The 68,710-nt window shown below is 53.0% G+C and overlaps 3 protein-coding genes across 8 annotated transcripts; all 3 read right to left on the bottom strand.

Annotated features, from left to right (window-relative positions):
• Positions 1-11,367: 11,367 nt before the first annotated feature.
• LOC129065796 (putative serpin A13) lies at positions 11,368-33,568 on the bottom strand. 5 transcript variants are annotated; one of them, XM_054567073.1, is made up of 7 exons: positions 33,051-33,568; positions 30,353-30,952; positions 28,715-28,991; positions 28,174-28,294; positions 23,150-23,312; positions 18,299-18,431; positions 17,500-17,773 (listed from the first exon to the last, which is right to left on the bottom strand). In XM_054567073.1, exons 2-7 carry the CDS (start codon positions 30,933-30,935, stop codon positions 17,761-17,763), a joined length of 1,290 nt encoding a protein of 429 aa, XP_054423048.1. In that variant the 5' UTR covers positions 30,936-30,952; positions 33,051-33,568; the 3' UTR covers positions 17,500-17,760. The 5 variants fall into 5 exon arrangements, 4 of the variants coding, with proteins under 4 accessions (XP_054423050.1, XP_054423048.1, XP_054423052.1 ...); XM_054567075.1 differs by lacking the exons at positions 17,500-17,773; positions 18,299-18,431 and adding an exon at positions 11,368-11,469 and having other exon boundaries at positions 33,051-33,567; XM_054567077.1 differs by lacking the exon at positions 18,299-18,431 and having other exon boundaries at positions 17,503-17,773; positions 33,051-33,566.
• Positions 33,569-36,488: 2,920 nt separating this feature from the next.
• Positions 36,489-44,623, bottom strand: SERPINA3 (serpin family A member 3). 2 transcript variants are annotated; one of them, XM_054567079.1, is made up of 5 exons: positions 44,545-44,623; positions 42,014-42,667; positions 40,165-40,438; positions 38,338-38,485; positions 36,489-37,274 (listed from the first exon to the last, which is right to left on the bottom strand). In XM_054567079.1, the coding sequence occupies exons 2-5, from the start codon at positions 42,648-42,650 to the stop codon at positions 37,074-37,076; spliced, it is 1,260 nt and encodes a 419-aa protein (XP_054423054.1). In that variant the 5' UTR covers positions 42,651-42,667; positions 44,545-44,623; the 3' UTR covers positions 36,489-37,073. The 2 variants fall into 2 exon arrangements, with proteins under 2 accessions (XP_054423054.1, XP_054423053.1); XM_054567078.1 differs by having other exon boundaries at positions 44,541-44,621.
• Positions 44,624-55,478: 10,855 nt separating this feature from the next.
• Positions 55,479-65,454, bottom strand: SERPINA5 (serpin family A member 5). The gene is made up of 5 exons (XM_054567080.1): positions 65,369-65,454; positions 59,773-60,409; positions 57,829-58,099; positions 57,294-57,441; positions 55,479-56,556 (listed from the first exon to the last, which is right to left on the bottom strand). The coding sequence occupies exons 2-5, from the start codon at positions 60,392-60,394 to the stop codon at positions 56,368-56,370; spliced, it is 1,230 nt and encodes a 409-aa protein (XP_054423055.1). The 5' UTR covers positions 60,395-60,409; positions 65,369-65,454; the 3' UTR covers positions 55,479-56,367.
• Positions 65,455-68,710: the final 3,256 nt, after the last annotated feature.

Here is a 68,710-nt window from a genome sequence, read left to right on the forward strand (position 1 = left end):
TGGGATGTCTTACCCCAAGGGCTGAAGCACAAGGTAGGTGTGCCCTGCACATACTGGTCACAGAGAGCAGGCAGCCAACTCCTTGGGGACCGTCTCGGCAGAGTGAGCTAATTTCCCTGTCACAGACATCGAGGGCCATTAACCTGAGCTGGGCACCAGGCAGGCTGTGCAGCGTCTACAGCAGCATCAGGACAGCAGCTACAAGAGCGCCAGGGGGCAGCACTCCCTGGCCATGACCTGTCTTGGGCAGGGGACGCCTGGGAACCTCTGCTCTCGGACAAGAATCTGCGTGGGACAACAATGGGCCCCATGGAGAGCTCCGCCGCCTCAGGAAGCTCTAGCACCGGGCCTCCCTCTGTCTTGGATGAAGCTGAGGCCTAGGGACAGAAGGCAGTCACTGGGTTGCACATTTGGGATTCAATCGCCCCAGAAATATTAGGTTCATGCCAAATGCATCTATTTCCCTGAATCAAGGCCACCATCACCTCTGCATCTTACTATGGCAGCTGCCAAAGGATCCTGGCTCATCCAGAAAGCGGGTGTGGCTTTCCAAGCGGGTGGGGAAAGCATTCTGTGGCCTGCGAAGGGGGCACACGCACACGCCTGTCCGCTGTACCCTGTCCCAGCCCTCGAGGGCCAGTGGCTTTGTTTCCACGGGAGGGCCCAGCTGAAACTGGCACGTGGGCTGCTGTGACGTAAGAAGAGGCAGGATGTCTCGGTGGCTTAGTCTTCTCCTTTTCCCTCTCCCCCTCTTAAACCAGGCTTTTAAGTGCTGGCCCACAGCCTGCTGATTGCCTCTCTGCAAAGCTATTTAGAAGCTTCCTGTTCCACGTGCTGATTAACAGTTTATGAATTTTAACTGCCACCCAGGCCCGTGCAGCTACAACACTCCTTCGCGGAGGCCGGCATGTGCCACTCCAAGTCTGTGGTGTGTTTTTCCACTTCCGTCTAACTGGGACGCACATGGCGACCTAGCGGGGTTACCAGTGTCCCAGAGATGCTGAGTCTTAGGCCCAGAAAACTGGGATTGGGTCCTTTCTCATGACCCACCTTGTCATTCCTGGCAAGTTCAAGGCAACCGGGTGATTCACCAAAACAGCTGCATGACGGGGTCTGTGTGGGGCCCCCGCCCCCGCCCCCAAGGTGCTCCTGGTCTTGGAGGAAAGAAGCAAGCAGCGCTCATCCTGGGGAATATTTGTGTATCTATTCTTCACAGCAACCCCTGTACGTCCAGGACCCTTTTACAGACAAGAAAACCAAGGTCCAGTGGGGCCGAGTCGCTTGCCTGAGGACGCCCAGCTAGGGACCGGCAGAGCTGGGATTTGAACCCAGGCAGTCTACATCCTGGGCCCATTTTTTCTATTGAGTTTGGTCTTGTTGGTTTGAGGAAATCTTTAAATATCAAGGAAATTGTCTCTTTATCTGTGATATGAGTTGCAAATATTTCTATCTGTTTGTTGCTTGCCTTTTGACTTTAATTTTTTTCCTTGCAGTTTTTAAATTTTATGTAAGAATTGAACGACCTTTTCTTTATGGCATTTATGGCGCAGATGCTGGGGATCCAGTGATGAAGAAGTCAGTCCCGCCCTCAAGGATCATGCAGACCAGTGGAAGGGCAGACAGACAGACAGACAGACAGATCCATTGAGGTGAGCCGCTGAGAGAAGTCCAGCCCCGGGCCCCAGTGGTGTGCCTGGAGCAATGTCCCAGGAGAGTCCGAGATGTGCCCACTCAACCGGGCAGCGGAGAGGGGCATGGCCAGCACGGGCCACAGAAAAGTGGGTGTGCAGAACCAAACAAGGGGACGGAGAAGAGGTTTGGCCCAAGCTCAAACGGAGGCGTGTCTCTCCATCTCGCTGGTGCTTGAGCTAGAAGAGACGGAGGCTAGAACCAGAATTACGGCAGGTAGGGTTTCCGTGGTCTTTTGTGCACCCGTGAGTACAGCTGCCCTTGCTAACCTCACACAGAAGCTTCCTTGACAGGCAGTCCCGACATTTCCTTCCAGTTTGAACATCCAGGGTGTCCCTTGCTCAGGGACCCCCTCCCTGCCCCCAGCAGTTGGGAGAGACATCTGCCTCCTGGGTTCTTAGCTTGGAGGGCCTGGGAAAGCCTCTTTGCCTCCCCAACTATTTTCTCCTTTGTGGCAAGGAGAGGACAACTTACACTTTTGCAGAGTTATTGAGGGACCAGATGAGTGTCAAATACCTGGCAGGGGGCTAGGTGTTTGAGAATTAATAATAGCCATAGCAATGATTATTATCTAATGATTATTCAGATAATATTATCTAATTATTATTATCCAATCACTATTATCCAATGATCATTATCGTGTAATCAGTGTTCCACGCACGAGGTGTCCGCGTCAGCCCTTGGCTCTCCGTTCCCACGCGACCCAGGTGGAGGGAGTGTCCCGTGGGGCCCCATCTGCACCGTGGCCCCCTCTGGCGGTAGAGCGGGCCTAGCCACTCTGGCTCATGGGCTCCCCTCCTCCGTTTCCCACCAGTTGTCTCTCAGGCTTCCTGAGGGTGACGCAGGTTAGAGCTGTTGCTGCAGGCCCAGAGCAGGCAGGCTGGGCTGGGCTGGGGAGACCCCACCCCACCCATAGGCGGGAATTTCCGTGTGTTGGAGTAAGTGACCACCCATTTGCTGTGTGGCCTGGGGGCAGTTTCATCTCCCAGTCCCTCTGAGGAGGGAACTGCAGGACCAGATGCCTGCGTCCTCGCTGGTGGACGCTTCCACAGCTTGCTTTGCGAAGGTGCCCCACACACACTTCTGACATCCACGTGGCTTTGTCTTAAAGCCTTTTTTAGTGTCTTTTTTTCTCCCAGCCCAAAGCATACATGTGTCTAGAAGAGTAACTTGAAAAGTTCCTTCTTATTCTATATTGCGGGGGACTCCGGTTACCTCGAAACACCGTTCACAGCAGGAGAGGTGGGGAGGTGGGGAGGGTGCAGATGGGGGACTGGGGGCGATGTTTGCCTCGTTCTGGGCCCCTGGAGAGGCAGCGAGACGCAGAGGATCAGAGACCACAGCCCTGCGGTGGCTGCGTGTTCACGGGCTCACAGCCAGCCTCCTCTCCACTGGACTGCAAGGGCGGGGGTGGGGGGGTGCTGGGCTCCAGGTCCCGCCTGGCTGGACAGCTGTGACAGGGTGGGGTGGGGGGAGAGCCAGGAATCACCCCTTTTCCTTCTTTGTGTCTGATGGATCCTCCGCTGTCCTCTCTCTTCCATCTCCTTCCTGCTGACAAATGAGGCCGGGGCAGCTGGGGGAACTTATGTAACTTAGGATACTTTAGGATGCGACGCCCTGGTGGACGGTGTCTTTGAAAAGCTTCTAATCTGCTGCCAGAGCTTCCTCCTACCTGGTCTTTTCCAGAACTCTTGGTCAGAGGCCCCAGGCTTGGTTCCATCCGCATCTCCAGTGGCTCCCAGCCCTGCCTGGACGACCCGGCCATAGGCGCGGCTCTGGCGCCGCCTAGTGGTGGCGCGGCGAGCGCACAGGCGCCTTGTTTGTCTTACCCTAGACGCACTGGCCGGGTCCTGTGCCCTCACAGCTCCTTCGACTTCACGTGTGTCTAACCCAGCCAACAAAACGCCTTTCATCTTCCCCAAACGTTTTCTTTCTCTGCGGCGCGTGAACTGCCGTTTTCCCCGATGGGTTGGTGGTTTATATTTTATGCTGTTGTTTTCCTCATTGAAACTTTATAATAAGGGAACAGCCCAGGGCCTGTGTGTGCGCGGCCCCACCCCCACACTCTCTGTGCCTCAGTTTTTTCATCTATAAAATGGGACATTGAATTCAGGGATTTTGTACAGCCTTGAAGTTCAGTGACAGCTGTGGATCTTAGTGATAGTGGGAAATGCTCGTGTTGAAACGAAACCTTCCTTGAGAAAGCCAAGATTTCGTCCAATGCAATGGAAATTATGTTACTTTTGATTAACATTATTTAATACATTTATTATTGATATGACATGTTATGTAAGTACAAGATGCAGTACACAGTACATAATATAATATTTATGTCCAGAGAGGCGGGCAGCAAGAACCACAGCGATGGTGGCAGGGCACACCCTGAGCTTGCGGTCCCCATTCTGGAAATTTGGAACCACAGGCCCTCAGCTCTGAACTCGTCCTCAAAGCAAGGAGGCTGCCAGGACAGGTGGTGAGCTCCCTGTCATGGGACAGTGGCTCACTGGGGTCCAAGGGCTTCACGGTTCCTTGCTGCACATGAGAGTCACCTGACAAGGTTTTTGTAAATCCAGATGCCCAGGCCCCACCCCAGAGGAATTAAATCGGGATGTCAGGGCGGGGCCTTGCTGGGTGTCCTGCTGAGCTTGGACCTGCGGTGGCCAGGACACCAGGCAGGAGGGCAGTCTCGTACAGGACGGCTGGCTGCCGGTGACCGGAAGGGCGCCAGCGCAGGGTGTATCCTCAGGGCTTCTGGTTCACAGCTCTGTTGGGCTGTGTGTGCGAGCTTGTGCGTGCGCCCCCGTGCACATGTGGGAAGCACTGGTCTGACCGTGCGTGAGTTCTCGCTCGTCATCAGGGTGTGCAGTGTGTGAATCCCTGCTGGGTCATCCGGAAGGTAGGCTTATGCACATCGTGTCCAGGGTGCCAGCAAAGCAGGGGCAACAAAATGAATGAACAAACAGGCAAACGCATAAAGGGAAAAGCAAATCAATGCATGTGTGGAAAGTCAATAATTTAAAGTTGCAATCAGAAAAATTCAGAAAGAAATTACTCTTTTTAGCACACACATACATTTTCTGACACTTAGCATTTCAAAAAAAAAAACAACCCACCGTTGTTTTTAAACTCCATACAGAAAGCAGGGAGGCTCCATGAGTTTTTCCATGCTCAGAGCCTGTTAAAGGTGGCACGCGAGCCCAGCACACACAGGTGCTAGTACAAGCATGTCTGCACACGCAATGTGCATGTGATGCCTAGTCATGGGCTGCCTGTGGGCTCCTGTGGGGCATGCATGGTGTGCGCACAGGTGAGTGCTGGTGGATGCAGGGCTCTGTGTACCCGGATGTGAGCAAGGGCTCTGTTGGGGTTTCTGGGGGCGTACTACTGTGGGCGCATGCTTCTCTGCCCACAGAGAAGAGATCTTTCATAACTCAGCCACCATCTCTTAGCTGCAAGTGTAAAAGGCAAAAACTAAATTCCTTAGGATGCCGAAACGGACTCCAGAGCACGTGTGTTCCTTAACGCCTCACGGCTCAGGCTCGTGTGCGTCTCCCTCTGTCTGCAGCCTCACTCACGCATAGGTCCAAACTTGGAGACCAACGAACACTCACATGCGTGCTTGTGAACATGAAGACAACCTGGTAAGTGGGAATCCGCCATCCCGTTCTGCCTGGGGCCAGCATTCCAGGCTGTTAGGATTGGGAAGATTTGAGACTTTTGATCTGCCAGTAGAGAATGACCACAATTCAGTGAAAGCAAGGGGAGAGAGTATTCCTGGAGGTGATTACCATTGCAGCTGGTGGGTCAGGCCTGCAGGAGGGTGAGGGCCGGATAAACAGTGTTACCGCAGCACTTCTTCCTCTGGCTGGGCTGTGATGGTGCCTCTTAGCGCCCCCTGGTGATGGGTTCTGCCTCTTGCAGACAGATCTGGGAAAGAGGAGGGGAGAGCGGCACCCTCTAGGGCGCCACCCAGAAAAGTACAGACTGTTAGATGTTAGATCCTGGAAGCTATTTCATCTTCCACCTGGCTGAGAAAGCCATGTGACCTGCCCAAAGTCACCTGGCCAGTGCATCTAGGACAGGGTGCTCTTCTCCTAACCTGGCCATGATTGGCCGCTCCCCAGTCCACCCCTCCTTGCATCCCCCCATCCTGGCCCCACCTAGGTCCCCAGCCAGAGTCTGAGCAGAAGGCAGGAGCAGGTGCTATGATTTCAAGGTGCCTGGACCCTGGAAATGTCTACTGTTTGTGTTCAGCCATAGCCTCAGAAGGTCCTCGTTAAAATGAAACTTCCTCCATGTCAAGAGTCAGCAACATTTTCTGTAAAGGACCAGGTAGTAACTATTTTAGGCTTTTCAGGCCCAAGGGACTCCACTACGATCACGTAACAGCCACCGGAGTGTGAAGGCAGCCTCGGATAATACATGAGCGAAAGAGCGTGGCCACACCTGTCTTTATTTACAAAAACGAGGCTTGGGTTTGGCCCCTGGACTTCGCTGGTCCACACCAGCTCTGTGGAGCAGACTCTGCCCTCCGCCTGCCCAGCAAACCCATTTCTGCTGCTTTTGGGAGAACAAATCTCCCCTTTAAGAACTACTCTTCCCCATTGTCAAATGTCTGATATATGTGAAGTTGACTTTCAGTTGCCTATGTGGCCCAAGTTAATCCATGTGTCCTTCCCTCTGACCAACCCCTCAAATGCCAGTTGGTTCAAGAATGAACACCTGACACAATGGGTGCCAGTGACAGTGGAGGTCTTTGTTCAACACCTGGAGGAAGAGACACAGCCCCTGAGGCTGCGAGGCCTGGCGCTGGCACGGAGAGTCTGCTCTTGAGGGAGGAACCCTGGCGGTGGGCACCGTGGGGCCCAGGGTGGGAGGCAGGGAAAAACCATGGAAGGTGGCTTCTCCCTGGTGACTCATTTGAGCCCCTAGATCAAGCCTTACCTGAAGCTCGAGTAATTGTTGGACTTTTCAGTTAGGAGAGCCAATACATTCTATTTTTGGTTCAAGCTATTTTTTAAAACCTCGGTTTTCCGTCACTCACAGCCTAACTTGCTAACTGATGTATCACCTGTATGCTCCCCTGGGGCCAGTGCAGGCCAGGCTCCTGCATGACAAGGGCCTTGGGACGCTCCGAGGTTGCCTCTGAGGTACTGGCTGCAGCCTCTGAGCCTCAGACACAGTCTGCTTTGAGGACAGACTGAGCACGGCCTCTCCGGGGCCCCCGGACCCGGAGCCAAGGTTCTGGCTTTGGCCTCCAACCAGGGCTGAACTTTGCCGTAATAGTTGGGAAGCCTGGATTCTTTCTCCAGCCCGTGAACTTGAAAATGTTCTCTAACAGAAACATCTGGGCCCTCCTCTGGCCCCAGGGTGCACACCTCTCAGACTGCCATAAGTCACAACAGCGCGTCAAGGGTTTTATTGGGGTTATGAATTATGGATATGGCCCAGGCTGTGCACTTTTCATTATTTTTTTCCTGCCGCAATTAAGCCACAAATCATACTTGAGAAATGGGAGGGTGACCGAATTAGTCAGGATTCGTTCATAATAGGCTGACCCTGGAAAAGTCATCCCGGAGGGATCAGATGGTTGCCAGGTCCCAAGAGCAGGGGCCAGGAGACAACGGTGTCGCCTTGCCCAGGTCTCCAGCTAATGGACTTTGTACCCCTGAGAGGCTCAAGCTGTCCAGCTACATACTCAGCGCAGGCAGTGCCTTCGTTTGGCTTCAGCTGGAAGGGAGAGGCGCCCACGGAGAACGGAGGAGGCCGGAGTCTGGATTGGTCCTGTTCCTTGACTGACTGTCAGACCGAGGACCAGGCACATCCCCTACGTGACTGAGATGAAGAATGAATGGGACCATCCCCAAGTCCTGAGACTCTGGGATAACAAGAGGGATTTCATCCTGCCGAGGCACGTGACTCCTCACCTTCTTGAAATTGGCTTTTTTACTGAAATACAATGTACACAGAGAAAAAAATGCACAGCTTGATGAATTTTTAGCCTGTGGAACCGGCACCCAGGTCGTTGGAGGATTTGCTACTCCAGACAAGAGCAGAGTGGGCCAGGCGTTTGGCCCTTGAGGAGCTCCCAGGCGGCCAAAGAAAAGGCTGCACAAATAACTCACAACCATGTTAACCAACACGAAGTCAAGGTGCCGGGCACCAGCACACCGCGCTTCCGGCAGGGCGCGCCATGACGTCTGCTGCTGCTCAGAGGAGCCTGCCTCTCTCCCCAACCCAGGGACACGGTGGAACTCCCTGCCCCCCTGCAGCTGGGTGGGTCAGGTGACTGGTTCTGGCCAATCAGTGTGAGTGGACATAACCCTTGTCACTTGTGGGCAAAAGATAAAATTGCTGGCCTGAGATTCCCCAGAGCTGCCTTTTCCTCTGCAATGTGACCAGCGATGATTGAGATGGAGCCACCCAAGGCGGCTAAATGGAGCCCAAGTCCTCGGCTGACCTCGAGGACATGCCCGAGGAGCGCGCTTTCCTCATAAGCCGCTGAGACGTCCGGGCTGATGGTTAGCACAGCGGAACTGAGCACATCCGCGCTGAAACGAGGCCTGGTTCTGCTCATCCTTGCCAGGCGTTTGATATCAGCTGATAACTGAGGCTGACAATTAGAATGAGTAATCTGTGTCATTTAGCTATTGCTGAAATCAATAAGATAATTGGTGATGGGCCACCCAGACAACCCACGGGGACATTGTCTGACGCTCCATCTCTGTGACCCTGCTCTCCTCATTTCCATGCCCAGGCAGTGATCTGTCATCTCTGCTTCCTTTCCTCCATCCCCATGGCCACTGCCTGGGTTGAGGGCTGATCATCGTTAACCTGGATGCCGCGGTGGCTGAGGTGGCCTCTCGGCCCCCAGCCTCACCCCGACACCTGTCCCCAAGCTTCGGTGCCATGCAAGTCTCGTCATGCCTGTCCCTCTTCGTTCCCCACTCAAAACCCTTCAGTGACTGTCGTTTAGGATGGGGCTTTTTAAGAAAGGCGGCGTGCCATTGTGGTCACGCGGACTGACTCTAGAGGCAGGCAGCCTGTGTTTGGATCTTAGCTCTACCACTAGCCACCTGTGTGTCACTGAGCCACTTACTCAGCCTCCCTGTGCCTCGGCTGCTTCACTGATGAAAGCAGGGAGAAGAATAACAATCATGGGTAGTAATAAAATGTACTGCATAGGATTGTAGCAAAGAAGGGACGAGTCAGTAAGTTGCCCAAGAACAGTGTATTCTAGTTATTTATTGCAGCAGTAATAAAACGGCCTAAAACTTGGCATCTTAAGATGACAGTTATTTTATTAGCATCTCTCACATTCGGAGGGATTGACTGGGCTCAGCTGAGTGATTCTCATCTGAGCCTCTCCCGAGGTTTTAGTCAGATGGTGGCGGGGGCTCGAATCCTCTCTTGGGGCCCTCTCTCACCTGTCCAGCCGGTGATGCTGGCCGCCGGCTGGGGTCCTGCTGGGGCTGCACGCAGCCACGCCCGCGCTAGGCCTGGGCTTCCTCACAGAGAGTGGCTGGGTTCTCAGACAGAGAAGCCCAAGAGAACCAGGTAGACGTCGCTTAAGTTTTTAAGACCTAGCTCTGGAAGTCACCATGACAGCATCTCTGCAGTAGTCAGAAGCCTTTCCAGATTCAAGGAGAAGGAGAATAGACCTCAAGGGGCGGAGAGAGGACTGCCAAGGTCACATTACAAGTAGTGAATGTGAGATAGAAAATTCTATCTCACCTTGGGAAAAACCAATCTGCCACACATTGCCCAAAAGTAGTGAGTGTGCAGTAAAAGTTAGGTGCTATTATTGTTATTGTCTTATGACTACAATTTTTGTTTGGAAGCTCAGTGTGTGAAAGAGATAAAAGCAGAGCAGCCGGGGGTAGAAACGTGTCAGAAGCCCTTACATCAGCCCTGAGGAAGCTCCTCAAAATCACGAGGTCTCTGCAGTGCCCAATGGCAATCCGCTGGGTTGTATCAACCAGAATTCTAGGCTGTAAGCAACAGAACTCATTCTAGTTTAAAGAGAAAAAGGGGATTGTAAAAAGAAACTGGCAGCTATCAGGATCTCTAGGGGAGCCAAGGGTACAGTCTTGGAGGCTCACAGGAAAGAGCAATGTGGCCACATTTCACCCCAGTGGAGCTTCCAGTACCACTGCTGCAGAACAGACTAAAAACAGGCAAGGACAATGCTGGACGCTGTGTATTACCACCCTGGAAGGATGGAGTCACCAAGGCAAGTCTACAAGTTCTCTCTCATCATTATCACTGGCTTCCAAATTAAGTCTCCCACAGCTGTGTCTGATTGGTAGATTCAAGGTCACATAGTTGTGCCCTAGCTGCAAGGGAAGCGGGGAAAGAGACTTGCTGGCTTTTATTTTGGGAAGGCTAGGATTCCTAAGAAGGACATTCTTTTTTTTTTTTTTTTTTTTTTTTTAAGATTTTATTTATTTAACTTTTAGAGGGAAGGAAAGGAAGGGAGAAAGAGAGGGAGAGAAACAACAATGTGCAAGAGATACATTAGTCTGTTGCTTCTCACACTCCCACAACTGGGGACCTGGCCCCTGACCCAGCCATGTGCCCTGACCAGGAATCGAATCAACAATCTTTTGACTTGCAGGGCAGCACTCAATCCATTGAGCCACACCAGCCAGGGCAGAAGGACATTCTCAAGCACAGCAAGAGGGTTCAAGATTCTAGGACATTAAGGAGGGCCACACACATCCTCCATATCCACATCAGTCCTTTCCCAGGCCCATGAACTCCCTTACAGCTCTTCGCTGCCCTGCGCCCTCTCAAGGCTCCTTCTTGTCCTTGTTCCCTGGTAATCTCTGAGCTGGGCTCCCCTGCACAGGGCTTTTCCCGCTTTCTCCCCTGCCTTCTCCCTTGCTGTGCCCTGCGGGGCCAGTGCAGACCTCTGTCCCAGCATCCACTGAAGCCAATTGCTCTGATCGATTTTCCTGTCTCTCCCCTGGATGGAGTTTCTGGGACAGGGGCCGTATTTTTTCCAGCTCTGACCAACACATGCAGCGGCGCGCTGCGAGCGTGTATGAAGGAACCAAATGAACCGCCAAGTCCTTGTCACAGCGCGCCATGCTGCCCGCGGCAGAGGCATCGGGGAGCCCTCACCCGCTCACAGACCGGCGGCTTCCAAGCGAGTTCGCATTCGCCATGCAGATTTTCTTTGGGTTCCCCAAAGAAAACAGTCTTCTAGGGGGCCTTTCCAGCTAGAATCACGTCTGGGGCCCAAACCAAAGGAAAAGGACCCAAAAGGAAGTGGGGCTGTGTCCCGGGTCCATGTTGCCTCCCCATTGAGTGGGGACCCTGCTCTTCCGGCTGAGTCAGGGAGTGGGCGGCAGGCCCCCAGCTCTTCTGGTTTCCTTCTGACCTCTCCAGGAGAAAGGCCGTGCTGTTGGCAGGGATGAGGAGTTAATCTGGCACTAAATGGGTAATTAAAAGTGAGGCCGTGGATGTTTGTGTAATGAGGCGAGAGTATTTTCCACGAAGCTGTCATGCAAGCTCTTTAATCAGCGTTGTCTTCACAGTTAATGGCAAACGACAATGTTTATAGAACAGCAGGGAGAACACGGAGGCGTGTGGGTGCCCCAGCCCAGTCTGTCTCGCCTTCCCGCCCGTCTGAGTTTCCGTCTCCCTCGGCCCTCACTGCCGGGTTGGGTCACGGCTCACCAGAATCTGGCTCGATGGCCGCAGAGGTTTATGCGATGGTTCCAGAAGCCAGCCGTGCCTGGATGTGGGGGTCAGGGCCAAAGGTCAAACGTCGGCCTTTAAGAAGGGAAAAACATAGGGTGCGTATGTATGTATGTGTGCGTTTGTGCACACTCTTAAACGTTGTTTTGTAATTCCTCAATGGATACTTGCCTGTCCCGTCATTCCCCAGGCACAAAATCCTCTAGAATGAAAAGGCTGTAGGTCCCCTTTGCTACCCCGGCCCTTGCTGTCCCCATACCCCCTATGTGCATACATGTGTGCACAGGTATGTGCCCCTGAAGCTGGAGGGGTCCTTGGGAGTCTGCCCCTTTAAAGTTCCGGGATTTCCCCTCCTGACGATAGTCACGTCTCTCTACCCTGCATGCTGTCTCATAGCTTTTCTGATCACTTCTCGATAATAAAATGTCCACTGCCTACTTTCAGCTTAAAAAGCAATTCCTTTGTTTAATTCTGTAGTGTGAGAATGAGAACATTGAATTCCACCCAAAGGGAAACTTCTCCTTGCCCTACCTGCACACTCTGGTGGCAGACCCCGGGGGCCTGAGTGGCCCCCTCCCTCTCCTAGGCCTCACCAGGTGACCTTCTGCTGCTCCAGTGCTGAGGGAAAGAGTGGGGCGGGGCGAGGTGCAGAAGGGCTCCACTGGACGGAGCAGGCGCGGTCTGGGCGACACTCGCCAGGCATCCCTCCTGCCAGATGCCTCTGCAGAACTCTTAGCCATTTGCCCAGGGAGCCCGCCATTGCACTTCACGCTGCTGGCCACATCTCTCATGTTTGCCCTTGGCCTCTGGGCTGTCTCGGTGCACCTTATCCTGTGGTGTGGCACAGACAGTGCAAGCTCGATGTCTTCCAAAGGGCCAACCTGGTAGCTTCTATTGCCAGGAAGCCACCTGCTTTGTGAGAGCCTCCCCCGCTCACCACCACTTCCTCAGCCAGGGCTGGAAGCGCCAGGTAGTGCTGGCTGGTGTCAGAGAGAAGGGCTGCTTTACCCTAGCAAGTGTGCCACCCACAATGCACCTCTCTGACATATTCTCTCCTTGGAGTTATAGGCACTTGCAACACAGAAATTTGAGAAAAAACATGCAGACCTTCCTTCTTTTTCTTAAATGCAGATGAAAGAGCCCCGTGAAAGGGGTCCTCCCTGTACCAGAGGGAAGTAACACTCCCATGACGAGAACGGGAAGCTGAGACAGTTCTATGCAACCAGCCCCGTTAAAAGCATCGATGCCTTCTGTTCGCCTCCCTCCGTGGAGGGGCGATACTTCATGGTGGCCGCCCCTTGTCCCTGTGCCTCCTCCTCTGTACTGCTGGTATATAAAAAGCACTATTGACTTTGGCATATTTACCATGTATCTGGCCATATTATTGAGCTCTCGTTATTTTAAATAGCTTTTCAGATGATTCTCTTGGGTTTTATTGATATATCATACTGTCTAAAAAAACCTGATTTCATCTCCTCCTCCAGAAATAGTATCTGCTGTTTCTACTTTATAGAGACTTGCCCTGGGTGGGAATTCAGGAACGACATGGACTAACAAAACACGCCCAGCACCCTTTTCTCTCCCCAATTTAATGGCAGTCTCTGTGCTACTTCACCATCGAGTGTAAGATGAAGTTCGATGTTCTAGCCTTCCTAATTTTCTGAAATGTTTCAGAAAGTTAAATTGAAAAGAAATACCCTCTTATATCAAATGCCCTTTACAAACGGCACTTGTAAAGACTGTTTTTATAAATGGATTTTACTCAATTAACTGTGTACCTATTATTAAGACATTGTTGTAAACTAATCTGATTTGGGGCTTGCGAATATATACTTGTCTTTCCACTCATGGTTGGTATGAATAAGCGCACGTCTGTAGGTCTGGTCTGCGTGCGCAGGCCTGTTCTACCATTCAGGGGGTGCGCAATGAGACAACCAGGACAGGCCTTGGGGTCAGGGTGTAGCTAGGAGCCCACAACCCCATGCACCTAAACATTTGAAGTTATGCACCAAACTTATGTCACTAAATAGTACATATCCTAGCCTGTCTTTTCAAATATGCCTGTACAATGACAAAACAAATAATCTATAAAGCTATGAGTTTTATATGATTAAAAATTGGCAAAATATTTAAGAAAGAACTTCATTATTATAGTGTGTGTGTGGGTGTTCCAATGACAGGCTGTCATGGGTTGGATGTGTAACACAATCTACAAAGGCAAAATTTTTTAACCGCTATACACTTATTTCAAAAAATATTTTTATTTCTTCATTTATTCCTTCATTTCAGCAGAATCACTGATTGTATTGCTATGATCCAAGTTATCTCACAATATTTTCTAGCGACAGTAATAGCTAAAGTGTTGAAAAATAAATTAATTGAATTCAAAGTATGCAAAATGTGACTATGTTTTCATAAAAATGTAAAGGACAAAAAATTAAAAATTGTTGATGTTTCCTACTTATTTTTTCTTCTAAAATATTTACAGTTATCTTTTATTAAAGGGCAGAATACAAAGTATCATTAATATAAAATTTTAATTTAGAATTACTGAAACACAGCACAATTTATTTTTCAATTTAATATTATTAAATATTTTAATAAATATAATACCCTTTGCAAGTTTAGCATATTTGACAATATGAAAAACCTATCTTAAGTTTCACGTGGGTTTGTATAAAACTATGTTATGCAAATTTGGGTGTAATAGCAATTATGTAATACTGAAAAATACTCTCCAGCTGTCGTGAGCAACTGTTTGGGAATATTGTGCTAATTTGTGAGTATCTCCAGAAGCACTCATTGTCATGTAAGAAGAAGCAGAAGAATGAATGTTAGGACTTCCAGAAAACGACACATTATCATGTAAGAAGCTGTGGCTCTGGGAGAGGAAGGGCAGCAAGCCCCCCTCGCTGCCTGAGCGCTCAGAGCCTGCCCTCGTCCACAGCAGCCTTGTCTCCAAAGTCAGCAGGGACACGGCTCACAGTCCTCCCCAGCATCTGGACACACTTATTTTTTGTTCTGATGACATGCGGCAAAACACGTGGAGGCGTATTCCTGCTTCCCTGGGCCCTGAGCAGCGCTCATGATGAGAGCAGACGCGCGGCTGGCTCTGAGAGGCCAGGTGCCGCCTTGGTGTTTTTTAACATATTCACATGCGCGTGTGTGTGCACACCTGCATGCAACTGCATATGAGTCGGTGTGTGTATATGTGTATATGTATGTGTCTTGATGTCCACAACTTACTTTCAAATGGATTAACAAAAAAAGGTGTATGTATGTGTGTATATGTATGTGTGTATATATATGTATATTGCACACATAGCCACAAACAGGAAAGCCATCCCCAGAGCTTGAAAAGAGACGAAGAGAAGCCCCCCATATTTGTTGAGTGGGTGACTTACAACAGTCGCCCAGAACTTTAAGAGACAAAAGAGGGAGTGAAGCCTCCTATAACATGTTATTTGTAAGGGACTTGACATCTCTAAGTGCAGTGGATGAGAGCTTAGTCTTGGGGCTCCCACGGAGACAAGCTGCAAGGGCAAAGGACAAGAAGGAGAACTCCAAGGCCCGCGGTAGAGAATGGGCGGTGCAGGCCCAGGCGGGGAGGGCTGTTCTCTCACCCTCCTGCTTAAGCTTTCTCATCGCTGCCTGGATGCTGCGAGTCCGTGGGCACCGTGACAGGTCCCCAGAGAGTATCCAGGACATATACACTTTTGCTAAAATTAGCTTAAAGTGGTTCTTATTCCAACACATGGGGTCAATAACTCTCAATCAACGTTGTGCTTACCTGAATAAAGCCCCAGGTTAAAGAAGCTCTCAAGGTGGATTGAATCTACCTTATGTAATGCATTTAATTGAGATTTTAGTTCCTCAGAGTGGGCAAATCAGAGACCCTCTGCACTATCTTGGTCACCTGCTGGGGCTTCAACTTGCAGAAGTGGGAATGGGCAGGACCAACCCATATGGGAATAGAGGGTGGAGCTAAGGGACAGTGTCTGAGAGCAATGTTGGAGCCATGTGTCAAGAAGTGCCTCAACCCGCCCAAAGGATGTAGGTAGACAGCGGAAGCCAGGGCTGAGCGATGGAGTAGCAGGCAGGCACCAGCCCCGAACAAGCCCGTCCCACGGATGGACACAGTGTTAGCTGAATCAACACAGAGGGCACCCCAAAGACAGTCTCCCCACAGACTATTAACCAAATAATAATAACAATAAAAATGGAGTAGGTTATTATTTTACTCCGCTAACTTAGCTGGACAACAAGTGTTACATTTTCTTACTTTCAATATTGAAATTCATCTGGCCCTGAGTCCCCACCCAGGTGGCTGGGAATTCGTTCCTCATCCTGATGAGGAAGTGGGTGTGGGTGGGTGCTCCCGTTTTCTAGGTAGCTGACGAGGAAGCTTCTGCGGCGCTCATTAAACTGTAGACACTCACTCCTCGGGTCTTCTGTCCTCCTGATGCGTCTGGGATGCTCGTTGACAAGTCTGTATTGTCACGGACCTGGGGCCCAACTCCCCAGTATCTGCTCTAATGGGAATCCATCGTTGTCATCGCAGACCCTTGGCAGGGGTGGTTTTGGAACATGGGGGACGCAAATCTAGAGTCTCCTGATTAGAAGGCTCTTTGCTCACGCCGGCCCTGTGCCCAGCGCGCTCAGAGTGGGCAGCGCAGCACGGGCGCGGACCTGAGTGGGGAGCCTGGCTTGTTCCGCAGCCCCTAGAGAAGCACGCCAGCTCCCTGAGGCGTCGTCACCACTCCCCGCAGGCAACGCCAGGCAGGTATGTCTCACGTGAAACCCAGGGTCGACATAGGTTCTCCACTCAGGGACAGACCCATCAGGGCCTTCTCCACGCAGAGGGAAGCTGTGACAGCGATCGTCATGGGAGCTTCTGCCTCAGACAGAAGATTTGAAATCCATTTGACATTCTAGAGCAATTCGATAGCTTTAGTTGGGGGCGGGAGGGAAGAACCTCTTCACAGAAATGGAATTAGAGTTGACCTTTTAAAATATTTTTGGGTCTCAGCTTTTCTGAAGAACTGTCTTCTAATTCTGAAACACCCGCAACTCCGGGCAGCGGGGAAATTGTGGTCAATTGCCTTGAACCTTCTTGGTATGAAATTTCAGAGGCACGTAGGGTTACATAATTGTTTCCAATACTCGGAAACACATAAACACGTCATGTCATTGCTGGATGGGTCCTAGCTGCGGTCTCGTGCTGGCGGGCCTTGGAGAACCAGTCACCCCAGAGAGTTTCTGTTCTGCCCCTCGTTTGAAGTTGTTTTTTGAAGAGGTGATATTCCCATTGTTCAAAATTCAAAGTGAATGAAAGAGATACAGGAAAATCTTCCTCCAAACCTCTCCCAGACAGCCCGTCCCCTTTCCCAAAGACAAGCACCTTTTCAGCAACTTGAACATTTTCCCCCCAGAACTCTTTTATTCATATTCAAATGGCAGCATCATATCCCTGCTTCTCTGCTCCTTGCCCCTTGCATGTGGTTAGCAGCATAACTGAGTGATTTTTCCACATCAGTTCCCAAAGAGTCACGAAGAGTTTACTCATTGTTTGTCTGCACCACATTCATTGCATGACTGGATTGTCATTTATGTAAACCCTAATTGATCGCTAGGTATTAAGATTCTTTTCTTTTCTTTTTCTTTCTTTTTAATTTTTATTTTTGACTTTGTGTTTTAAATTATTATATTTTAAATTTAATTTAATTTTTGTTTATTTTTATTCCCACCCCCCACCCATTGCCTTTGGCAACGTCAGCTTATTCTCTATATCTATGGGTGTGTTTAATTTTATTTTGTTTTTTTAGATTTTACTTAAAAGTGTATCATACAGTATTTGTCTTTCTCTGTCTGACTTATTTCATTAGCATAATGCCATCTAGGCCCACCCTGTGTTGTTGCAAATGGCAAGGTTTCATTCTCTTACATTGCTGAATAATATTCCATTGTATACCTGTATCATATCTTCTTTACTAGTAATGCTGCAATGAACATAAGGGTATATATATCTTTACAAAATAGTGTTTTTGTTTTGTTTGGATAAATACCCAGAAGTGGAATTGCTGGATTGTATAGCAGTTCTATTTTTAATATTTTGAAGAATCTCCATAGTTTTCCATAGTGTGTCATTAACTTATAATCCCACCAACAGTGCACAAGGGTTCCCTTTGCTCCACATCCTCGCCGACATGTTGTTTGTTGATTTACTGATGACAGCTATTCTGACGAGTGCTAGGTGATATCTATCTCATTGTGGCTTAAATTTGCATTTCCCTGATGATTAGTGACGTTGAGCATATTTTCATATTTCTGTTGGCATCTGTATGTTCTCTTGGGAGAAATGTTTATTCAGGATAAATTCCTAGAAATGGAATCGTTGGGTTAGAGCATATGTACACTTATAATTTTGAGATATTATCAGATATCCCTTTCCCAAAACTGTTCTAATTTATATTTTCTCTAGGGATATACAAAAGTCCCTGTTTCCTACGCTTTTATTACTATAGCATCAACTTTTTTGACGTTTGCCAATCTGCCAGATGAAACAGAGATTCTCAGTTGAAGTTTTAATTTGCATTTCCTTTAAGCTGAGTAAAGTTGAGTGTATTTTTGTAAGTTTAAGAGCCAACCTCATTTGCTGGGTTATAAACATTGATTAATATTTTTGTCCATTTTTATACTGGGTTTAGTCTTTTTTTATTGATTTCTAAGAACTCTTTATATATTAATAAGTTTCCATGATATAAGTTGTATTTCCCCCAGTTTTTCCTTTGTATTTTGACCTTGCTGATAGTAGTATTTAGTCACTTTATTTGTATGTAAACGAATTAATCTTAAAAAAAATGGCCTTTTGATTTTCTTTCTTGGATAGAAAGGCATTGCTTACGCCAAGGTTTTAAATAGTTCCCTTGTGATTTCTTCTAGCACTTTCAGGGCGTCATTTTCCACGTGGCTGTCGTTGATGTCTGTGTAACTTATCCCGGTGTTGCTGCGACGGCGCCAGGGTAGGCGAGTGTGCGCTGCAGTAACAAAGAGCCCCACGCCCCGTGGGTGAGCACAATAAGGGCTAATTTCTTGCAGATAATTCATGTGAATTGCGGGTTAGCTGGGGACTCTGGGACCCAGGCTGACAGAGCACGTTGTTGGGAACCTGGTGGGGTCACTGTGGCAGGAACAGAGGGACGCAGTGAGTCACGCCCTGGCTGTCAAAGACTTCCTCTGAAGGGAAAGGCCTTACGCTCGCATTTCAGAGATGAAGGCAAATCACGTGGTTGGGAGGAGAGGAAAAGTGGAATATTTGTGAACAGACGCAATGATTACTACAAAACTCACAGATCCAACTTTTTATTGCCAGGCGGCAACTTTGTTTTCTCAATCCTGTTTGATGACAAATGCACCTTTTCCCCACCAATTTGAAATACCTTCTGTATCAGAGGCTAAATGCCATTATATATTTGGGGCTATTTGCCGATTTTCTATTTTGTTCCATTGATTAGCCTGCATCTTCATGTACCATACGGTTTTAATGATATATTTTATAATTAATAAAGTAAAATTGTATAATTTAAATTGGGAATGTTATAATATGTTTTAATATCTGGTGGGGATAGTCTTCCCCCAATGTTTTTTATGTTTTTGTCATTTTACTAACCATTCTTGCTTATTTATTATTTCATATAAATTTTAGAATCTTCCTGAATTCTTACTAAACTCACACCTTAGCTTGGGAAGAACTGTTGCTGAGTCTTGTTATCCAAGACTCTGATGCATCTTCCCATGTTTTTGAATCTTCTTTATATTCTTCAGCAATATTTAACATTTTTTTTTCTATCTAGAGCTGGCAGATTTCTCAAGTGTGTTCCAGGACTAATTCGTTTGTCATAATTATTGCTATTGCATGAAAAGGAGTCCTTCCTCCCTCTCTCTCTTCCCTTCTTCTCCTCCCTCTCCTCTCCCTTCCTCTTTCCTTCGCCTCCTTTTAATGTGTGAAAGTTATGAATTTCTCTAACCCCCTTTAATATCATTAAACTGGAGGCAAAGACAGAGTGGAATAGCCATGACCCAATGTGCACATGATGGCAAGTTAGAGTTGCTCAAAAACACTCCCATCCCCTTATATAACTAGGATGAGATCACAGGACTATGAACTTGAACTGCATGACTGTCAACGACAAGGCAGGTTCATCTGCCTTGGAGGCGGGTTAACGGGCAGAAAACAGTTTACTTGAAAACTCCCAGTTAAGCCACATCAGGCATTTCCCAGGCAATGAAACGTATGGGGCAGCATGGGCCAGAGACCTAACACCTAAGAGGGCGTCCGACCTCACTGTGGTTGTCGGATGGCATCAGAATGAAGCCGAGTCCACCCACAGCGCATTAGGGCTGGAAGGAGGCTTCCGCTTTGTGGCGCTGTGGCTCTCAGCTCTGGCGGCCCATGAGCATTGCTGAGGGAATTTTTTTAAAGTGCGGGTGCCGAAGCCCCCTGCAGACGAGTGACGTCAGAAGCCGTGGGAGTGAGGCCTGTGGGTCAGCACTTTTAAAAAGCTTTCCCAGATGATCCTATGTGCAGCCAAGGTGAAGGACCCTGGCTTTGGGCCAACGTTCTTGCCGAGCAGATGAGGGCAGAGTGGGGAAGGGAGAGGAGGTGAGGCGTCCGTGGTGGAGCTGAGACCAGGGCTGGGTGTCTGGGTTCCCGGCCCAGGTCACCACAGTGAGGCAGCCGTGGGGACAAGCTCCTAAGTGTTTTAGGGTTAGTGACTCAGGTGCCTTGCTGACTGCCCCATGGAGGAGGCACTATAGTACTCTTTTTTTCCAAGGAGGTACGTGAAGCTAATCCTGCGACTTGCCCAAGGTTATGCAGCAAACCGTGCAGGAGAGAAAGACAGAGTCAGAGACAGAGAGAAAAGAAGGAGGAAGGGGGCGGAGGAGAAGGACGAGGAGGGAGAGGAGGGGAGAAGAATAATACAAAGAAGGAGAAGAAGAAGGGGAAAATGAGGGAGGGAGAGGAGAAGAAGAAGAAGAAGAAGTAGGAGGAGGAGGTAGAGAAAGGAAAGAAGGAAGGAAAAGAGAGAAGAAGGAAGGAAGGCAGGAAGGCAGGGAGGGAAGGAGGGGAGAGAGAACCTGAGGTTGCCTGACTCAGAGGTCTGAGGACGGCAGGCTGGCCTCCTATCCTCTCTGGCCACGAGACCCTGGGACATTACCAGCCACTTTCCCCTCCCTGGGAAAATAATTAAATTACATTTTAACAATTTGATGTCATTAAGAATTGTTTACATTTTAAATACTTTTAGCAGTGCTGCCTGATCCTTCGCCAAAATCTTACTTGGAGAGCAGGGAGAGGAGCTACCCCACTCGGAACGTGATGGGGTCCCCAAGTGCCCCCGCTGGCCCTGCTGCCCCCGGAAAAGCATTGTTTGAAAAGCACTGGAGGAAATGCTCTCGGGACCTTTGCCTGCTCTGACATGTGACAATGGAGACTGAAATAGGACAAGGATGAGAGGAATCTGTTATCCACTCATTCAGGCGATTTCCACCGCTTGGACACTGCAGGTATCTCTCTGAGATCTTGATTTCAAGCCTTTTGGATTAAAATACCCAGAGTGGGGGCGCTGGACCATATGCTGATTCTGTTTTTAATCTATTGAGAAACCTCCCTACTGTTTCCCACAGCGGCTGCACCAGTTTACATTCCCACCAACAGTGCTCAGAGGTTCTGACTTCTCCACATTCTTGCCAACATTTATCTTTTGCTTTTTCGATAATGCTCATACTAACAGGTGTGAGGTGATCTCTCCTTGTGGTTTTGAGGCGCATTTCCCTGATGATTAGTGACGCTGAGCACCTTTTCATGTAACCGTTGGCCATTTGTGTGTCTTCTTTGGAGAAAGGTTGTCCATGTTTAATAGGGTTATTTGTGTTTGGGGCATTGCATTGTAGGAGTGCCCTCTATATTTTGGATATTAATATCTTATCAGATACATGGTTCGGAAATATTTTCGCCTCTCCTGTAACTTTTCTTTTCACTTTCTACATACCATGGAATACTATTCGGCCTCAAAAAAGAAAATTTGGAATATGTGACACGTGGTCGAACCAGGAGGACATGAAGCTGATGAAGTCAGCCAGACACAGAAGGACAAAGACTGCTTCTATGACGTACCTAAAATAGCCAAACTCATAAGGGCAAAGAACAGGATGCGGATGGACGGGGCTGGGGGAGGGGAAGCGGGGAATCATTACTCAGTGGATATAAAGTTATAGTTATACAAACTGAAACTGTCCTCGAGATCTGCTGCATAATATTGTTCTTATAGATAATAATTCAGAATCATGCACTTAAAATGTGTTCAAGAGGCAGATCTCGTGCTGAATGTTTTTACTAGGAAACAAGAAAAGGAGAGGGAAGGATTCGGCTGGGCCCCTCACTGCGGGCTGTGTTTCCTCCAGACTTTCCTGTGAGCTTTTTGTGTTTGAGTTTCGCCAACCCCAGACGCTGCAGACAGAGCCCCCTGCTTAGGGACGGCCTGGTTTTAAGGGCCACACCTTCGGGACTCTCGGGTTACCCGCCTGGCCTCTCGGACGCAATAAGCAGATGGGCATCGGGGGTGCGGGGAGGACCAGCCATATTGGACCACTTTTCCCTGCCACCCCGCCCCCCGGCTCAGGGCAATCAGAGGCCCGGGTGCCAAGCCTGGTTTGGGGAGATTTTCTCCAGCAGGCCCCGTCCGCCCCTGCCTGTCCCCCGCCTCCTCCTGGTCCTGGCAGCTGCAAGGGGACCTCTAGCCCTGCTAAGTGACGGGGCTGTAGGGGCCGGGGGCCAACTCCAAACCACCTCTGGAAGCAATTTCTTGCTCTGCTTCGGGAATCGGTGCAATTTTCTCTCCTGTCTCCCTGCTGCCTTTCTCTGCAGCCATCCCCCACGGGGGGCCTGCGCTCCCTCTCACCCCAGCCTGCCGCGTGTGTGTGTGCGTGCGTGCGTGCGTGCGTGTGTGTGTGTGTCTGGTGTGTAAGACGGAGGACGGGGCTGTGTTCACACCTCTCTCTCCCTCTCCTCGGCCTCCCTCTCTCTGTCCTCTGCTCTCCTGTGGGGACCGCCCAGGTCTGCCCAGGGTCCAGCCAGCCAGCGTCCCTCAATTGCCCATCCTGGCCCAGGCACTGCCTCAGGCCCCTGAAAGGTGGCTTAGATGTGGTTCGTTGTGCTGTTGGCACAGAAGGTGGACGCTGGAACCAAGGTGACCGGGAGGGAGGCCCAGGGCTCAGGGGAGGAGTGGGGGGCACACACTGGGGGCTTCAGGGCAGACGCGGCTTCCATCTAGGGCCTCAGGGGAGGAAGTTACTTAAGCCTCCGTTCTCGAGTTTGTTCTCTCAGAACACAAGGAGCCCCTCCCTCGTGGGGTCGTAGTGAGGACCGAAGATGTCAGGGTCTGAGACGGCCCTTGGTAGGGGGTCAGCATCATTACAAGCTCCGTTTTACAAACATATTTGCGCATGGTCACACAGCTGGCGGCTGGCATCAAGCTGCCACCTCAGACCCAAGGCTCCCAGGGTCTTCCTGAAGGACCACCCTGCCCCCCGACCCCCTCCTCCTCAAGCTAGACCTGTCCTTGACTCACCCTCGACTATAGCTGGGGTTGCCTGACACCCAGCCCCTGTGTGCACAGCCCCGCACGCGCACGTCCAAGGCAGGGGCTGCGTCAGGCTCCCCCGCATGGGGCAGGGCGGCCTAACCCAGTATTACCTGTGCTGCTGGGGGCTTGCTTGTCCCAGAGGACAGAGAAGTCTTTCAGCTTCATTGTCACAGGAATTGGGGGTCGCAGGATGGAGAGCCACATCACCAGACAGCCAGAGGGCCCCTTCCCATCTTTGGGATAGTGGACGCCTGAGGACTTGGACCAGATCATCTGTGGACAGAGACAGATGACTGGCCAGATGACAGGGACAAACAGGAGGGAGGAGGTGGGGCACATTGAGCAGGACACCAGCATGTCACTCCCTCACAGGGGCATGGGGTTGACTGGGCCTAGAAAGGGGCTACTAAGTCATAGGTGGGAATGGCCAAAAATGGCGGTCCCCAGAAGGGACAGAGGGCAGATCCTGGTTGCCTTCTAGCCGGGCCCTCCAGGAACAAGGCACAAAAGGAGACTGCTTTCCATATGTGCCCAGAGACTGACAAGCTATCAGTTAAGCTAAAACCAACTACTGGATAAAATTCCCCGCTTGAGCCCTGGCTGGTGTGGTTTGGTTGGTTGGAGTGTCACCCATACACCGAAAGGTTGTGGGTTCGATTCCTGGTCAAGGCATGTATGGAAGGCAACCAATCAATGTTCCTCTCACACTGATATTTCTCCATCTTTCTCTCCCTTCCTCTGTCTCTAAAAGCAATGAAAAAGTGTCTTTGAGTAAGGATAAAAAAGTTTTTTAAATTCATCCCTTGAAAGAACTAAAAATTTTCTATACAGTTATAGTTTTACATGACTGAAAATCAGCAAAAAACCAAAGATGGCTATTTAATTATTATTGCACATGTCTAGGACAAATCATGTTTGGATGAAAAACAAAATAAAGACGTGGGTATGTCACGATCTTTGTTCGCTTTCCATAACATCTATTGTATTTGTCTTCATTTCAGCAAAATCTCTAACATTGTCACAACAATTATCTTTGTATAAATTGTCTCTATTGACAGAAATTGTCTAGAGGATGAGTCTTCCATGTTTTTTTGTTAATTGTGTTCAAACATTCCTGAACCTGTGGTCCTGTGATTTAAGCTGCTTTATAGCTGCCATCTTCTCTCTCTGGGGACAGTCTTCTATTTCCCTGGGGTTTCAGTCCAGGTTACACCCCAAGGCTCCTTGGTTAACCCAAGGCACCTTGTTCCAGGGCCAGGCTTAGGGGTCCTGCAGACCGCTCTCCACTCTGACCAGCTGCCTTCTGGAGCCACTGCTTGCTTCATTGATCTCACTTATTGTGGCTGCTTGGTTGTTTTCTTTGTTTAAATTGAATGTGTTGCCAACATTCAAAAATGGAAACATTTTTTACATTAAAAACCTGGCTTTTAGTTTCTCTCAAAACTTGAAAAGCCAGCAACCCTTGGGCACCTTTTGCAAGGTCTAACTGAGGCTGGCAGGAACTTAGGCAGAGGTTATGGGGGAGGGTCCCTAATAACCAATCACCCCTTCTTCTAAACTAAGAGAATCCCCTATTTTGGGCTGGGCACATGGCCACCCAAGATAGAAATGACATTTCTCTGCCTCTCTTGCAGCTAGGTGCACCATGTGACTAGATTCTGGCCAACAGGAGGAGAGGTGAAGAGACGTGTATAATTTGTGGGTTGTACATTTAAAGGGAGTGGATTTGCCCTCCCTTTTCCCTTGCCCCCTTCCTGTTGGCTGGGAGGTGGAGACACTGGTCGGTGGTCTTCAGACATCCAGAAGAAGACAACACCCTAGGAATGGCAGGCCCACAATTTAGAAGTCTGGTTCCCTGATGACTGGGTGAACTGGAGCTACCACACACACTGACACTTTTATGTGAGGTCAGAATGTAAATTTCTTTCTCTTCTAAGCCACTGTCCCAGGGAGGCCACCACTGGGCGCGCCCTTAGGTGAAGCCCCACTCTCCAGTTTACCACGATCCCCGCCACCCCTCATGTTTCCCCAGCACCCACTTCAGCTGACGTCTCCTACTAAATTTGCGCTGTGATCTTTTCCCTCACCCCTGCCTACTGCCCACCTGGTGCCATAGGCATTTGAGTTTGGGACGCCCCGTGGTCAACCCTCAAAAAACAAAATCTAAGAAGACACCCATGTTCTAGTGTCTTGGAGCTCACTGTCTTTTTTAGAGGATACTCTCCGTGACTCTGGGGCTCCCCTTTCTGGGGAGGCCAACTTTACTGACTCGTTGGTGCTTCGCTGGGCACCTTCTCACTTGAGAAGAGGAAAAAAATCAGTAAGTTTTATTTCTGGCAGTAAACGTGAAATGAAGCTCCAATAAGATCACATGTCGCGGCCCTTGAGCGGCATTCAGCTGGCTCTTTGTGTCTGCTTGCAGGCCCCATCGCTGCTCCCGGTGGCATCTAGAGAGAGCTGGGGGCGGGATTTGGTCTCGGGGACGGTCTGGCCCCAAAGCCTGAGTGACTCCCTTCTATGCAACTGGGAACCTGGGCACAGGAGCCAAGTGACAGCCTAGGTCTCAGTTGCAATGACTGACATGGTGCATAGCCCCCACAGTATGCCTAGAATGGGCAAAAAAGCCTTTGTTTGGGACACTTGTTTCCCCCGAAAATGCTCATTAGTAGGTGACCCTGAAGCAAGCTTCGCCCACAGGCTCTGGAAGGTATTGCCAAACTGTGCTCAGCCCCATGGGTGCCTTGAGGGGCCAGGGCCGCTCCTCTGCCCTGCTGGCCACACCAAGCTAACCCCTCCTCGGGTCACGGGGACAGGGCCTGTAGCACCTGCTGCCCCCGTGCGGTCACCTGACCAGGAGCTTCAGCATCCCAGGATCTTGTGGGGAGCCCAAGCTGACTGCATCCAAATCTATTTTTCCTCCCCAAGATCCCAGGGGATTTGTGCACCCAAGCAAGTTGGATACTCACTCAATTTAGCAAAATGGGTGAAAATGGAAAGAGTCCAGGCTTTGACTTAAACCGCACCTGAGTCCCAGCTATGCTGCTGCCGGCTGAGTGACCTTGAGCGTGTGTCTTAAGTTCTGAGCCTCAGCTATAACAAGGGAGAACTCATAGCAGGTGAAACCATAAGCAATTTCATAGGGTCCAACCCAATACTTATCTTGTGAGGTTGTTGTGGAAATTAATTTTAACATGAGATGAAATGTACAAGGCACCTGGCGCGTAGTAGGTGTTTACTCAATGGCCCAGCCTCGATCCCCCTTACTACCCTCACCCCACAGGCGCCTGTGAAAGCCACACAACAGAACCAGGGCACATGCACTGTCTCACTGAACAAGCTTCTGCAACACAGGCCCCAGGCGTGTGGACAGGGGATTCTTCTGTGGCCACAGGAAGCAGGTTCAGGGGTACCTACCATCGTCACCCCTTTGAAATACGTCCCATTTCGCTTCCAGATGACGAGGGAACCCGAAATAGCCTGGTGACGCCCCCAGGGGCACACAGAGGCTTGGACGCTGACCCTGTACCCCGCTCTGCTCTCGGGCTCACTCCACACATCACCCCAATGGGTTTACAATCTTCCCCAGGAAAAGCATGCTTCCTGTTTCTGTGTGAAAGGTCATCACCAGGAAGGGCCGACGGAACTCAGTGTCTGGAGGGGGTGTGGAGTCGAAGTCAGGGTGGGGGCTGGGAGTGAGCTGGATGCTGGTGGCAGCAGCCGCCTCTGAGCCCTCCTCACCCAGAGTCATCACGGCCTTGTGAGTGACCTGCAAGGCAAGTTCGGGGGTCGTCAACTGACCCCATAGGAGGGATCGACCGGACCTGTATTTTGTACCCTTTCTTTTCTAGTCCTTTACTTAACCCCACACTTAACCATTCGTTCACGTACCTGCTCACCTCTTCTCCATTCGCCCTTCGGATTTGGCACTTATTGTCAGCTGACACGTTATGTACGTATTTGTTTATTCGTTGTTGCGCCTTCCCATCCCCACACTAGATTATACTGGTTCTGTTCTCTGCCCTGTCCCCGAACCTCATCTATGTCTGGTACCTTCCCGTCCCCTCAAGCAGGACTCAGGGCCCCCAATTACCCGATGAAGCCACTGAGGCTCAGCAAAGCAGTGTGGCTTGTCTAAGGTCACACAGCCAGGACAGGACAAAGCCAGGGCTTGGACCTGGGTCTGTCTGACCTCAAAGCCCACACTCCCTCACTTGCCCTCCACTGCCCCTTCTAGAGTGTGTGTGATGAGGAGGCCACAGGGACCCAGGGCCATTCAAGGAAAAGGATGTAGGCCTTTGACGGTAAACAACTTAACTTGGCTCAAGTGCTGGCTTGACACTAACTAGCAGTGCTGACCTGGGGTGGTTTTCTTAGCCCCTCTAAGCCTCGGTTGCTCCATCTGTGAAATGGGAATGACGGCACGTACCTCACCGACGTCCTGCGAGGCACGGGCCTGGTGCCTGGCCCAGACCAGTGCCCAGTGAGGCCCAGCGAGGCTGGCGTGGAGGTGAGGCTGGCGGTGCTGTGAGCTGCGCGCTCTGCCCCCTGCTTCCGCCTCCTGCGACTCCCCTCCTCCCCGACAGGGCTCCCAGCCCTGAACATTTATTTCCCTCTGTTCTCGGTACCTCGGGCCAGGCTGACTTGTGCCTCTCCACAGATCTTTCTAGGTTGTTCTAGAGCACAAGTATGGTCATGCTTAAAGCCCCTGACTGCATCCCTTTTGGCCTCAAGATAGAGTTCCAGGTCACCAGCGTGGCTCCCAGGGCCCTCCAGGGCCTGCGCCCAACCCAGTGAGGGACTCTCAGGTCCCAAGGCACCAGCCTCCCTTCCCTGGCTCTCCCGCGTTCCCTCTCAGTCCCTGCTCGGCACAGCTTGTCCACGGGCCACGAGCAGGCGTGCCCTCCGGGAGCTTCCTCTGTGTGTCCATACCTGCCTTCTCTTTCCTTGTCTGTCACTCGAGGGCGGGGATGGGGACTTCCTCCCCTGGGACCCCAGCGTCAGCGAACACTTGGTAACTTGTAAAGTTACAGGAAACAGCAACTCCCCTCTGTGAGGAGGTTCCGGGGCCCTCCCCCAGCTGTGGCCCAAAGACACGGAGAGTGGCCAGCACCCCGAAGCCTCATCCCCAGCTTACCCTGGACACGTTCAGGCCGGGCTGTCCTGGGAGGCCTCCTCCCACCGCGCCTCGCGGGAGGAGCAGCTCCAGCCTGGAGGTGCTGGAAATGGAAAACTTGGGGAAGTGGAAATTGAGTTCCCTGTGGAGAGACAGACTCGGTTTGCTGTTCAGTCTCCACCCCCACCCAGCCCCAGGCTGCAGCCTTCCCACCCTCGCCTCTCTGTCCCTTCAGCCCCTCCTCTGGGGGGAGGGGGGAGGGCGGGGCTGGGAGAGAGCTTTCTAAAGTGCATGCTGTCCCCTACTGTTTAACTCTGCTTGTCATGGGGCTACACAGGGTGGCACCAGAGCTGGGACTAGAACAAGCCTCCCGACCGCTGGCCCAGTGCCATCGACCAGGCCCCACCCTGACACACGCAGGGAGGCCAGGGACAGTGCCCTGGGGTGACAGCACTCTGGGAGGTGGCAGTGTCCAGGGGGTGACAATCACTGAGGCCATTGCGTGTGAGCGAGCAAGGCAGCAGGGACCCGTCGCCCCCGGCACCCGCTGTGAGCCGTCTACCTCGTCCTGAGCAAACTGTCCCACTTGATCAGTGTCTCGGGCAGCAGGGCGTCTTCCAGCTGCCCCAGCGCGCCCCGGCTGGGGAAGACGAAGAAGGTGGTGACGTTCCCGGCCCCGGCGTGGTCCATCTGCAGCACCGTGCACTGCAGCTCGGGGTCATGGAGGAAGCGGTGGCGGGCCTTCTGCCGCATCATGGGCACCTGCACAGTCCTGAGCTCATCCACAAAGAACTCCTTCGGGCTGGTGGCCTCCAGGTCAAAGGGTGTCTCCCACCCGGCTGAGGGGAAGAGAGACACTGATGTCACCTTGGAGAGAAGCGAGGATGGGCTCAGGGTGACCCCTCTGGCAGCCCGTGGGAATGGGGAGTCCACAGTTTGGACGCCAAGCCTGGCTTCGTAACTCCCTCATGGCTTGTCCTTTGTGACCTGGGTGATCCTGGGGGACTAAACCCTGGACCACCCTGAGCTTCCATCTCTCGTTTGTACAATGGGAATAAGTACTATCATGGTAACGTCATAGTATTATGATGGTGCAAATACTATTCCACTCTCTGGTCTCCTTAGTCTCTTTCACAGGTGGTTAATTTTAAAGGAAAAAAAATGTATCGTTGTGGTACAAGCTGCCCTGAAAACACGTGGACCGAAGGCGAGGCTCTGTCTGGCTTGCAGGTCTAAGGCAAGTCGCCTCACACGGGCCTCAGTTTCTCTGTCTCTCAAATAGACCTAATAATAACCTTGTTGGGTTGTGAGGAGAATTTAATGAAAATCAAATAGGCACAGTGACTGTCATGATCATAGGGGCATCATGCTTAGATTGTGTGTGTGCGTGTGAACACGCTTACAGAACACATGTGGTAAGTATTCATAGGCATGCATTTGAGAGATGCCTCAGTGGCTCAGGTGAAGCACTTATTTAAAAACCTGTCTCTGCACTTGTAATGCAGAAACATTAATCTGAGCCTCTTGTGCTTCTTCCAGGTGAGAAGGTCAAGTGGGACAGGAGAGCGAATGCCCCTCGAGACCTGCAAAGTGCCATACAGTGTGAGGGGGACCGGATGCATCTGCGGAGTCAGGGGGCACAGCTAAGGAGCCAGGTCTGTGACCTTACTGGCTCTTTTGGAAGAAGCAAAGGGTCTCCCTGGCCTTGTGTTGCTCCCTGCTCTAAACCATGCCTTCCAGGACCTGCCAGAGGAAGGGGGTTCACGCTCTTCGATTGGGTTGCTTTCAGGGTTACTCAAAGTGGGGGTCAGGGCCTGCCTGCAGCAGAACCATCCTCGGGAGGAAGGAAGGAGGAGGGCCTCTTCAAATGCAGGGTCTTGGGTCCCTGAATTCCCTATCCCTTACATCAGGACCTTCTGGGGACACCTGCATTTTAAACAAGTTTCTCTGGGAACGCTATGCACACTAAAGTTGGAAACATCCTTCTTTGAAAAAGACTCAACAAGTAGCATTAAAACGGGATAGGTGATGAGTTCCCTGTCACTGGGGGTATTCAAGCAGAAACGGCGAGGATTTGGTGGACCTCCTATATCGAAGTCAGCAGGGGAGGCTTTCTGGATGCTGTGAGACGCAGGGCTGCGATGTGCCTGGAGCCCCAGTCCCCAGAAGGAGATTCCACGTTGGATATATGCACTCTTACCCCGGAGGAGCACATGATTCACGAGGACGGCTGCAGTCTCGTTCCCGAGATCCTCCACCCAGGCCCCAAGCTTCCCCTGGGTCTGCTTCTCTACGTACTCGCGGATGCATTTCTGGCCTTCCCCTGGGTCCTGCCCGGCCCCGGGGCCCAGGCTATGGAACCTGCGCTGGCCCACCGTCAGCAGGAGCCGGGGGCCCTGCAGGGGGAGCCGGAGCAGCAGGTCCTGGAAGGCCTCCTGGACCTCGGCCTCGGGCACCACGGAGAGGTTGAGCCCCAGGCCCTCCAGGAGCTGGGCCCTGCTGGCTGCAGGGGCTCCGAGGAAGAGCGTGGCCAAGGCTGAGGAGACGCTCGCTGGGGAGAAGAGAATGTTCTCCCCGGGGGCGTTCCAAGCCAGCTGTCTGTAGAGGTTGAAGGCGAAGTCTATGTTGCTCACGGACAGCTTGTGGCAGGGTAGGGCAGGCCTCGGTGGGACGTCGCGGGGGTTGGTATCGATGGGATCGGAATCTTTTTGGTCAACCAGGGCCAGACAATGGTCCACGGCCATGAGCGCCGGGAACAGCAGCCACCACCGAGGGGACTCCATCCTCTGGCGTCCTTGGTCTGCAAGCAAGGGGCATGAGGGGACAACGGCAATGACAGCAGTAATCACGATCCCTGATGTTCGCAGAGCTTCCGCTCTGTGTCAGGCACTGTGCGGATCCTTCCCAGGCGCGTCCCCTCTCATCCTCACCACAGCCCAACGCGGTGGGGGGCCCTGTGTTTACACCCCCATTTGACGGGTAGGAAAACAGAGGCCTAGGAAGGTTAAGTAATGCACCCCATGTCAAACAACTGGTAGGTGGTGGAGTGAGGATTCGAACCCAGAGCTTGGGAGGGGGTGGATTTACAAGGAGATGAGAGGAACACCCAAGCAGACACCCTGTCTGGGCAGAAGCACTCAGTGCTGCGCACTTGCTGGGAGCGCCCTGGCCCAAAGCTCACAGGCAGGCACTAGCTGTCCCCAGGGGCAGCGATCCTGGCTCGTCACAGGTCTCAAGTCCGCTGAATCTCCTCCAGGTGTTTCTGTGGCTCGGGAAGACGCCCTCCGTCCTGGGTGGGGCGGTCCCCCTGTGTCCCCGTCCCCCCAAGCCCCCTACTTCCTGCTCACACACAGAGAATGGGTCTCATCGGACACACTCAGAGTCCCTTCTCCAGCTGACCCCTCTTCAAATCCCGGCTCTGCCATATCCCAGGCTGGGACCTGGGGCACACTCCCGGACTCACAGAGGCTCCCGTGGAGGGGCGGGGCAGCAGGCCCCTCTGGTGGAGTCGGGGGGAGTCTGGCCACCCAGGCTCGGCTAAGGCTCTGCTGCGGTGTGGGAGCCCGGAGACGGTGGCCAAGTCACCTGACCTCTCTGGGCTTCCGCTTCCCTTCTGCGGGATGGAGCTAAGAATCCCCACGTCCCAGGGTCGTGGACAGTCGAAGCGATTATGCACCCGGCTGACCCTGTCCAGGGCCTGGCACCGGCCAGACCCCAGAAAGCAGCAGATATTTTTCTCCAGAGAACATGAGGTCTCCCCTCTAGTGCTTCTGACTCAGCAGACCCCAGTCTGAAAACCCTAGAATTTATTTTAGGAAGGGCCTGATTTGCCCCTGTTTGTCTACTCTGGGTTTGAGTAATTATTGACAGAATTAGTCATCCTCACACTACCCCATCCTGCTTCTGAATTTTCCATGTGACCTTGGGCAATCCTGGACCTTTCTAAACTTCATTTCTTTCGTCTGTAAAGGGGAGAAGCAACTGAAACTCTGCCTTGAGGAATGAATGCCTCACGGGCAGAGGTTTGTTCCATATGGTTTATTTCTCGGCAGAGAACAGCCAGGTCTCCATCTGTCCATTTGCCTGGTAATTTGCTTTGGTGAATATCTTGGCATTGATGAAAAGCTCATTCCCTTATTCCACTTAACGTTCATCCATTCATTCATTCATTCACTCGCTGAACAAACATTGACGGAAAGTCTGTCGGGACTTGAGCCATGTGCTGGGGGTGCAGGATGGATGAGGCACTGTTGCCCCGACAGGGAACTCAGGTTTGCCAGGGATGGGCACACAGAATTCATGCAGAATATTCTGCGTGAGCAGGTCCCCCAAACCACAGAGCTTTCGTGCTGAGAGGTCACGATCCAACGTGAGCACTGTAGAGACGGGAAAGTGGAGGCCCAGAGAGAAGTTTGTTTGGTCACGTGTTGACTCACTCAGGTCAGGACATGAGGGACTGGCAGCCTGGACCACGCTCGCCGGCCTTTGCAAGGGACGGAAGGGCAGAGAGCTCATTACAGCTCCCGAGCAGCGGCAGTGTGGGGACTGCTGTGCAGGGTGAACGGGGGGCTGCAGGAGGCTGGGCGCTCCTGGAAGACTCCCTGGAGGAGGTAGCCCCTGACCTGGGCCTGGAAGGTGGATCAGGGGAGAAGCAGGAAAGGGGGTTCAGCGAAGGGGAGCGCATGCTCAAGGTCACGGCAGCAGGGTGAGCCAGCAGTGCTCCAGACTGTTGTCTGTGTGCAGCTCTCGGAGCAGGAGGGTTGCGTGTGTGTGTGCATGTGTGCATGCACCCGTCTGTGTATGTGCGCATGTGTGACTTGTGATGAGATACCATGGGCAGGTTCACCAAGCTGGCTGGGGGCCCTTGACTCCAGCCCCACCCACAGCCCCATGCTCACCTGAAATCAAATGTTTTTCGTGAACCTTCAAAGGAGCTGGAGAGATTCAGCAGATCTGCACTGCCCTGGGCACAGAAGTTTGTCCCTGCGGGGAGGACTGAGGCAAGCTGGACTTCCGGGACTAACCGGCTGACTGTACTGAGGCTGCCCTTGGCGCAAAGTCAACCCGCAGCTCAACCAACAGTGAGGAAAACAACCCGCCCCTCAATGCGCCCTGTGTGAAAAACCAGGCACAGGAAGGTGCTCTGGAGCCTGGCGGGGCCCGTGACCTGGGGATGAGTCTCAGGTCCATCACTATTGTAGCATGACAGTCTCCTGAGTCTCAGATTGCTCCTCTGTCCCCCTTCCCACTCAAGGTCACCCTGGCGGTTAAATCCAGTGACACAGAAGGACAGTGTAAATCTAGGGAAAGGCTGAGTTCATTGGAGCCACGCTCCAGCCTCTCCTGGTTTCATTCTTTCATCTGCCATTCATCTATGACACCTACTTCCCGCCTAATGCCCTGCTTATCACAGCACATGGCCCAAGTCATAGTTCGTGCCTTCCCGGAACATAGCCTATGATTCTTTAAAATGTTGTGCTTGCTGTTCACTCTGTGTTCATAGTGTTTTCCAAATTGTAATGACTAGTTCTTCAAAAACGTCAATAGACCTTGCCATTTAACACAGCGTAAGCCACAAAGTTCATGTGTACTCAACAGAAAGAGAGTTTGCGAAACTTTCGCAACTCAAATACCTTCTCTGTCCTGAGCTGGCTCGGTGTCCGGAAAGGGACAAACATGGCCAGTCGACCGAGTGCAGAGACAGGGTTCACGCGGGCCAATGGGTATGAGTCAGGCCTCATGTTCTCCCAGCCTTGTTTGTTATTACTTTATTTTTCTTCTCCTCACCCATCGCCTGTGTATAAACACCTGCACAGTCACTTCCTGTTGGCATTGCAGGATTTGCCCTTCTTTCTCTTGATAGTCACTCAGGGGAGATGCAGCGCGGGTCCCTCCACTTGTTCGCTCTGGAGTGCCCAGCACATGCCGAAGATGCGGTTGGTGCTGCGGAATAAGGCGTGATCCCGCCCTCAAGGATTTTGGGTTTGTTTCAAATTTGGATTATGGAAGAATTCAAACATACACCACAATAGAGAGACTGCTATAACAAACCTCACGTCTCATCAGTAGTTGTTATCAACATGAGGACAGCATCATTTTCTCCACCCAATCCCTTTCCCCTTTGGACTGTTTTAAAGTAAATCTTAAACATTTCACCTATAAGAATCGGTAAAAATCCTAGCCACAATAGTATATATCACACCTTTAAAAGCCCATACTTCCTTGATATTATCAAATTTCAAGTGGTTATTGCCCTAACTGGTTTCCCTATTTTTTTTTTCTTTTTTACAGTTGGTTTGTTTGAATTAGGATCCAAACCAGACCTACACATGGCATTTAGTTAATGTAGCCGCCCCCGCCACGCGCAGGGATACGTTCCAAGACCCCCGGGGATGCGGGACCGCAGACAGCGCTGCCCCCGGAACTGTGCTGCCTCCTCCGCATCCACTCGTAGGAGGAAGTCTAATTTATAAATTAGAATAAGAGAACAACAATAACCGAGAATAAAACAGAATGGGTATAACACTGTACTCCAATAAAGTGCACGGAACGCAGTCTCTCTGGCAAGCTGCGTGCCGTCCTCTGTCGCCCTCGCTCTCGTGATGGCGGAGGCGCCGCGGGCCTGTGTGGGGAGAGGCGCTTGCCGTTGCAGGTGCGACGGTAAAGTCAGACCACCCTTCTTTTTTCCTTCTTCACAAGTTCCCAGACAGTAGATTCATTCTTACTGTACATCTTCGCAACGTCAGCATATATGTGTCGTTTTCTTTCTTCTTAAGCTGAGAACTTTCACTTTTTCACCTAAAGGAAGGACTTGACGGATGGTCCTTGACATATCCACAGGGCCGGTGTCACCGCTCTTGCGTTTGGGGGCCATTGATAAGCCAAATAAGAGGGACTGCAGCGGAGCACTGCGGCACTGTGAGCCACCGCTCCATCCCGTGGACACAGTCGCTCACTACCGCACCCCTAAGCCCGTCCCTGTCCCCTCGGGTACTCTCTTCCCAGTCCTGGGGTGACAGCTTTCCTCGTCCCCCTCCCCCTCCCCACTCTCCTTGGTGAGTGGCCCTTTCTCAGATGACCTCTCAGTGGAGCATCGCCCTTCTCTTAACACCCCATGAAACTCATTTTAGGGGACCTCCTCCCCCTCACTGCTCACCTGCCCACCCCTCAGGGACAGATCCTGACTGTCCCCCAGCCCGGGTTTTTCTCCTGCACCCCTGAACAAGCCCCTTGGCTGTCTCCTGGGAACCGTGGGGTTTGGGCGGGGTCCAGATCTGAGTGGGTCAGCTTCTCCTCCCAACACGCTGCTCCTCCTGGTGTCTTATCTCAGGGAGTCCTTTGTCATCACCAGGAGCCTAGCGGCAGATGCGGGTTTTTCTCCTTCCTTCCCCTCATCCGCCCACGCAGTCACACCGGTTCTCCTCACAGCCGTCCATCGTCCCCTCTCTCCCTCTCCTGCTGGGATCTGTTTTTGCCTGGGTTCCTGAAACAGCGCCTTTAATGCGCGGCCGGCATTCCTGTCCTGGGCCCGGAATTGCTTCCACACAGCAGCCAGAGCCATTTTTCTCGTGTGCAAATCCGCTCACAGCCATTCTCTGTTTAAACCCTTGTAAGGCTGCCTGTGGCTTTAAGGAACCATAGCAGAATCCTCACTCCGCTGCCGGGCCGTCGGCGGTCCAGCAGCTCCCTCCGGCACCTTCCTCTCCTTGGCCCCACCACCCGGGGCCTTGCTCCAGAGCTGACTGGCTGCTTTCGGCTTCTTGAAAATGCCCCCACCACTGTTTCTCCTGCCCAGAACATTCTCCTCTCTGTTGACATCTACTCTTCCCCTGATCGCAGGACGGAAGTCGTCTCCTCCAGGAAGCTTTCCCTGACTTCCCCATCTGAGTTTGGTGTTCTCCAAGCCTCTGTGTCCAGGGCTTTGTTTCATAATCTTTCTTGCCCATCAGATCTTAAGTCCCACGAGGGCCACCACTGTGAAAATCTTTACAGGCAGAATCGCTTTGTGGTTTAGAGTGTTCCGGTGACGTCAAGCAGGTTGGGAGAGCATCCTGGTGGCAATAATTACTAGCTGTGTGGCCTTGGGGGGAGGGGAATTGCCAAGCCTGTGTTCCTCAGTTTCCTCATCTATTAAATGAGACTAATAATAGCATCTCCCTCATCGGATCATCACAAGGACTGAAGGAGTTATTTGGGGCAGAGGTCCCAGCTGCTTGCCTGGCAGGAAGACCTCAACTGTGTATTGGTCATTGTTGGCACCTTTGCCACTGCCGGTGCGATCCCTGGAGATCACATGGTTTCGGACCACATCAGAGCAGTGAACGACGACGACGTGATTGCTTTTATTGCGGGTGCGTGTTTATTGCTTGTTTGTCCCCACGCCCTCCCTCTCATTACCGGGGGACCATCTGTCGGGGGAGAACTCAGAAACAGGAACCTGGAAAGTAGCCACTCTCCCCAGGTTGGGGGGCCGGGGGGGCCGGAGGGGGCCGTCCCCGAAGGCAGAAGGCCCAGCTCAGCTGCAGGAGCCAGGGGTCCAGGGCCTGTGCCAGGTCTTTTCCCTCCTCGGGGAGGGGAAGAGCGACACTGGAACTGGGGACCGGAGAGCCCACAGAAGTAGGAACCGCACAGCGGTCCCCCTCCGGGTCCTGGGCAGGCTGCCAAAGGTGAAGGCAGAGGGGCCCTGAGCCCGGGGAATCAGTGTGGAAAGGCACGAGGAACATGCCCCGTTGGAGGAAGATGGCTTATTGCTGTTGGGAAGTCTCGGAGTCTCTGGATGAACTGCCCACAGGCCTCTTTTGCGCGCAGGAGCCACCGGGCAGAGCCACCGTCACTTTCCCGAGGATGAGCAGGGAGGGTCAGGCTGCGCCCAGACACCCGGGCGCCCTCGGCGGGAATGCCCCGCTGCCTGCAGAGGGGCGCTAGCCTTCCTTGGGGTTGGCGACTTTGGCACAGAAGAGGATGTTCTGGGTGTCTTTGGAGAGTATGACTAGCAGATAGGGCCTGTTGAACTTCACTGTGAGCTCTGGGATTCTTAGGGACAGGAGGGCAAAGCCCACGCCCGTGGCAGCCGCGGCTTCCGTGCCTTTCTCGGCCACGTCGATCACGGTTTTGTGGATCACCTGTGAGGACAGCAGGACATTACCCACCGGAGGCGGGGGGAGCAGGGGGAAAGCAGCCTGCCTACGTGCCTCTGCGGGGACGGACGCTTACCGAGCACCTACCGCTGACCTGTCACTGTGCCGGTCACCCTGTCCAATGTGTCTGTCCCTCCCAACAATGCTGTCAGCTAGCTTTGCACAGTTCTGGTGTGCAGGTGTGCACACTGGCACTCGGGGCTGTGACTGACATGCCCGGGGTGAAGGCTAGGAGCACCCTGACCTGGCTTCCCCTCTGGCTGAGCGCAGGGACTGTGCTGTCCCTTCTAAACACTTGCTGTTTAGCGGGGAGGGACAAGGGCAATGCCTGGAAGTGGCCGATGCAGACCACACAGGGGGTGGGGGCGGGGGTAGGGGTTGCCTTCTGCACTTTTCTGTCCCAGCTCCGATGTCCTTGGGGCCTTCGGCTACGTTGCATAGGATGTGGCTTCACATCCGTGGACCACACAGCCCCCCGCCCTCACCCCGCACATGTCCTTCCATTGCCACGCCCCTTGGAAGGTGGGGTGCGGAGGAGGGCAGAGCTGCCCAGCTGTTCCCCTTTTCTCTAACTCCTCTGCTTCTAGGAATAGAGTGCAGGGGTGCCTGGTCTCCTCGCCCTCGCTCAGTGCAGCTCCTCCCCCTCGCTCAGTTGCCCCATAGTCACTGTTGCTTCCTACTGCCTCTTACCCGCTCTGCTGGGCACTGCACGCTAGCCAAGACTTGTCACCCCGTTTCACCCGTGAAAAGACTGAGGGGAAGGGGGCTTTAACTATCTGCCTCGCAGGCGGTAAGAGTGCAGGATGGGGTCCACCACAGGCTCTTCCCCGTGACCAGCTTCTGTCCCAGGATCCTGCAGGGAGGCGGGGACCAGCCCCCAGTGCCATTATCGCCCAGCGCTCCTGGGCGTGGCGGAGGCCCAGGGAGGGCCACTGGATGATGAGGAATGCGGTTGTGCTTGCCAAGTCAAGATCAGCCAGACGCTGCCTGGCCTTCCCCATTCCCGTTCCCACACGGAGGGTGAGCTGCTCGAGGTTTAGAAACTCACCTGAGTGACCGCCAGGTTCCCGGTCTCTGTGATCCCTGACAGGTCAGCCTGTTGGGTGAAGACTTGCTTCATGCCCAGCTCTGGGAGTATGTCTTCCAGATTATAGTTGCTGGAGATGGAAAACTTGGGCAGGGAGAGGTCTATCGTTCTAGGAAACGAGAAAAATGAACTTGAGCACCTGCCTGGCTCGGTGCCTGCCTGCCTCTCCCCTCACAGCACGATCTTCCCTGGCTTCCCTGACCACCCCCTTCTCGCTGGGAATCAGTGTTTCATTCCTCCCTCTCTCGGCCCTGTGCCTTCTCCTTAATTCATTATTATCCGCTCGCGGCGGCCTGGGCGAGGCTGTGAGCTGGGGCGGGGGCGGGGGCAGGGCGTGCACCCTGCCCTGGCCTTCCCTTGCAAGCTCGCAGCGCAGTGGGAAGCCGGGTCACCCCACAGAGCTCTCCCCATGCGCTGGGTGGCCGTGCTGGGGCGGCCGGCTCCATGGGCGCCAGGAAGGCTTCCTGCAGGAGGCGACAGCGAGCCTGAGTCCCGAAGGAGGGCAAGGAGCCCGCTGGGTGAAAGGAGGGCAGAAGGCAGATGTGTGGCCTTATGGAGGAAGAAAAGGGGATCCTCCACGACACGGAGGGCAGCTGCAGTGCGGGGCAGGAGGGCGGGAGGGGTGGGGCAGGTGCTAGGAGAAGGGCCGGAAGCGCCGGGGCACTGCATCGGAAGGGCCCTGAGATCCTGAAATAACTGACGGCCCCCACCCGGCCTCCCCTGCGAGCTCCTCGAGAGGAGGGGCTGCTTCTGCTCCTCAGCGGAGCTGGTGGAGGTGGTCACTCGGCCTCCGAGCTCCCCCTCTCTTTTTTTCTACCTCCCTAAGCCTTTCGGTGAGCCTCACCCTACAGCTGTCGAATACGAGGGGGCTGTGCCTCCCATCAAACTCCGAGTCCCAGGGAGCAGGGACCCGGTCTATCAATGCTCCCTGTCACTCAGTCTGCTCCAGCCACTCGGGCCTCTCTGACTCTTGAACACATGAGTCTTGTTCCTGACTTAGAGGCTTTGCACTGGCTGTTCCTTCTGCCTGGAATGCTCTTCCCCAATACACCCGCATGGCTGAGTCCCTCACCTCTGTCATGAGGAGGCTCAAATTTTACCTAAAACTTAAAATCACAAACTACCATCCAGTCCAGTTTTCTCAACCCTTTTACCCTAACCCTGCTCTTGTTTCTCACCCTTTAACACACCAAATAATGTACTTATTTATTGTGTTTATCTAGTGTCTCTCTCCCCCAATTACAAAGTAAGCTCTACAAGGCCAGGGGATTTTGTGTTTTATTTGCTGATATGCCCTCAGGGTCTAAATCAGTGCCTGCACACAGTAGGCGCTCCATTAACCACTCAACGAATGCTGAATGGATGAATGAATGGATGGATGAAGGAGTGAATGACTGATAGCCAGTGCGAAGCTGCTGCTCAGAGCCTGTCTCACCTGCGCCCTTGACCAATCACACTCCGGTCTGCCCCCTCTACCTCAGGAGGCTGAGGCAAGGAGAGAACACACGTGAGGGTTGGGGGCTGCGTCGCGGCTCCCTGAGACTTACGTAGAGCATATTAGAGTCCAAGGAAGTCTCAGCCCTGTCCCATCGGATGTTACCATCTTACAGAAGAAAAAACATTCAGGCCCAAAGCCACACAGGCACCAAAGGGCAAGGCAGTCCCGCACGGTGCCTGACCCACCGTTGCACGTCCACCCTGCACCTCAGCGAGGCCTGAGTGGAGAAGGGACAGAGAGCCGGGGAAGAGTGCGGACAGTAGAGAGCCCTGGGTCCTGGGAATACTCACCTCATCTGCAGTGAGTCTCTCCACCTCCCCAGCGTCTCGGGGGACAGTGCAGCTTCCACCTCCTTCATCTTGCCCTCGTCTGGGAGGATGAGGAGCATGCTGTCATTGCTGGTGTACCGCAGCTCCACCACCGTGCAGGAGAGCACCTCGTCCCAGAAGTAGGGCGTGCGCAGGTCCTCATGGCGCATCATGGGCACCTCCACCGACCTCTTCTTACTCACGAAGAACTTGGACTTGGCAGTGTCGAGGGGGTCAAAGGGTGTCATCCACTTGGCTAGAGGCAGAAGGAGCCGTAGGAGAACTCGGTCAATGTGAGGGCGGCCTTGCCTCCACACCTCCTCTGCTCAGGTGCCCTGGGCACTGAAGACACTCTGCACCCCAAACACCAGCCCACAGCTCCTCTTAGGGATGGCTCAACCTCAGTTTGCAAAAAATACCTGGACAGGTGGGGGTGGGTCAGACAGGGGGCCGTGAACCAAAGACCTGGTTAATCATGCTCAGTGAGGAACCTACAGGGATCTGGGCACATGAAAGGCAGGAGAGAGCCCGGGACTCGGGGAGGTGGCGCGGGGCATGGTGGTGAGCTGGCGGCCTGGGCCTGGGGGGAGATGGGAAGCCCTGGCTCTTACAGGGCCAAACCAGTGGCTCGTCACTGGCACTGCAGAGTGGCACGTACGCCCAGAGCTTGTGAAACAGGTGAACATCAGCAAAATGGGAACCCAGAGAGCAGGGCAAAGGCCACCAAAGGACGGAGCCCAGGTCTGCCCCCCGCTCCCAGGGGTGGGAGGACGCTTCCTGGGGAGATTACCCCCAGGTCAGACGCCTGAGGCTTCCTTGGAAACATGTAACCACTTCTATTGTCCCCTTTGTTTTCTACCCTTGTGTGTCCCCATGTCCCCTTTGTTAGAGGCAGGAAAGGAAGGAGAAGCTGGACTGCCTAGCATGTTCCTGAGTAGGAGAATTTGGAGGAGATCGTCCCAGGATAGTGCAGGGTGGCAGGAAGGAAAAACACCAGAGACTCAAAGGACAAACACAACACGCCAGGCCAGGATCTTGGTTCTATGTCTTTGTGTGCTGATGGAAACAGGCCCCGGAGGCTTGCCCAGGTCTCAGCCAAGAACTCCTGGTACAGGGCTCTCTTGGTGTCTCCCCACAGCTCACGTGTCTCAGGTACCTTACCACCTTCTGGCTCAGAGATCACGCTCTGGGTCCCTACTGAGTTTTTGTCCCCATTGGGACTGCTGGCTCCAGGAGGCAGGGTCTTTCTGCTCACACTCTGCCCTGTTCAAACTTAAGGGATGAGGTTTGCATTGGTTGCATTCCCTTCTATGCGATCGGCGCTCAACCCACTGGGAAAGGGTCCTGTCTTGGATACCGCCCTCCCCAAGTCTCTTTCCAGAGGGTGGCCACACCATGTCCTCCCTCAAGATTATAGAAGGGCAGAGTTGCAGAACTGGGCACGGCCTGACTCCTTAGGAGCTGTCTTCCCACGGAGATGGCCACCAGTCCCACCGAGATCCCCTGCACCCCCCAGAGACCAGGGCCACCCAGGGGTGACTGGGAAGGATCAAGTTTAAGTCAGAATAAAAAGTACCAGTCTGGCTACAACAAAGGGTTAATGGGTTCCCCCACAGTTAGGTCTTGGAATGAGCAACGAATACAGGAAACTCCAAGAGAAGATTGGGTCATGGTGCCCATGCCCCCCTCCGCCCCCACCCCCACACAAGCCAAGGGCACCCTCCTCTATAGCAGTTTCCCTAATAACACAGGTCACTGAGCCAGGAGAGCAACAGCTCTGAAGGCTCAGAAATAAAGTCTGTTTCTTTCCAAACCCCACACTGGCACCCACCTTTAAAGAAGATATAATTCACCAGGACCATCACTGTGCTTGGGTCAAGGCTCTGGATCAAATCCAGAATTTTCCCCTGGGTCTTCTCCTTCACGTAGTCATTGATGAGCTTCTTGGCAGTGGCAGAAGCCCGGAAGTTGGTGGAGAAAGCCTCAGAGGCATACAGTGCCTTGGCATCGTCCCTGAACTTGTCCAGCAGCGTCAGCTTCCCATCGACGAACATGGCATTGCCCACACTCAGCTGCATCAGGCTCTTGGATTGGTTGAGGGCGTGCAGGAGGTGCTGGAAGCCCTGGTGGATTTCTGTCTCAGAGATCTCTGTGAGGTTGAACTTGAGGCCTCCGAGAATCTCTGTCAGGGTGGTGCCACGGGCCCCCAGTGACACGAACGCCAAGGCCATGGAGATACTCATGGGAGAGAAGACAACATTTTTTTGAGGGTTCTTCAAAGCCAACTGCTTGTAGAGGCTGAAGGCAAAGTCAGTGTTGCTGGAGGCTAATCTGAGGTGGTCCACAGGCATCTCCTTGTGTTGGTCTTCCTTGGTCAAGTCCTGCTGGTGCAGCATGTCCACTGCGAGGCCATGGACAGCAGGGCATAGTCCAGCCACCAGGAGACCCAGAACCAGAAGGGACAACATTCCTTCTGCCCTCAACTCTGAAAAGTAAAGTTCCTGTAAGACTCAGAGAGCCAGGCAGTGCCTTGACCGCCTCCCACTGCCCCCCACATGGCCTGCTTTCTGCTCTGTGCCCCTGAGAGCTTCATGACCTCCTAGGCATCAGCTATTTCCTGGGCACCCAACACACATAATTGCGCTCTGTGCTCCCTCTCACTTTTTGAAGTAAGTACCGTAATTATTGCCATTTTCCCCCAGTGGAGAAACTGGGCACAGAGAGGTGAATGGGCTCGCCCATTGTCATATAACAAATAAATGGCAGAGCAGAAGTGAGCAGCTTGGTTTGCCGAGCTCCTAAGTGGGGAAGTTAGAGATGCGTGTGAGGTGCTGCCCAGTCAGAACTCATCCTCCCCTCCTGCTTGGTGAGCGGACACCAGTCAGAGAGGCCTAGAACGCAAGGCTCCTTTTCCTGTACATCTCTTGTCTACCCCTCAAGTAGAACCCCAGGAAGGAGCCCTGGGCCACAGTGCTGCTGCTGACCTTCCGATGCCAAGTTGTGGGCAGGTGCTCTCGGCGTGGTGCCTGGACGCAGGAGGGCTCGTGTAGAGAGGGCACCAAAAGCCAAGCTGTAGCCAGGTGGCCCTGATACATGTTGGTGCAAAGACCAAAATAAAGGTAGCATGTTCTTTTCAGCCTCTGCCTGGTTAACAGCAGGTACTTTTTTCTACCTTTTCTACCATATGCCTGGAAAGGGCTCCTCATGGGGAGAAAGCAGTGTGGGCTTCAGAGTCACAGAGACCTGGACTAGGGTTTCATTTTGGCCACTTGTGACGGCTGGGTGATGACAAGCAAGTGACTGAGCCTCTTTGAGCCTCACTACCTGTGTCAATGCAGCAGGCTGAGTAGCTCAGGGGAGATACACTAGGAACGTCCTGAGGGGCATTCGAGGGTTGCTATTGCCTCCCACAGGCTCCGCTCTGAAACCACAGGCAAGAGGTATGATTCCATGGGAAGAGGAAATGGAGCCACTGAAGGACAGCGAGAGATGGGGTTCAAAGCTGGGGACCGCAGCAAACAGGCTTATTTACCTTCAGGCTCTGGCCACTCAGCCCCTGGCCACTCAGCGCCTGAGTTCAGAGGGGAGAAGGGCAGCTAAGGTGGTGAGGAGGGAAGTGAAGATGATAAGAGAGGAAGAGGAAGAGAGAGGAAGAAGAGGAGGACAGGGGAGGGCAGAGGAGAGGAGAGGAGAGAGGCTGACCTGATTATCATCAAGAAGGCAGTGTACCCCCTTTGGACAAGCCATGGGACAGAGGCAGTGCAACTGCCTCAACTGTTTACTCTCTGGATTATGTAACCGTCTCAAAATTATTTCTGGAGAAAGAAGGCTTGTCTGTTTGAGCAAGCTGGCAGGCCAGCTCTGTTTCTGAGCAGCCTGTCTTTTCAGTTGCTGGACAGCAGCCTGCTTGTCCACCTGGCCAGGAGTAGGGTGGCGCTGGGGCCCAGGGACAGCCCCCACTGAGTCCCTGTGGCCTCGACCCAGAGGGACCCAGTGCCGTAATTCTGTCTGCACCACTTCGGAGAGCAGCACCCTGCACCAGGCGAGGGGAGGCCCCTCCTGCCCGTGGGGGGAGCGCTCATCCTGAGGATGGGTACACAGCTGACTCAAAGCAGAATCCAAGAGTCAGGCCCAGAAATGGTCCTAGACGTCCTCATGGTATGTCTAACTGTTCGCAGGTGTAAAACCCAAACCCAGTCAGGGCTGTCTTCGCAGGGCCCCAGGACTGGCCCCCCGCACTCTGGCACACCTCCTCCTTGCACCCTCCCTCCACGCAACCCCTGACTCCCGGCCAAGACCTAGAACCACCCTGGAAAAACAGATTCCTTCGCTCCCGGTAGGGCAGCATCGTGGATTACCTGCCTCGGAGAGCTGCGTGCAGTGCGAGGAAGCCAAAGCCGTCACCTGTACAAATGCTGGACTCGCCTGGGTGCGAATGCTTATTTATCCCTGCAGGGGACTCCTCCCCTTGCTTGGGAAATGTTGGTGGCGCGTGCCAAGAGTTCTCTTCTCAGGCTGGAAATGGCCAAGCAAGCATTTCTGGGAATATGGACTTATTAGATCTACTCAAATAACCCAGTTCTGGGTACAACTAATTTTTTTTTCTCTTAAAAACAAATAACAAATAAAACCTTTTTTTTGTTAGTTTTTTCCTTGTTTATAAAATACTCATTGAAGAGCATGTAAAAGCCCAGAAAAATGTAAGAAGGATATTGAAAAATATTTCCCAGAATAGTATCACCGAGGGGAAGTCCCAGCCAGCCTTTGTTGAAGGTCTTATGTCATTTTTCTCTGGGTGTGTGTGTGTGTGTGTGTGTGTGTATGATGACTCTCCATACAGAAACTCAGGTATATTTTTTAAAAATGTGACAGTATTTTTATAGCTTAATTTGCATTCTGAGGCACCTCTCCCCAGTTCCCAGAGATGGGGGTGTTAGTCTGAGGGCCGTGTGCGCATGGAGAGCACAAGTATCCTGGGGGCCACGGGTCTCCAGCCCCATCTGTCTTTGGGGGCTTCTCTCCACTACAGGTTCACGCTACGAGCTGGTTGTCTCTCATTCCTGACCTCGTGGTCTTCTCAGAACTCCTTCGGAGCTAATCCCGGGCCTTTCTTGGGCTTGTGGGGAAAACCTTCCCCCTGGTCCCTAATTGCCACAACCCTCCATCTGTGACAACCTCTGAGAAACCTCTGTGGAGGCCCCACATGGAGCACAGTTTGGAAACCACTGGGTTAGTGGTGAGGGAATGGCTTTGGCATGAGGAAAAACTGGATTCTGAAGGAACTTCTCACCAGCTGTGTGACCTCAAGAGATTTACTGGAAATCCCTCAGTCTTAATTTCCTCCCTATAAAGCACAGGTGACATTTCCCTGACAGGGTGATTATAAAGATTAAGTAAAATAATACTAAACGTAAGCTCTATTAGGACCAGGTCTTAGTTTGTTTGTTTTGTGTAATGCTGTATCCTTAGAGCCCTTAATAAATATTTGTTGACTGGAAAGCCCTGAGGTGACCAAGAGGAGTTTGGCCTCATCCTCCCTGAAAGGATGACTTATGTCCTTTTAGGCTCCAACTATTTTCAGAATTGAGTACGTATTTTTAAGTTACACAGAATCCGAAAGAAATAGTGGCAAACAAGACTAGATGGAGACAGTGGGTTGACCCAGTGGCTCTGTTTTGTGAGGAACCCAGGATCCTTCCATCTTGTTGTCCTTCCATTCCTGGTGTTTGTTTGCCAGGTCCAAGACAACCAACTGCCATGTCCACCTTCGTCCAATAGGAAGAGTAAGAGGGGAAAGGAAGGGTATATCCTTTTCTTTGAAAGGAAAGATCTGTTTAATATATGTCATCTATGTTCTTTCCATTTGCGTGCCATTGGCCCAAGCTTGGACATGTTGCCACATCTAGCTGCAAGGGAGGCTGTGCAGCGCGGCTAATATTCTGCATTATATACCCGTGTGGTAGCTTAAAATTTGGGGCTCTATTATCAAGAGAAAAGATAAAAATGGACATTGGACATGACTAATAATCTTGCCCCAGCATGTACCTGAGTGATTCCAAATTCTTCAGCCTCGAGAGAGCCATCATTTTCTTTAAAACTGAAACGACTTAGTGTGAAGACAAAAAATTGTGTACCTTCTCCAAATATCACTGAGGATGTTCGTGGGGGAGCTGACATGTCCTGGGTGCCACCTGTTACTTGGAGCTCCAGACTGATGCTCCAGCATCATATGCACTCTACCTCTTGCCATCTCTCAGTCTTTTCTCTGGGCTCCTGCAGGCTTCATTGGTCTGCTTTGCTCCAGGCATTGGTACAGGCCCTTCAGTTCTATAAGCATCTTTCATACAAGGATGGCCATTGTCACAATGTTCTCTAGGGCCTGATGAAAGCATAGGGCAATTATGATGGGAGAAGAGAAGCAGAACTAAAGTAAGATGCTCTTGCTCCAGATTCCACTGGCCTCTCCTCTTTAGCATTGTCCCTTCCTGGTCATTGCTCTTACTGGACACTGAGGCTGCAGTATCATTGGAGACTGTTTTTCTTGTGGGTCAGTAGTTCTTTGAGAATATTCTTTCCTCTGAGTCAAGGGGACCCCCACTATATTTCTGAACCCCCCAAAAGAAGCAAAAAAATTAGAAGCATACTAATGTCTCCAGATATGCCCCTGCCCACAAGGAAGAGAGTTTTGACACACTTACACACTTGCTATACTCAAAGTGTGGCTTGGGAACCAGCAGCCAAGAGCTTGATGGAAAGACAAACCCTTGGGACGCACCCCAGACTTGCTAAATCAGAATCTGCTCCCTAAATAGCACCCTAGGCAATTTGTGGGCACCTTGCAGGCTAAGGAGGTGAAAGGAAGGAGAATATCTCATGCAAAATATGTCTTTTGGGCTACCCTTTTGTAAGGGACATTTACATTTATAAGAGAAATCCCCATTGTAAAGGTGTCTCCCTCTCTGTACTGGGAAGAGGAAGATGAGTAAATCTCTAGAAACTCTTATCAATGGAGGAGGCTAGGACTTACATCTTTGTCACAACTATAACTTTGATTGTGGTGCTTTTCTTGGTCACCTCCCATAACTGGCTCCTCCTTCTCCCAATATCTTCTTTTGTTTTTAGCTAAAGATACTATTTAAGGTGCTGGCTTGGGCCACTTTGGGGAGTTACTTGGTTTACCTAGGTATCTCCCATGTAGGCAGGAGGTATACATGTTATTAAAAGTCTGGGGTTTTTTTCCTCTACATCTTTCTTTTATTACAAGGGTGGAATCTTGGCCAAGAACCTAGAAGGGGAGAGAGAAAATCATTTTTCTCCCCTACACCTGATCGGGATCTCCTCTCTGCTTTTGCTCCCTGGCTTGGCATTTTCTGCCTCAGCAGGAAGTGGCGCCAAGCCCAGCCCTCCCGGGAGGGCTGTGTTTAAGGGCAGAACCCAGCTTCCCATCCAGATTTAGGAGGGGCAGCAGATTTTGCATGAGTATGTATTTTTGTCCCTGTAACACATGAACTTTATAAGTTACTAAGGGATTCCCATAGATCACTTACTTGTTCATTTATTCCTGCTTTTACTCCACAGAAATTTGCAGAGTGGTTTCATGTGCCAGGCAGTTAGACAGTGGGCATCTAGCAGGGGAAGGCATATGTAAAGATTCTGCTTTCGCAGTGACAGGTCTCTGAGGTTCTGGACCATTGCCCTCAACAGGAGGTGGGAACTACAATCCGGGGGTCTGCAAATGTTTTCTGGGAAGGGACAGATAGTACACAGTATAGATGTTTGAGGTCTACATATGGTCTCCTTCTTCCTCCTCTGTCCCTTGCCCCTCCTCTTCCTCTTCTTCTTTTTATCACACTTTTTTAAATGTAAAAAAAAAAATTATTCCTAGCTTGCCAGTCATACAGAAACAATCTGTGGGCTGGATTTGGCTGGTGGGCCTGGTGCAGCCAGATACATTAAAGCCCAGCGCACTAGCATTCTCACGCTGAGTTCAGACTCACCTCAGAGCTTCCGGCCGCACATTCCTTAGGGGTCTGGGGTTGGGGTGGAAGGAAAATCCCAACATCTAATCTCATGTTTGCCCAGGCCCCTCCCCTCAGTTAAGTGGGAGAACTGGTGGAAATTGGGCAAAACCAACCCAACGTCAAATCCAGGTTCTCTCTATTCTTTCATACTCTTTCTTAAAAATGAGAGAAAGAAAGAGAGAAAGGAAGGAAAAAAGAAAGGAAGAAAGAAAGGAAGAAAGAAAGAAAGAAAGAAAGAAAGAAAGAAAGAAAGAAAGAAAGAAAGAAAGAAAGAGAAAGAAAGAAAAAGAAAGAAAGGAAGGAAGGAAGAAAGAAAGGAAGGGAAGGGAAGGGAAGGGAAGGGAAGGGAAGGGAAGGGAAGGGAAGGGAAGGGAAGGGAAGGGAAGGGAAGGGAAGACACGTGCACCCTTGAACGCACGAGAGAAAGCAACAGCTTCGGGAGTGTAACCCTGTGCAGGTGTTGGGGCGACTGCTTTTTCAGGCTTTGGGTGTCTATGGATCTGTGCAGGGAAGGCTGCGTCCTCTATGTGGGGCACCGTCCCAGCTGAAGGGGAGCTCTGTCCCCATCAGTCACCGCCTCCCATCTGTGACTGTGAATGGGTATGTCCCTCTGACTTGAAATGGACACAGGCAGGCCCAGGGAGGGCTGAGGGTCCATGCTGGCTTCAGTGGGCTCAGGGCTGTAGGTCCCAGGGCTCAGGAACCCCAGGGGTTCACAGACACAGAGATGGGCACAGGCAAGGGGCGGGGCCAGCCTGTGGGGCCCCTGTGAGCGGGGCTGCAGCACCTTCTTGAAGGCGAGGAGATAAAAGGCATACCTCGCATGCTCGGTCCGGGCCTGGGCTCACGCGTGCTCTGTCCATGGCATGGTCACTCTCCCTGTCCCCAGACACACATGGAGTCCATGGGAACTGGACTAACTTGGACTTGGAAGCCCAACCCTTGTGGTTGTTCACTATTTTCACAGGCCTTGTATTGCCACTTCTGGCTGCTGAACGCTGGCATGGCGCAGGTTGGCTAAGGAAAACCATAGGAAGAGTCCGCCCTTTGGCTGGGATTGCGTACGGAGACACGGGTACCTCTGGGACTCACCTGGGGTGGGGCTGGACAGGGGGCCCCAAGTAGGAAAGTGTCCCATCTCTGTGGGAAGGTGAGGCTGGGAGGGACCAGTGCTCATTCCTTCAGAGAGCTTCTTCCTCAAGGGGGAGGGGGCGGGGGATTGGGAGGGGCTCTCTCTCCTCCTTCCATGCGGTGGTTCTGTTGCCATGGATTAGCAGGGTGACTTAGGCCAGTTACTTCACCTCTCTGAGTCTCTGTTGTCCATCATAGCTCCCTAAAGAATCCTTAGGAGGAAAAAATGGGATATTGGCAACAGCCCCAACCCCAGTCCAGGTCCCACCTTCTCTCCTACAGGCCGGTCGACTTGGCTCTCAGTTGGAAAAGTACAAGGTCACCAGCCTGTTGTCGCCTGCCACCCAGGCCCCTCTCTGGCTATGTTTGCGAGGATCTGGCTTGTGGACTTCGGGTAGATGCTGGCTGCAGTTCTGTGGTACATTTGCAAATTCCTGTCAAAGTGTCCCTGTGCAGTTTGGGAGGCTCCTGCAGGGGTATCTGGCAGGAGCAGGGGCATTCCCGTGTCTGTTTTGCAGGCCGCTTAGACATTTGTTCCTCCCACGTGTGGTGTCTTGTGTTCTTCTGAGGAGGAGCAATGACTACAGCTGGCCATCATCTTTGGTTTCTCCTGTAACCTGCCTTCCTTCCTCCCTTGTTATGGGTCCATCTGGGAGTTTCCGGTAAAGGAGGACTTGGCCGTACTACACATCAGCCTCACGCACACTTCCACTTTCCTTTCTGTGAAGTGGGGCAGGAACACCCTTCTCGTGCACCCATCTATTTATTCATTCATTCCATCCGCCCATTTTCTATTAAGATTTTACTAGGAGTTCCTCTTCTGGATTCTTGGGTTACAATATTCTGATCACTTTAAAGATGTGCCCACAAAATTTTAGATAATCCTGACTTCAGGAAACAGAGCTTAATGAATCTGTGTTAAGACGAACTTAGTGACTTGTCCCTAATGAAGTGAGTATGGAAAAGCCTGGAGTATTATTTCTGAGATGTTGGGTTATAAAATGACCACGGCTGCTCCTGTCTCGGGTGTTCTCTCTCTCTGTCTCTCTCTGTCTCTGTCTCTGTCTCTCTCTCACACATACACACCACACCAAGCAGCCATGTCTGAGCAGCCCTGTGAATAGTCGCAGGGGCCGAGGAGCTGGGCTTCTAGCCCACAGCCGCATGAGTGAGCATGGACATGAAATTCCAGCCCCTGCCAGGTCTTCGGGATCCGCAGCCCCAACCCATGGCCTGTGCACACGCTCAGGAGAGACCGGGAGCCAGAATCACCCGGCCCAACCTCTCAGTAACTGTGAGACAGTAAACTGTTCGGTTGTTCCGAGCTGCAAACAGTTGAAATGAGTCACTACGCAGCCGTAACTTAACCCAAATCCCCACCACCTGCCCGCTTGGCTCTGAGGATCGGGAGAAGACAGTCATCAGGGAAACTTGAGTATTATATTTTAAAAAAAGAGGTCAATTTCACCAAGCAGCATGGGCCACATCATTAATGCCTCGGTGAATGGATGTTACCTCTGACTTCTCCATTTTTAAGCAAACCCTTCCCCACCCGCACAGAGGCCCGGTCATGACGATGATATAATCACAGTTGTGCTGCTCTTTATGCTACGAGCTCTCACTGTATCTCCTAAAGAAGCTTTAGTTATTCTACTTTACACATGAGGAAACTGAGGACAGAGAGATGAAGCAAGTTCCCAAGGCCGCAGGCGTAAGTGAGCACCCGGCTGGACTCTCCACCAGGCAGGCTGCTGGCTCCTCACCCACGCGCCCGTCTGCTCCGGGAAATGCTGTGCCACTCCCCGCTGACCTGTTCCCAGCCCGGCCTTGAGACTCATCCACCCCAGACGTGAGCAGCCAGCGGCAGGTGGAAGCACCTGCATGCCAGCCCGAGGCTTTGCCCGCGCTCTGTGCCAGCTGTTGGAGCAATCCTGGCGTGCGGTCCAGAAAACCCGGGCTTGCCACCTGGAGGTTCTGATTATTAGTCACGAGGAAGTGTCAGATTTCCGGTTTCGAGGGCCCGGGGGCGTGGAGGTGCCTGCAGAGCTCTTTGTTGACCTGGGTGCCGTTGCAGGGAGGACCACGCACCCCCACTTCCTCAGTGCCCCCCTGCCACGTTGCCTGTCCCATTGGTCACCTCCTACTTCCGTCTTTGCAGGTCGGGGAGCGGTGCTGAGGCTCTGTCCAAGTTTCACAGATTTGTGGTAACTGGAATTCTGACACCAGTGCCTCCTAGGTGGCCTCTCACACTGATTGCACCCTAAATAAAACCCCCTGCTGTTCTCTGCTTCCCCCCCGCCGACCCCGCTTGTCCATGTCTCAGTGAATGCTGCCCCTGTCTCCCAGCTTGGCCAGGAAAAGGGGCTCATCCCCTCCACCCCGTCCCCACTTCAGTGTGGGATGAGACCCTTCCCTTCCATGTCCTGGAACCCCCTCTGCACTCTCCATCTCTGCTGCCCGCACTCCGGTCCTGGCTGCAAGTACTGGCCCCAGCGCCGTGACCCCCGAGCTGTCCGCAAGCCTGCCGCCGGCCACCTGCCGTTCCCCAAACCACCCGGCCGGTCTGCTTCCCACCCAGTCTCCAGACTGTGTTTAAGCACATAGGACATTCCGGGCATTCTTTGACTTGAAGCCTCCTGTCCTCCCCTGCTCAGTTTAAAAGGGTCCACGTGGTCTGGCCCCGCCCACCTCTGCCGCTGGCACACCAGCGATGCAGGGCCCTACACACATCACCTCCAGCAGACCTGTCCCTGCGGAGCCCTCAGCTTGGTCCAGGAGAAGGGAGGCTGTCTACGTCCTTTACACACCAGGGAAACTCCGGGAGCCTCCTGTCCCAGGCTTCAGCTGGGCGCAGTCACAGATGAGGCGTCTTTGCTCCACGCCAGGCTGCCCGATACGCGGCAGGAAGCCTTCCGTGGTCCTTTCCGGGGAACCAGGCCCTCCCGTCGCTCGCCCAGACCTGTTCCCACTTCCCTTGCAGCCGGCAGCCTCGCCCCGCTGTCCCCGGGACTGGCCTCCCCTCTTCGCTGCAGCGAGGACCACTGGCTTCTGGCCATCGGGACGGCCACTCCTCGCCCGTCCTGGTTTCCTGCAGCTGGAGCTGCCAGGTGCAGCAAACCAAGCGCCTGCCTCGCACCGGCCTGGGACACACCTGCTCTGAAGAGGGCTTCAGTGTCTGGGGTTCGTGTTTATCTGGGTGCGCCTTTTGTTATCACAACCCCACCTTCAGGGCAGGCTCAGGCTGTGTATGCTGGGATCTGAGGCCCAGGCAGTGGTCTGAGGGCTTGCAGAGGCCTGGAATCTTCTGGAACTTCCCCTCACTTAGCCCTTCCATTCACTCATCCAACGTTTGTTGAGAGCCCCCTTTGGGCCAAGGCCGGCGCTGGGCACTGGGGGCCCAGGGATGACCTGAGCCCTCGCAGATTTCTTGGCATGTGAGAGAGACAGACCCAGAGGGACAGTGACTGCGCAGTGTGGGAGGTGACAGAGGGGGGTGCGGGGGGCGGGGGCAGCCCGGAGACGGGTCTGGGGGAGTCGGACGCGTCTGGGGGACCTCTGGCCGGAGTCCTGAGCCAGTGCCTCAGCTGTTTGTAATTCTGTGTTTATTCACCTGCTCACCTGGTTATCGCCCGTGTCTGCTGGGCTCCCCAGTGCCCCCTGTACCGGCTCCACGCTGAGCCCCGCGGGAGCCCAACAACGGCCTCCGAATGAGTGGGCTAATGACCAGGTGCAGGCTGGGCATGGCTGCTCGGCGGGGCATGGAGTGTTCGCTCTGGAGCCCAGGGTCCTTCTTTCTGGTCTGGGTCCCTCCAGGGACAGGTTGAGGCAGGGGCCCTGGGCCCTGGCACTGTTCCTGCACATGCTGGTGGCAGTGGTTCACAAAAGGTGGCCCTGGAAGTATATGTGGTCAGAGAAGAAAGTACAAGTGTTACCCTACCAACAAGAATGAACTTGGGAATAGGACAGGAACCCAAAGATGGGGTGACTATTATGGGGTGAATTGTGTTCCCTCACATTCATAGGTTGAAGTCCCAACCCCCAGCAGGTCGGAATGTGGCTGTACTTAGAGACAGGGCCTTGAAGGAAGTGGCTGTGTGGGAACGAGGTCCGTCGCTGGGTCCTCATCCGATAGGACCGGTAGAGATTGGGAGGTGAGGAGATTCCGACGCAGAGGCTTAGATGGGAGACCGTGTAAAGAGGCAGAGAGAACACAGCCATCATCGGCAAGCCAAGGAGACCTCAGAAGGAACGAGCCCTGCCGACACCTTCATCTGGGACCTCCAGCACCCAGGACTGAGCGATCGCATTTCTGTTGTTAAGCTGCCCAGCCTGGGGTATCGTGTTATGACAGCTTTAGTAACCTAATCCCAGTGGCTAAGAAAGAGGGTTCTGAGGGGACAGTGCTACTTACATGTGCAGCCACCCTACAGGCACCCCGTTACCGGGTGGGATAATGAGGTCAAGCAGAGCGATCAGTGTGTGTTGGAGCAGGACTGAATGGATGTGAGCGCCCCCTAGAGGGCTGAGTGGGGCATACCTACGGATGCACAGATGGGGCAGTGAGGGATGGGAAGGTGTCCAGCGGGTGCTCAGGGTGTGGCGTGATGGCCAAACTGGCCTGAAATCAGGATGAGAGAGGACAACCCCCATCCCTGTGTTCAGGGTCCGCCGCTGGACTGCCAGCACCGTCCCCTTTCCCCACACTGGTCCGGACTGAAGTCTCTGTGGTTTGCCATACACACTGCAGGTCGCTCAGTGTCATACTCTTCTCGAGCCCTGTTCCCTGTGCCTGAAAGTGCCACCCCTGCTCTCAAACTGCTGTCTGTCAAAGTCCTGCTTATACTTCAAGATCTGCTCGGCGCCTCCTCTCCTGCGAAAGCATTCCTGACCCCCGGAAGTGTATTCTCTCCCCCTGCCCCCCAGCTGCTATCCCCGGATCACGTGACCATGGGGTGACACAGGGCACCCAGCAGGGTGCTTTGGTACTGGTCACGCGGCCTAGGCTCACCAGTCGACAGCCGGAGCCCATCCCAATCTCGCGTACACTAGCTGCTTGCTGCCATTTGCCCAGGAAATTTTAGATAGCATTGGACCTTGGCCTTAAACACGTTATACAGGCAGAGCCTCCCCCTGACCTTGGACTGGCTGGGTAAACACATGAGGCGTTTCGCAAGGGAAAGGCACACAGGAGCGGGTCTGACCCCATCAGGAAGCCCAATTCCAAAAAGCTGTCCCAAGCTTGAAGCACCAGTTCAGACAAGTGGTCCGGGTTGGGGTTTAGCCATCTGCCTGCCACCAACCGACATGTGCCGTCTGGGTCCCAGGGCCAGGGCCTCTCGGCTGTGGAGCTCTGGGCAAGCACGTAGGTTTGCCTCTATGAAACAGGTGCAAGCAATATGCCCTGCAGGGCAGTTCAGGGATTAATGAGGGATCACAGATGCAAAGCGACCCCCTGGGCTGGCACATGACAGGTGCTCAGTGCTTTGGGGTGTCCAACTTGGCGTTCCAATCTTGTTAGTTCTAAGGGGCACCCTTCTGTGATACAGTCCAGACTCTGCGATCAGAGCGGTACAAGCAGCCTCGGGGAAAGCAAGCTAAAGGCATGCATGCAGCGGGGGGTGGGCAGACCTTCCAGGGGTCAGAGTTGAAGGCAGCTGGTGAGGGGACTGTTTGACACTGAGTGAAGGGCTCATTGGCTTATTCATTCACTGAAGTGTCTTTAAAATCTCTGACCCCCGGTCCATTTGACGGAGAGAAGAGCACGGTGGGTTTTGTGAAGGACAGCGAGCCTCCTTCACAGTAGGGGAGCTTACAGCTGAGCTGCCCCCAACTCAGGCTGCGGTGTCCCAGTTGCCTCTCCTCAGCAGCCGAGCACAGGGTTAACTCTGTGGGTCTGGGGCCACAGCATGGAGTCAAATCCTGCCTCTGCCCCTTGGGGGCAGTGTGACTGGGTAAGCCGCCCGCTCTCTGCAAGCCTCACCTTTCCCATCTGTAAAATGGGGGCAATAGCGCCTGCTTCCTAGGGGACCTGGTGAAGGGCAATGCGACCATCCTGGTGAAGCGCCCAGCACCTCGCCTGGAACATGGTCAGCTATGAATGTCACCATTCCCAGAGCCGCTTCCTTAAGGACAATGACACCCAGCGCTTGCAAAATGCTTTATTGTTATGGCTGGCACTAAAGTTCAGTAATATGTTCAAATGATGCTCTACTATTTGCCACCCGCCCCCACCACCAGCCAAACTCATGAGACTATAACTTCACTCTGGTTATAGGTTGGTACAGTTGGTATAGGATGGTACAGTCCTGTGGCTGGTCATTTCCATCTTGCTGTTCACTTGTTTTTCTTAAGGGCTGAATGGCACTCCAATGTATTAATATCAACTGTGATTGGCAGGGAACACCCCAGCCTTCTTATACAATTTCAAGGATCCTTCAATCCTTGACCTGATCCCTCAATGTATACATGGAGAAACCAGAGTCCACAGAGGGACAGAGTTACCCCAGTGTCACACAGATGTTTAACTGGGACAGAAGCCCCATTCCAGACTCCCATTCCAGTGTTCTTTCTAAACCATAATACATGGATAGCTCATATTGCTGACAAGTGGGGGATGAGGCTTGGAAGTCCACGTCCTGGTGGAAATACCTACTGGAACAATCTTCCTATAGAGCTTTATGGCACTGGGCTGGGAATGAGGGGTCCGGGGTGTGGGCTTCTCTCTGCCACTAACATGCTATGTGACCTTGGGCAAGTCAACCAAACTCTCTGGGCCTCAGAGCTAGTCTCCACTGAAGAAAGGTGAGGGCAAGACCAAATGTTCTCCAGGGTTCTTCACGGCACCCGGGCCTTGTGCTTGTGTGAAAAGAAGCAACCATCAGTGTATCAAGGCTACCATTATACTTAGCGAAAGTCTCGTTAGTCAGCCACACCAGTGTAAATCATTAGCTCTCAGCAGATCGAAGGCCATTGCGCACCCACCTCTCCCACTGCAGAGGCCGAGGCCTGTGACCTGTCAGGAGAAACCCCCACCTCAAGGCTGGGTCACTTTGCCCAGGAAGAGGATGTTCTCAGTGTTCTCCACAATCACCATCAGGAAGGGCCTGTTGAACAACACCACCGGAGAGTGCTGGAAGGCCGACCGGAACGCAACTATCGTCGCCATGGCTGCAGCTGCTTTGGTCCCCGACTCGTCCACCTCCACCATGGCTTTGTGCACCATCTGTGGGGGAGACACCCAACAGACACCACCAAATCACCAGGGGCTGGGAGATGCCACCACAGGAAACGGCAAAGCTTCTGCCTGTGGCATCGCCGTCAAGGTCTCTGCACGGCTGAGCCCCAAGGCAGGTGGGGAACGGCGTGAAGGTGTAGCTGCTGTATGCCAGGCATGGTGCACGTGTGTCTGTCATTGAATCCTCATGGCTTCTCCCAGCGATGGTGTGACGCTCCGATTGCATAGAATGAAAGGAGGCTCAGAGAGGTCCAATTGTTGTTGGAGGTCACACAGCTAGCGAGTGTAGGAGTTCCTACCTGATTTTTACTTTTGATTGCTTAATACAGGGCTCCTTCCCCTGAGGCAGTGCTGCACACGACTTCTCATGGCACAAAGGGTATAAGACACAAAGGGAAACCTTTGCTTCTCAAAGAAAAAGAGGAGAAAAAGAGACAATGTGGAATGTGGAATGGAAGGGAATGGAACAGAATGGAATAGAAGAGAACAGAATAGAATAGGCTAGAGTAGAATAGAATAGGATACAACAGGATTGGATAGGACAGAATGGAAAGGAGTGGAATGGAATGGAATAGAACAGATTAGAATAGAATAGATTGGAACAGGGTGGGAATGGGATGAATGGAATAGAATAGAATAGAATAGAATAGAATAGAATAGAATAGAATAGAATAGAATAGAATGCCTATCTCTGAAAGCAGGTGCTTGGCAGCTTATGGGCTCACCTTAGACACCTGGATGTTAGGGTGGTCGGTGAATCCGGTCAGGTCAGCTTGCATGGTGAAGAGGTCTCTGATCCCTAGCATGGGGAGGACTTTCTGCAGCTGATAGGAGCCCTCCATGGAGAACTTGGGAAGGTAAAGGTAGAGCTTTCTAAAAAAAGGAGAGGACCATTCTTAGGCTGTTTTGGAGCACCGGATCGTTGGCTCAAATTCCTATCATCCCCCCTCGGCTTCATACTGGCCCTTCAGCCCCTCGCCTAGAGTAGAGCCCATTTCACTCTGGACTTGGACCTGGGCCGCCCCAGAGGTCACAGCCCACTCTGATGGCACCGCCAGGAGAGCGGGCTTGCGGCCCCACTCTCCGCAACGGGGCCAGGCCCCGGGGCTCTGAGACGTCACCTGATGCCTCTAGGCTTGGAGGCAGCGCTGGGTCAGGTGAGCTCTTCAGCCCTCCCCACCACTGCCGTGTGGCCCTAGGGAACAAGCGTCTCCCTCAGGGTGTATAGGTTAGGCTGGTCCCAGTGTCGTCTGAGAATACCTCTTTGTGAACTTCTTGAGCCACTTCCTCAGTGTCTCCTGGTTCAGTCCAGCCTCCACCTTCTCCATCCTGCCCTCGTTGGGGAGGATGAAGAGAGCTGTGGCATTTCCTTGGTAGGGGACTCCCACAACCCTGCAGTAGAGGTTTCGGTCCAGGTAGTAGTAATACTCATCCTCGCATCTCATCATAGGCACCTGCACCACGGTCTCTGAGGTCACGTGGAAGTCCAGCTTTCGGGTGTTTTTGGGGTCAAAGCTTGTCTGCCACTTAGCTAAAAACAAAAGTAATCGTGGACAAGAGATGAGAAAGTCTCAGCGGCCAATGAAAAATGTGGAGACTCCAAACCTAGTCGACAGGGGTCGTTCTCCTGAGAGCAGTCCCATCAGTAGCGGCAACTGTTGAACCGCTTGGACCCCTTTATAGTTTGGGGGGCACATGTTTGAACCTTCTGTGGGGCTTCTGCAACATTTTCAGAACAAGGAGCTTGGTTTCTGTGTCTTCAGAACCCCTTAACCCCTCCTGTTTGTTTGATTCTCTGATAAAACTGAAGGTCAAATACCCAAGTGGGGAGGGTAAAAATAGGAAGGGCTGATAAAGCTACACTCTATCTAGGTGTGTTAGTCCATTTTTTCACTCTTTTCCCAATATTAGACTTAGATCGAAGTTCGGGAGGAAAATTAGTCAGGTTCGCAGAAAGACGTGATTTTTCCTGCGAGGGAACCTTCAGTTATGCTTCCTGCTCCATCTGCCTCCCTACGGGAGTTTTTGATCAGAGCAATACGAGTTAATTATTTCTACCTTCTTCATAGTTATCACACGTAGGTCCCACCCCAATGCCCAGCTCAGCTTAGTTCACAGCTGTCCTCTGCAGCCTGGTGTCAGGGAATAGCCCCAGGCTGTGGACAAGGAATCTTAGAATCCAAGCCCGATACTCGCCATCTGTGACCGTAGGAGGAGGGCTGGGTGGTCAACATTTAACTGTGTTTCTCTGCCTCTCTCCCTTCTCTCCTCCCCACCCACTCCTCCCTCCTCTGCCCTCTCCTCTCCCCGCTCCCTTCTTCCTCCACTCCCGCCCACGCTCTGCCAGGCCCGCACAGAGCGCTGCGGGGCTCGGGGTCCGCACAGCAGTTTTCAGCCCTTCTCCTCCCGCGGCACTCAGACCAACGCCCCGCAGCATGCCAAGACCTACGTTTCCTGCCGGTCTGACAAATAAAAAGGCATCCCTTTGACTCATTCACACCGGACGGCTATTGTGTTGGCGGTCGTCATTTTTTAAAACAATTTGACCATCTAAAAGGGGAGATCAATGTCCCCGACTGAATAGCCAGGTATTGCACATTTAAAAAATTCTGGCGGCCCACCGTCGAGTCACTGCTTTAGAAGCAGGAGTGACAGCTGAGACGAGGAGGGATATTTATAAGAAATGTCAGGAAGCTAAAGACAAGGATTAGCTCTCGTGGAGTGGAGAGAACACTTTTTAGAAGAACACGCTCTTAGCCAGGGATTTCTTGGCTAAGGAAATAGCCCCTGGGATGGCGAGGGTCTAGGGGGCAGGGGAGTAGTCTGGGAAGTGCCCGCGAAGTTTCCGCCAAGGCCCACAGTCCTGCCCTGAGTAGCCACGGCGTCGGTTTCTTCACACAATGGCCATGACCAGCTCATGCCTGAGAACCCCCGTTAAGTGGCGACTTCACAGGTTCCCCCGGGCCCAGAGACAGGAAACAGCTCTTCCTCAGCAGAGAAAACTGTGCTGGGGTTATGAACACCCCCTTACACAGTAAGAAGTCACCCTCTTACCCGTGGCTGCTGTTGGCTTCCCTCTATCAACAGGCACCAGGAAAGACTAAATCTATTCCCACACCTTCATGTCTATGGGAATTGACTCTTCCTTTAACAAAAGCAGCTGGAAAGAAAGAGGAAGTTCAGGTTCAAGCCCAAGAGTCTTACCTTTAAAGAAAATGTAATTCACCATAACCATGATCTCAGAGCTGTCGAGTTCGCTAACCAAGTCCACAATCTTGCCTCCAGTCTGCTGGGCCACATAATCATTGATCTGCTTCTTGGCTACTTCAGGTTCACTGAAGTTGGTGAGAAAAGTGTCTGCCAGGTACAGCGTCTTCACGGCACTCAGGAAGGTGTCCTGGACGGGCACCGTGGGCTCGACAAACAGGGCGTTGCCAAGGCTCAGCTGGAGGTCCTCTCTGGGCTGGCGGAACGCCTGCAGCAGGTGGTGAAAGCCTCTGTGGAGCGCCGCCTCCTCGGGGGCCCCCTGGACAGTGAGGCCCAGGCCCTCCAGGATCTGGGCCTTCGTGTGGGACCGAGCCCCCAGGGAGATCAGGGCGAGGGTCATGGAGATGCTCAGAGGAGAGAAGAAGATGTTCTGGTTGGGGCCGGCTGCCGCCAAGGCCCTGTAGAGGTCAAAGGTGAAGTTTTGGCTACTGGGGGCCGCTGTGCTGGCGATGGGCAGCTCCCTGACTCTCTTCTTTGTCCTCCGGGGCTGCTGGTGCTGGGGGAGGCCGGCCGCCTGCAGGCTGAGCAGCAGCAGGCAGAAGAGGAGGCCCGGCTGCATGGCGACGCCCTGGCTCTGGAAGGGAGAGTGAGAAGGTGTGCTCAGGAGGCTGTGCGGCCAGCGGGGCTTCTCAGAGGAAAGATCGGGCGGAAGGGTGCAAGGGCCGACCTCCCAGAGGAACGTCACCACCCAAGGTGCAGCATCAGAGAGAACGGATGGACCTCTAATGGCAGGGGCAAGAGGAAGGCAGAGGGGTGTGGACCTGAGGCGGGGCCTGGCCACGAGGGCGAGACTCTCCCCTTCTCGTTCACAGAAAGGGACGCGCTACAGGGCGATGAGACATGGGACGGAGAGTTCTCCCCGTTCTGCCTGGTCAACACCTCTGAGGTTCCCGGGGAGCCAGCAGCCTGCTTCCATACGTGACCTCTGACCCTCACGTCAGCCCCTGGTGCATGTGCAAGGCCTCCTGGTTGTTCTCAGACCCACTGCCCCCCGAGGGGCTCGCAGCACGTCCAGATTTGTCCTTGTCCATTCCGCAGCTATTTCTGGAGCATCTAGTCTGGGAGGGGCAAGGTGACAGGCTCCTGAGAGTCATCAGGGTGACTGCTGCCAGCCAGTCCCTGTCTCCGTGAATGAGTCAACACGAGCGAGGGGCTCGGCACCGACCTGGTGCCTTAGGTGTGTGAGCTGGTGGTGTGGCAGCATCCGGCCAGAGCCCCGCCAGAGTCCCCGCTGCCCCAGCGAGGCCGTGGGGGACATGCTCTCACACGCACTCTCAGGCGAGCCTGGCAGCGGTCAAGCAAATGATGCCCACGTTGCCCGTGGGTCTGATGAAAGTGAATTCCCTTCAGCTGGGAACCCGCCCCCTCCCCCCGGCCCCCGCCCACCCATGGACACCAAGTCGGCAGGCCCCCGGCCCCAGGGCGAGCGCTCCTAGGGTCACGTGACCCATGCTAAACCCAGCTCCAAGGGCCCCCAAGAGCTGCAGTGGACTTTGCTTGCAGAGCAGCCCCCCATGAGTGAGGCTGAGGAGTGGATGGGGGAGGAAAGTGGCGGTGGGGGGCGGGCATAGAAATCCAAAGAGCTTGAGAGTCAGGCCGAATTGGGCTGCAGTCCTGTCTTTGAGCCAAACTGAGCCACTCAGCAGGCCACCCTGACAGGCCCTGGCCTCCAAGGTGTACCTCAGCTCACAAAGGAGGCACATTTGTCTGCAAAACCTCAGACTACCCAGAACGCCATCCCCACACCGTGCAGGGCCCGGCACAAGGCCTGCACCCACCGTTAGAAGCCACGTGGCCCTCACGGGTATCGTCTCCTTCAGCTCCACGCCCACCCACGGAGGGAGGGGCTACCACTAGCCCCATTTTACAGATGGGGAATCCGAGGCTCAGAGAGGGGGGGTCCCTTGCTAATAGGGGCAAAGCTTGGGCTCTGACCCAGTTCTGATTTTGAAAGCCCACACTCTAAACGGCCTTACCATATGGCTGCCCCAGACCCCGAATCCTCCTCCCTGGACCCCCAGTCCTCCGCCCCAGATCCCCAGTCCTCCATTGCTGCGTTACAGCCTCCCGATTTTGTGTTCCAGGTATTCTGCGCAAGGACAGCCCCTAATCAGCAGATAAGTAAGAGACACCATGTGGCCTTCCCATGCCAACTCTCCCTGTGGTTCCCAGGAGTTGCCTCCCCCCCCCCGCGCCCCCCCCCCCCGCCCCCGCCGAGTGTGAGAACGATCAGTGCAGCAGGCTGCTGCTGAAGAAACAGTTAAGCTCAACACCCTCACCCCTGCTGATTAGCACCAAGCTGGCAAGCGCCCTGAAAGAAAGGCTTTCAAAGAAAAGCTACAGATGCAGAGGGAGTTTCCTGCTTGGATGCGGCAGGAGGGAACCTTCTGACCTCTCATCCTCCCACCCTCCCATCTGGTGGCCTTGGGGCGGCGGGTCCCCTCTCCCAGCCTCAGTTTGTTCCTAAGCAACTGCAGGTCCATCACTGTCCCTACCACTCCTCCCTACCACTGTCCCCACCTCCCAAGCACTTCCTTAAGAGCCCCCTGGGTCTCCCTGAAGAGCAGGGTCTCCTTGGAGAGGCCCCACCTCACTCAGGCTCCCCTGGCTCCATCCTCTTTCTTTTATTAAAGCCACTATTTATCCAGAACCTACTAAGGCACGCGATAAATATTACTACACATAACCTTCACCAAAAGGGAGCATTGTTAACCTCGTTTTACAGATGAACAAACTGAAGCCCAGCAAAATGGACTTGCTTGCCCCAGCCAGTGAGTGGTGGCACTGGATTAAAGTTCAGATTCCGCTGACTTGTCCCTTCACGGCCCCGAGAAATGACTCCCGACACACGCTCCCGTCCCCGGCAGCTCCTGGTGCATACTCCGGGGTCTCTCCCGAGCCGTTCACCTTTATTAGCTTATTCACAGTCCTCCACAGCGACATAGAGCTGGTCGCGTGATCATAATTGTACAGAAGGGGAAACAGAGGGTCAGAGAAGCCCCTCCCCCAGAACGGGGACGCCTCACAGGACTCATTCCAGGTGTCCTGGGTTCAGAGCCCAGGCTTTGCCGTCACACTTCTGGCCTCTGGCGGCAATTCCCAGCTCTGACAGTTCTGTGCCAGCTCCGAGCCAGGGGTGGGCCCAGTCCTCGGGAGGCCGGCACCCAGGGGGCCCGCAGGGCCTGGCCTGGCTGACTCTGTCCGCAGTGCCCGATGCCAGTGTTTCTGCAGAAGTGTGCCTGCATGTCAGACGGAAGACAGCAGAGTCACAAAGCTCCTGTGACACCCCAGGCCTGTGACATCCCAGGCCACAGTGACCCGAGGAAGCTGGAGGTGGGCAGAGCCTGGGCAGTTCGTCCACTGATCGCCCAGCATCCTTGGCCCCCAAATCTGCTGGTGTTAATTCCCAATGGTAGGCAACAAGGCCCCGCCCAGGTCAGTTTGGGCCTCAGCTGAGAGAGGTGTGGGCCTGAGAAGAATCTGTCTGTAATCTGCTAATCAGGGCCCAGGGAGAGATGGAAGGAGAGAATCCCAACTTCCCTTGGGTCTTCAGGACCCAGGGCACAGAGTTTCCTGACAGTAGTGACCTAGGGGACGTTCCAAGCCTCCCTCCCATCTGCAAACCAACAGCAAGGCTTATCAGTTTCTAGTTCCAAAGTGTCTTAAATCTGCCTGCTTCTCCCCATTGTTCCTGCCACCATCTTCATGGAAGCCCCTTCCATTTTTTTTTTTTTTTGCCTGGCCTACCCCACTTCTCCTGTCCCCACGAGCCTTCATTGGACACAGCATCTGAGCCTCCTTCCGTCACAGACAAGGTCACCATACTCCCGTGCCTAAGAACGCCATCGCTCCCCGTTCATTTGGGGTAAAGTTTAACTCTAATTTGTGCACCAGCCCGCAAGGCCGCATGCAGCCTGGCTCCGCCCGGCTCTCCCCAGCCTCAGCGTGACCTGCTCTGCCCTCGCTGGCGTGTGTCCTCCGGGCACACATCTTTATTTACTTCCTCAGGCACAGCAAGCCCATCCCAGCCCTGGGCCCTTGCACACCCCGCTCGCAGATGGAGACCTCTCTCTGCCTTTCTCCCGAGAGCCAGCTTCCCCAGGGCCCTCAGGCCTCTGTATAACGGCCTCTTTCTTCACCGATTCTCTCATCTCTCAGGTGATGATAGAAGTGCAGTTGCATGTGCATCTGTGGGTGGCCTCTTTTGTTCTGACCGCTCCCTGCCACTAGACGAGGTGCTCACAGCGGAAAGGCCCCTCACCTGCGCTGCCCACGCAGGCCAGGGCAGGGCAGGCCCCTCTGGGCCACGAACGAGTGAGTGAGCGAATGAATGAACCCATCCCGTTCTCTGATTCAGAGGCGTCCGGCCACCCCCTGACGCAAGCGGTGGACAACGGAGCCAGGCTGGGCGTCCAGAGCTGAGCTCTGGCGGCCTTGGGGCTCACTTGCCAGGTGACCTGGAATAACGCCCCCACCACTGCCCTGCTTCTGTTTCCTTTCTTTCTTCTTTTTAAAAACCACTTCGTGAAGGTAGGGATGCCAAAAGGCTTACAGCTGGGATGTGTACAACTTGCTGAGGTTGGTGAGAAGTACACGCCCGCGAAACCATCACCACGGCTGCCGCGCGTCAGCCCCCAGAGCTCCCTCCCCGCACCCGTGTTATTCGTCAGGCCGCGGAGTCTTGGTGGGGGAACGAGGGTGTGGGCCCAGGGGAGCAGTGCCTTTTTTACGGCTGCATTTCTTGCCAACAGCCCCATCCTTTGAAAAACTAAAAGCCCCACCCATTGTATGTCTCTGTTTTGTTTACTTAACAAATGGCCACGAGGCCCGGGCGCTCCCACAGTGGCCAGCCCGGCACAAGCCGGGTGGCAGCCTCCGGGCAGGGAGGCCTTATCTCAGGGAAACAGATGATATTTGATTATTTGTCCTGCTTTCTAAAGGTTAGAGATTCCAGGCACGGAACACAGTACAAGTCAGATTTACCGAGCACCTCCTGTGCACCCGGGACTTGTCCCCACTACCTTATTTCGGGGTCTCTCAACCTCAGCCCGGGTGGCATGTTTGGAGCTGAATCATTCTTTGTCGTGGGCGGGGGTGGTGGGGGGCTGGTGCTGTCCCGAGCCTTGCAGGATGTTGGGCAGCCTCCTTGGTCTCCACTCATTGGATGCCAACAGCAGCCACCCTCCCCTCCACCCCCATTGTGACAACTAAACATCTCCAGGAGAGGCCAGATGTGCCCTGGGGATAAAAATCGTGCCTGGGCGAGAGCCATCCTGGTCACCCATCCGGAGGGTAAGGTCAGCTGCATCGGACCTGAAAAGAAACTGAGGCTCGGCCAGGTTTCGCGTGGTGCCCAAGGTCACCTCTGCTGCCTCAGAGGCCCGAGCCCTTCCCCAACACGGTGGAGTTTTTCCTGCTTGCTCTGGGACACCTCCAGCGCGGTTAAGCCCTCCAAACCCCATACCTCCAGAGTCCGTTTCTTGACCCTCCTCACACGTCCCTCGGGCCCTCAGTGTGCAGTGTCTGTACTTACTCTGTCCCGTGGCCAAGTGTGCGCACAGTGGAGGCGACGGGCTGTGGGCTCTGGACGGCGGGCAGGTCTGGCTGGAGCGGAGCCAGCTCTAGTCACTGACCTCCGCGCGGCTGTGACTCCGCCCCGCCCAGGCCCCGCCCAGGCCCCGCGCAGGCCCCGCCCACCAGCCCTGCCCTGTCCTGTCCTGCAGGCTTCCAGGCAGCAGTCAGGTTTGTGGCAAAGCCAGGGGAGCCCTGACCAGGGTCACCCACCCACAGGCCTGCAAGCCCCTGAAGGGGAGCAGAGTTTGCCGCGTCCAAATATGCCTCTTTGGAGATATTGATTGTTTCAGTTTGGTTAATTTTAAGAAACAGCTGCAAGGGAGAAGCTCTGAAACCCAGTTTGTAAAAGTGGTGCAGGTGGAAATCTTCCACCAGATTGCAAGAAATGTATTTCACGGACCCCCGTGTAGGAGGTTATTCAGGTGGAAATCTGTCCCTGGGTTTCTAATGTCCCCCCTCCGTCTGTCCCACCATGGAAAAAGTCCAACGTTGTCCTCAGCAAGGCCAAAGCAGAAGTCGGTGTCCAGAGTTCCCGCTTCCTGCTAAAGCTTAGCCCTTCAGAGCCCACACGGCCTCTGCAGACCCACTGCTGGTAGACCCACAGCTGTATTTGTTCCCGGGCGGGAGATAATGTAGGAACAAACAGGACAAGTACTGGTCACTGAGTGAGAGAGAGAGAGAGAGAGAGAGAGCTTCTTTGTTCCCCTGGGCCTATGTTAGCTTTGGGTTTGGGACGGACCAGGTGCTTTTTTAAAAAAACCAATCAACTTCCCAAGCTTTCCTGGGCTTTTGATAGGTCCACCCCCTAGTGAGACTGACAGGGCTGTGTGGTCCAGCACCTCCCGCCCCTCAACAATCCTGTACCAGAGGGGGAAGTGGGGAGTGTCCCCCGGCAGAGCAATGTTATGACGCCCTGGGTGTGAAGCTGCAGCTTCCTGGTGAAGCAAACAGGCTCATGCTCCCCAGTTTATAAGCTGAAAGCCTCCTTCCCTTTGCTCTCTTTCTCAATAATAACTAGATAATTACCTAGGGTAACAAAAGGACACTTCCCGTTGTGAGGGAAACCTCCATTTGTAAAGGCACCCGGTCTGCCTTCACTGTCAACAGAGAAGGCCTGGTCTTCGAACTGCGGAACAACGTCACCCTCATCTACTGTGGTTTTCCCAGTCACCACCCATGACGAACTCCCCTCACCCCGGCACTTTCTTTTGTCTTTAGCTGAAGGTGGTATTTAAAGGGACAGCTTCGGCTATTTTGGCGACACCCCGCACCCACCACCCTTTGCCCACAAAGGCGTGGGAACTCTTGAGAGAAGAGGCTAAACAGGCAGCCAGCTGCTAGCATTCCAGATGCAGGGAAGGGGGCACCGTTCCCAGATTAACAGGAGAAAATTAAGTTTTAATACACTCGTGTGGGGAATTCATATAAACAGGAAAATTCCGAAGACACTGAGGCAACATTGGGTGTGTACGGCATTATGGACAAAGGAGAAGGGGGGCAAGGATGTTAGGGTTCAGAAGTGTGGATGGATGGGGACTCAGAAACAGTGGGCACAGGGGGCATCCAGCTCACGGGCCCCTGCCCGCAGCCCTCCCGCTTACCACACCGTTCAAACTAGGCGGAAAAACACACCCACCCCTACGTTCACTGCAGCAAACATCCTAAGATCTCCTTCCCGAAACAGGCGTCTCTGGCTGAACCTTTTGGGCAGGAAAAGGGGGAAGGGTCAAGGTTTCTTACTGAGTCCGGTTTCTTTCTTTCTTTCTCTTTTTAAATTATTTTGTATTAGTTCCAGGTGCACAGCATAGTGGTTAGACAAGCACAAACTCCACGGAGTGTTCCCCCCAGTATGTGCAGGACGCGCCTGGCACCGTACGTGGTTATTACAATATTATTGACTGTATTTCCTATGCGGTACTTTACATCCCCATGACTGTCTTGTAACTTCCAATCTGTACTTCTCAACCCCTTTGCCTCTTTCACCCAGCCCCCCAACCCTTGTCTCTGGAAACCATCAATCTGTTCTCTGCATCAGTGAGTCTGTGTCCGTTTTGTTTGTTTATATTTTTCTTTAGGTTTCATCTATAACTGAAATCATGTGGTATTTGTCTTTTCCTGACTGACTTATTTCACTTAACATCATACCCTCCAGGTCCATCCATGTTGTTGCAAATGGTAGAATTTCCTTCTTTTTTATGGCCAAGTAATATTCCATTGGATACATGTACCACAGCCTTTTTATCCACGTTTTATGGACACTTGGGTTGTTTCCATATCTTGGTTATTATAAATAACGCTGCAGTGAACATAGGGGTGTATATATTTTTTTGAATTAATGTTTTGGACTTCTTTGGGTGTATACCCAGAAGTGAAATCGCTGGATCATAAAGGAGTTCCACTTTTAATTTTTTTTGAGGAACCTCCATACTGTTTTCCAAAGTGGCTGCACCAATTTACAATCCCACCAACAGTGCACGAGGGTGGGATTATCTCCCCACATCCTCACCAACCTTGTTGTTCATTGATTTATTAATAATATACAATAAGCAACTTAAAATCAATATCCCCAAAGGCAGCTTGATGATGGCAAAACTTTGCCTCCCTTCACTGTAGGTCTGGGCAAGCGGCGCGTGAGACTCTGTGCTCCCTGTGGTCTTGGACCCGCCGCCAGATTCGGGTGGAAATAAGAGGGATTCAGAGTCTCACGATGACTGAGATGAAGGGGCCCTTCCACCAACCCCCACTTATTGCCCCAGCAACTGAGCAGAGGCTCAGACACATGAAGGGACTTTTCAGAGTTGTGCATCAAAGTAGGGACAGCGTGGGTCCCAGTGTCCAGGCTGCCGGCGTTCAGGCCAGCGCTCCTTGCTTAGCAAAGGGCCATCTCCACGGTCTCTGTGGTCCCAGCTGAGCTGTCCTTACTTACCTGAACCGGAGCTCCTGAACTCAGCCCCACACTCCCAAGAATACTTCCAAGAAGCTGGTGCTGGCTCAGCCCTTGTTTTAGTCCCAAGGTGCCCCCACCTGGGGCTTCCTGATACTGGGGTGCGCTGTGTGTGGCGGAGGTCATGAGGGTGCAGGTGTTGGCGGAGGAGACAGAGGGCCAGGCATTACCGGGGGGAAGTAGTCTTGGCGCTCAGCAAACAGGGTTCTTCTACAGCCTCGGAGACATTCCCTCTCCTTTCCCATTTATGGCCCATTTTCTCTTTTAATCCTCACAACAATCTAACAAAGTGGGTCTTGAGCCGTGCCTTAATCTGGAGACACAGTCACCACCAGACGTGGAGGCCTGCTTTGCGCT

The sequence above is a fragment of the Pteronotus mesoamericanus genome, unplaced genomic scaffold, assembly GCF_021234165.1.
Source record: "Pteronotus mesoamericanus isolate MK-2021 breed Mesoamerican mustached bat unplaced genomic scaffold, CSHL_Meso_final contig_182, whole genome shotgun sequence".
Lineage (NCBI taxonomy): Eukaryota > Metazoa > Chordata > Mammalia > Chiroptera > Mormoopidae > Pteronotus > Pteronotus mesoamericanus.

What these genes read in the sequence shown, in the direction of transcription:
- SERPINA5 (XM_054567080.1), bottom strand. Translation starts at nt 60,394, where the DNA reads ATGCAGCCGGGCCTCCTCTTCTGCCTGCTGCTGCTCAGCCTGCAGGCG. An exon ending in CTCAAGAAGTTCACAAAGAG is followed by an intron (nt 57,442 to 57,828) that starts GTATTCTCAGAC and finishes TCCTTTTTTTAG; the next exon opens with AAAGCTCTACCTTTACCTTC. An exon ending in CTAACATCCAGGTGTCTAAG is followed by an intron (nt 56,557 to 57,293) that starts GTGAGCCCATAA and finishes TCTCCCCCACAG; the next exon opens with ATGGTGCACAAAGCCATGGT.
- SERPINA3 (XM_054567079.1), bottom strand. Translation starts at nt 42,650, where the DNA reads ATGTTGTCCCTTCTGGTTCTGGGTCTCCTGGTGGCTGGACTATGCCCT. An exon ending in GAATTATATCTTCTTTAAAG is followed by an intron (nt 40,439 to 42,013) that starts GTGGGTGCCAGT and finishes TTCTGCCTCTAG; the next exon opens with CCAAGTGGATGACACCCTTT. An exon ending in AGAGACTCACTGCAGATGAG is followed by an intron (nt 38,486 to 40,164) that starts GTGAGTATTCCC and finishes CTCGTTTCCTAG; the next exon opens with AACGATAGACCTCTCCCTGC.
- LOC129065796 (XM_054567073.1), bottom strand. Translation starts at nt 30,935, where the DNA reads ATGGAGTCCCCTCGGTGGTGGCTGCTGTTCCCGGCGCTCATGGCCGTG. An exon ending in CCGGCCTGAACGTGTCCAGG is followed by an intron (nt 23,313 to 28,173) that starts GTAAGCTGGGGA and finishes CTCTGTCCACAG; the next exon opens with ATGATCTGGTCCAAGTCCTC. An exon ending in GCAAGCCCCCAGCAGCACAG is followed by an intron (nt 18,432 to 23,149) that starts GTAATACTGGGT and finishes TTGTTACTGCAG; the next exon opens with CGCACACTCGCCTACCCTGG.